The sequence below is a fragment of the Cupressus sempervirens genome, chromosome 3 (genome assembly GCF_028749045.1).
Source record: "Cupressus sempervirens isolate cs-2001-9-10 chromosome 3, ASM2874904v1, whole genome shotgun sequence".
NCBI classification, from domain to species: domain Eukaryota; kingdom Viridiplantae; phylum Streptophyta; class Pinopsida; order Cupressales; family Cupressaceae; genus Cupressus; species Cupressus sempervirens.
In genome coordinates, this window is record NC_143120.1 from 441376547 (window position 1) to 441448635 (window position 72089).

Consider the following 72089-nt stretch of genomic DNA (forward strand, 5'->3'; position numbering starts at 1 on the left):
TGACCAAAATGAGGTGCAACATTGAAATAGAAACTTTATAAATAGTTGCAATGTTTTATGAAATACATAAACAAACTTATTTATTGAGTTGTAGGATCATGAGAAGTCAAAAAGTTTGAAGCCTTTTTCTAAATGCAGTAATTAAGACACAAATGCCTATAAGAAATGGAAAGAAAATAAGTCATTGTAGTAAACCTCTTAATTGGTCACTTCCCCCAATAACCAATTATATGAATTTAATTTATCCTCTACAAAACTTTTTCTCTGATTTTAACTTCACAAGTGAAGTTATTAAAACTAAATATTCCTTATGATTAAACAATTTATAAGTTTTCTAACTTAATGAGAAAATTATATAGGTAATGATATTCCCACAACATTAGTATTTTTAATTTTTCTATTCTTTACAAACTTAAGAGTAGCTTAACATCTTGTTTGTCTACAAACCTTTTAAATGTGACATATATGCTCAATATTCCCTAAATGATTGTTTGTAAGCACACACATTCCATCATAGCCATTTATTTTCAAATTGATAGGCTTTCTCATTCCAATTATGTTCTCCCTCTTGTGGCATGTGTCAACCTATCTATCACACTCATTAAAAAACAAAACTAAAACGTTATTCCTCATTAGTATCTATAAAACCATAAAAACAAAAATCATGCTATGTTCCTTTGTCCAAAAGAATATTTATTGTAAAATATTTAGTTTAATCAAAATATGTCATGACATTTGGTAAAACTACACCATCAAGGTCTCATTTATTAGTTTTATAGACTAGAACTAGTCAAAACCTCAATGCTTGTCTTTATGCCTCAAATTATTGACATATTGGTGTATATATTTACATATATTTATGCACTCATGCTCACACATTGTTGATTATAATGTAGATTTGACTTTGCTAGATATCTTTGTATAAGAACTTTGCTTCAACCATCTTTTTCTAAATTGTAATTTTTTAATTTTGGTTGTTAATTTTTATAGTTGATCATCTTAATTATAATCAAATACTTTATTTCTTATGTGATGGTAGCTTGTGAAATGAGACAATGACATTATATACTATTTATCCAAAAGTAAACTTTTATAAAATCTCTTATATTTAAAATATAATTTTTATAAAATAATCTATACATATTATATTTATTTGAGTTGAAAGATATTCTAAAGTGGTAAAACTCCCTTTTCATTTGAAAACAGATAATTTTAAAATAATAATTACAACTAAATTTTTTAATTGATATTGAAGATTTTTGTTTCAATATTTAACATTTACTATTATCAAACACCTTTCAATTACCCTCCAAAAAGATGCTTCCACTTTCTATGAAGTGTCTTTATATAAATATCTTAATTAAAAAAATTATCTTTTGATAGCCATTCTATAGTAAAAATGTTAATATTTAATAACATATATTATTTTTTCAAATAAAATTTATCTCCACATATATATAATATTAAATAGTTCTGACTTAGAATAAGACTAACCTTAAGATTTAGGAAATAACCCCCAAAAGTATAGATTTTAAGCATCCAATATATTAAGAAACAATTACTATACTTGTGCATCCTGAAGAAAATTCTTCCATTTTGTTTGACAGCAAGAGTAAAATGATTATACTCTTTTGTTTGATGCGGCGAAGAATTTTTTATGTTCCCTCTGGAATGCGCAGAGAAAAAAATATAGGTATTTTATCCCACTCCGATTTCCCATAAATGATTCAGCAACACGCCCTGTAAAATCATAGATTTCAATTTTCGAACCTCATGGAAACATTTCCAGTCGCCTTGGACGAGGATTCATTTGTTTATCTTCTCCTAATTTTAACGCTTATTCTGCTACTGCTGCTTAAATTCAGTAAGAAATCCAATCTTCCTTCAAGTTCTCGAGGACGGCAGCCTGCTACAAATCAGGCTTTGGATGTTAAATTGAAAGAGAACAGCGAAAATATGGTCCAAGTTTCTCGATCAGATGGAGATATAAATTGCTCAGGAGGCTCTGGCACAGCGAAGCCCTGTGTTTGCCAGATGAGCATCAATTTGTAAGTTAAACCCTAGCCTAAAATAATCTGTGGCGAACCCTAGCCGAAATCTGGTGAGCGAAACCCTGGCCGGAATCTGATGATTGAAACCCTAGCTCGTCCGCGTGAAGTCTTTCCGATCCTTGTGTAGGGTTTCAAACATGCAGAAATTTCTAGGTTTTATTGTCAAGTAAAGGGCTGATCTGGATGAGCTTTCTCAACTGCAACATCTGGAGACAGCGGGTAAAGAGATAATCCCTTAATTTCCTTCCTAGTTTGTATGCCGTTAAAGCTTATGTTCTTGGCGATTAACATATCCTGGTGGAAAGCTTGTGAATTTTTGTGTTTGATTGAGTCCTGCATATCTTTTTTTCCTGAGAGAAAGGTTTTCAAGATAATGTCGTTTGGCTTTGGCAGGAGGATTGCTTAGGGATGACATGCTCCATGTTTGCTCATTGTGAAAAGATTGATCCGCAAATTTAAATGGCAGAGCAAGCGAGGTGGAATGGTGGACATTCCGGAGGCAGAGGAGTTCACCATGGTGGTGAGAAATCAACTCCCGGATGATAGGTTTTCTTTTATTATTGTTTGATTCAGATTTGTACTCAAGATCTTCTGAATGGAAGGCAGCTTACTTGTAGAGAATCGAACGAGTGTTTTCATGCGGCTTTTAAATGACATTTTATGTTTGAAGTGTTAGTGTGCAAATTTAAAATTTTGAGAAATGAAAACTGAATTCTGGGATCTGGTTCTTCGCGAAGAGGTTTCAGTCTGTAGGTTTGAACTTCTCTATTAGATAGCAAAAATCTTCTGTGATGTCCCTCGCTAGAGCTAGGTTGTCTGAAGGCTTCATAACAGCAGCCCTGCTAGCATTAATGAATCTCCATTTTGAAAAAGTAAGAATATTGTGAAAAAAGAGTAACTGGGATTTTTCCAGTACTTTAGTAGAGCATATTTTCTTTAGGAAAGATTTGTTTTTGGGTATTAGTAGAGCACTTATTATTTAAGAATTAGAAATTCAAAATATTTTTTCCTTTTTTTTTTCAATATTTTTCCTTTTTTTTTTCCTAAGTTTTCAAGTGTACAAATTATTATTAAAATATAATGTTAAAGATGCCCATAGATCAAATAAATATTCATGGGACACAAATTCTACAAAATATTTCCTAAAAATGTTCATTATCAATTAATAGTCAAAATAAGCAAAGCATCTCCATGAGAACATGTCCGTAATTTTGTCTCTCTTCAAATCTCACATCTTATGTGAATTTAAAAACACTTTCAATTTTTTTACATAATCAAATATAATGTTATATCAATGTGGCTTTTGCGAAGGTGTCCAAAAAAGAAAGTGAGACTCATACTTTTGTTCTAAGTGTACACCATATAAAAATGGATGAAGGGGTAGATCCAATTTCTTAATGAAAAATTGGAAGTAAGATGATCTAATAAGCTCTATATGGAGTTCAGTGTTGAATGGGTCAATGATCCTTTGTTGAATCTCTATATTAGAAATGATTGGTTTGATTTAGGGGGATTCAGTGTGATAATGTAGAATAGAAGGCTAAATAAGGTAATGTAACCACTTATTGAAAAAAAAAAACTGATAAGATACAACAAACCACCTAAAATGACTTGAAACGAAAACTATAGATCTGTAAAAACTCGTGACCTAAATTTGAGTCAATTTTTTGGGGTATAGGGTGTCTGAGTCTCGTAGTACCTTACAATTTTTTTGTTTGAAAATTTGCCAATCGACCTAATATGGCTAGAACTTTCAAGAATAGCTTTGACAACTACACCACCTATTCTTACACAGGGCAACAACAAAAAAGTTGTGGAAAGGTGTTTTGCCTTGGTCAAACCCTTGGTTACGAATCAACCTTTAAAATAAAATGAAGTTGCATAAAGAAAGCATGTTAAAGTAAAGGTAAATGTTAAATCTATCTTGTAAAATAATATACTTTCATAAACAGATCTAAGATGTCACTCATATCTAAGAAGATGCATGCATTTTGTCTGACTTGCAGTTACTAACCTTGGAATGTAGAAAAGAAATCAAGGATGCATTCACAAATGCATGGATTTATGAATTGTCCTAGATCTTTGATGATGTTATCCTTGATTGAAGATTTTCCATGGAGGAAGAATGCATAAGGACGAACAAATAATCTTTTATGATTGCTTGTGAAATCCTTTACTTTAATTTATCATCATGAGAAAGAAGCTTGCTACGATGGAGAAAATTATCATCAAAATCTCTTGGATGCTTGGAGAAATGCTAGATCTTGGATGTATACCTTCAAATCTTTGATTTGCTTTATTGTCAAATGTTTTAGTGTACAAGTCATTATATAATGGTTACAAAAATGGGGAGAGAGACGATGTTTATATACCTCTCAAACACTTCGAGGTTTAAAATTAATCCAAGTTTACCATGAGATTTATTTTCCCACCAAAACATTGATACAAGGCCCAAATACAAATTTAGGCCCCTTTGGGATGCCCAATACCCAACAAAGTATGACAAATTTTGAATAGGATATTAGGGAGATGGAATACATGTCATATTAGGTGGAAATAGGGGGCAGATCAAAGCATAATAGACATGAAAATCTTGAAATCACAAAAATGGGGTAAACTAAGCATCCAATTATGGATGCTAACTTTTTAAGAAGGCACATTAAGCCATGTTTTATTAGTTCATTGATGTGACATCACATGATTTGTTTCTTTTTAGATTTAAGGAATATAATATTTTCAATTATAAATAGTCACAATCAATAATAACAATCTTAAAGGTTGCAATTATTGCTACAATATTGTTAAATAATATTTAATATATTATCAACAAGTGTTATTGGGAAGACCCTGAGGAGAAGAAGAATGAGGACCCAGGAAAGAAGGCGGCCAGCTAGCCTTGCCTATGGTTTTTTATTTTCTTTTTATGTTTTCTATCACTCTGAACTTGGTGCCCTATAGGGTTTTATTATATATGTATATGTACAAGTACTAGACTGATAACAACAATATGTCGCCTTGTTACTAGTATGTTTTTCCATTTTTTTGCTGGTTAGTAACAGTATCAATGGTAAGGATTGCTGTGGTGATCTAGATCTTATCTTTGTTTGTTTTTCGAAGTATAAAATTGGTATCAGTTAGATAATTGGGAGGTAACCTCTGACAGATCCTTTAGCCTTTTTGTACTCTAAGGTCAAGCCCCCTTTCTTTTGGTTGTTATCTAATACTTCAAAAACAAGTTCTGTCACTATTAGAACATGCTCAAGTATTGTGTCATTTCTCCTCAACTCTAGTCCAAGTTTTATTTGTATGGGGAGATTTAATAATCATCTTTGCAATTCGAGCTATTGATTAGTGTCCATTTTCGTATTTTAATTTTTGCTACATTGAATTTTACTCCTGAACCAACCCACTTACTAAACCTCCCCACGCACGTCCAATATATTTTATATTTCCTTTCTTACAATAAAATCTATTCAAAGAGTTTTGAGAAATGGAAATGAATATGTAGAGTTCACATTAAAGGTTCACAAAGCAATTTTTTAAAAGTTCTATGAGTGGTTGACAATATATGTAATAGTTCATGACAAGGAACCTCTAAAGGGTCTAACCTTTCTTTTAACATTCGGTTAGTATCTCCGCTTGGGTGATAGGAGTGTTTGAAACTTTCAATTCTGATGCATGTAGTCTCACATCCTAACTCGATTTGGTCAATTATTTCTTTCTCTATGTAGACCTATAGATAGTAAGGGTACAAATTATTCATAACTATGTTACAAATGAGATGCACAAGCTCTTTTCCATTATACTAACTTTAGTTGCATTTAAGTTTTTAATCAATGAAATTTTTAAAAAATCACATTCAAAAACGTAATTTGTTTAAAGGATTTCTTAAATCAATTATGATGAATTTTAGAACTATCACATCTATAAATTGAATGTATATGAAATTACTTATCTATATTATTATTTGTAACTTGAGAGAGAATTCTTCATTATTTTGTAATGGGTTTAATTGTTTCACCCTATGATGTCAGTAGGAAGATGTACAAAATCATGTCTACGTTAAAAATTTATTATACTAGCACATTTTTGAGTCTTGGATTCATTTTAAGATATTTTTTAATGTAATTATATCTTAAAAACTTAAACTAGTTTTATGTAAAGGTGATCTTAATATTCTTCCTTTCACACTTCCATTTGCTCCTAAAAATTTGACTTTATTCCACATATATTCTCATGCACTTTATAATTACTCTATTCTCCATGTTTGACCATTCATTCCTTGCTTATATATTATTGGCTAGTATTGTAAGCCAATAGTGAAAGTGTAAGTCTACACACAACTTCAAACAAAGAAGACGTCTAGAATATATTTCTTAAGCCATGCCATCAAAATTAATGTCACTTATAATATATACAACTTGTAGTGCTTTGGAACTTGATGGCCCTCAATCGTCAACATGGAAGCACCTTTGTGCCTTATGCCAGCCACAACTACAATGAGACTTCTAGAAATGTCTAGCCTTTCAACAAACAGGAACAAAAGACCCCAATCTAACATAGACATTTTTGTAATATGTTGCACATGCCTAACTAGGACCCTGGATATTTCCTGAACAACATGAGAGTTAACCCTCCATACCTCAGAGATTCTCATTGGTAGAGGCAACCAAACTAGAGGCCTTACTAGGGTTTTGCAAATCAATGAATCCACAAATTGTTTAGCTTTAAGCTAGTGGAACAAAAATTATGGAGACCTAAGATCCTGATGGGAATGGAGCAACTATATCAACAAGCGTTGCATATTATTGAGGCCACCATCGTGAAGAACTTGATTGAAAACCAAGAATGGCATGGCTTTGTAGCTGGTGTAAGGAAGAGGGTTTTTTTAATGGAATGGAGTAACCCTTGACCAATGCTTAAGCTGATCAAAGAGTGGGTTTGATATAGGAGCATTCTGGGTTGCCTTATTATCTTGCTCTTTTTAGTTCATTCTTTTGAGTTCTAGTGTTAACTGAATTCTAGTGTTGACCAAGTTCCAATATTGATTGAGTGTTCCTTCTTGTGCCGAGTGAACCTGATATTTGTTGATGCTTGGTTCCTTCTTTGACCAAGTTTGTTTGTGATTGGATCTTAGTTTGAGCAAACCTGTGTATTTAATTTGGATCATGAATTTAATGATAGGATCTTGTCTTGGGATGTGTGAAGACCATTGTAAGGTTGGCCTTTCTATTATGTAATGATCTAGAATATTTTGTAAGTCGTTTTGGCAAGTATAAGTAGAGGTATTTGGTTTAGGTTAGGAAGGACTTGGATTTCAGAGAAGATGTTGTTGAAAAAGAAAATTTGAAGTTGGATCGTGGATCTTGAAGTTGTATTTTGTATCTGGTCGTAACCTAAAAGGCCTTATAGCTAGGCATGTATGTTGATAATTGGATGAATCAATAAAAGTGTTTACTCTCTCTCTCTCTCTCTCTCTCTCTCTCTCTCTCTCTCTCTCTCTCTCTCTCTCTCTCTCTCTGCTTGGTGTTATTCTCCATATTGTTTTCTTATGTTGTGTTTACTCTGTGAGGTGGTTGGATAGTTAGACGAGCCTCTGGCCCTAGCTATTCAGATCCCTCCTTGCATCAGGTGGTATCAAAGCTTGAGGTTCATCCTTTAGGAGATTAGATTGTGTAGAACCCTAAGTTTAATTTGGTTGTAGGGTGGCAGATCTGCGAATTTGACCTATAACTTATAGAGGGTTACAATCTCAGAGGAACTTATTTCTAAATATGGTTTGGGGGAGAGGAAATGTTGACACTACTATTATGGACATGTTGAGACAAGTCACAACCAAATTAGATGTTGTGGAGAAAATTTAGATGAGAGGAGTGCATCTTAATGATGTGAGTTATGATGAAGCAATGCCACCAAACCCTAATCCAAAACTTGAGGAAGATTAGGATGAGGAAAGATTGTTGAGAGTATTATCTAGGGCACATTCAAAGCTTGATGTGGAAGTTGTTCCTTATGATGGAAAATTGGACACCAATGTTGTGTTGGATTAGATCTTTGATATGGAGAATTTCTTTAAGTTTGAAAATACTCCTGAAAATAGGAAAGTGAAAATTGTAGTCACTAGGTTGAAAGCTCATGACTCATTATGGTAGGAGCATTTGCAAACTAATAGAAAAAGGAGAGGAAAGAAGAAGATTAGGACTTGGCTAAAAATGGTGAACAAGGTGAAGAAGAAGTTCCTTCCTGTTGATTACCAAGTTAGCTTGTTGAGAAAGATGCAAAATTTGAGACAAAAGGACATGATTGTGAAAGAGTATACTAAAGAATTTTATAGATTGGACATTGGATCTAGACATGTAGATGATGAGGTTGAGAAAGTTGCAAGGTACCTAAATGGATTGATATCTAGAATTCAAGATAGATAAGTTTTGTGAAATTGGAAAGTGTGGAAGAAGCATATCAATATGCCTTGAAGGCTGAGGAGATGTTGAAAAAGAAGCATGAACAAAGACAAAGAGGTAGAGGTGATAGAATCCAGAGAGGCAAAGGTAGATCTTATGGAGAAGGTGACAGATTTGACAATTCTATGTAAGATAAGGGAAAATCTAAGTGGAAAAATGATGACAAAAGGCAAGACCAAATGTAAAGGTGGTAAATATTACCGAGGAGGTACAAGTTCTTATCAAGGAGGTACTAATTATTACTGAGGAAGAGGTAATTCTTATTCTAGAGGTGGTTTTTGTGGTAATTATTTCAAATGTGGCAAAGAAGGGGATAGATCCTTTGAGTGTAGATACTCTGGTGAGAATGAACAAGGTAATAAAAATTTTGTGATTCAAGGAGACCTTAAGGGTTCACCAAGTGGACTTGAGGCTAGAGAAAATCTGATGGTGAGAAGAACTTTGTGTAATAAAGGAATTGATGAGGAACCTATCTTGATGAGAACTCTTTTCAAGACCAAATGTAATATGGTTGGAAAATATTGCAAAGTGATCATTGATAGTGAAAGTTAAATAAATTTGGCATCAGAGGAGCTAGTTACAAAGTTGTAGTTGTAAAGGTTGTGACACCCTAAACCTTGTCATGTTCCATGGATTAAGGATGAACATAAGCTACTGTTAAGTGAACAATGTGTTGTGAAGTTTAAGATTGGAAATTACTTTGATTAATTTCTATGTGATATTATGCCTATGGATTGTTATCATATTTTGTTGGGTAGACCTTAGAAATATGATAGATATGTTATGCATGATGGAAGATTGAATCAGTATACTCTTTGGGTGAATGGAAGAAAGAAAGTATTGTTGTTTTTTATTAAAAGTCTAGATGAGGTTAATTGTACTACTATTAGAGTTTGTGTGGTCAATAGGAACCAATTTGAAAAGGAAATGAAGAAGAATCATCTGTTTTGTCATAATTCCTAGAATATCAAGTTGTGCTAGTAGTAACTAAGTGAAAGAAAATAGTGATGACCTAGTGGCAGACAATAATGACCAAGTGCCAGAGGATAGTAGTAATTGGGTTACAATAGAAGCCAGTAGTGATAACCGAGCGCCAGTAGCAATTGAAATTTTACTTGATGAATACAAGTAGATTGTTGTTGAGGATATAGCTGATGGTTTACCACCAATAAGAAGTATAAGTCACTATATGGATCTGAATCCTAGAGCTAGTTTTCCAAATAAAGCACCATACAGGTTGACACCTATAGAGAATGAAGAACTTAACAAACAAGTGCAACAATTGCTACAAAAAGGTTTGATTAGAGAAAGTTTGAGTCCATGTCCTCTACCTATTATATTAACACCTAAGAAGAATGGAGAATGGAGAGTGTGTCTTGATTCCAAAGCTATTAACAAGATCAGAGTGAAATGTAGGTTTCCTATGTCGAGGATGGATGACATAATGGATTATTTGAGTGGAGCAAAGTATTTTACCAAGATTGATTCGAAGAGTGGTTATCATCATATAAAAATTAGAGAAGGTGATGAATGGAAGACTGCTTTCAAGACAAAAGATGGTTTGTATGAATGATTGGTTATGCCTTTTGGTTTGAATAATGCACCTAGTACTTTCATGAGGTTGATGAATGAAGTCTTAAAGCGATTTTGGGTAAGTTTGTGATTGTTTATTTGGATAATATTTTGATATCGAGTAAGAATAAGGAAGAACATGTTGAGCATGCTAGACAAGTATTGTAGAGAATGAAAGAGGAGAAGCTATTGATTAATTGGAAAAGGTGTTCCTTTATGCAAGAGGAGATCATGTATTTGGGATTTGTGATTTCAGCCAATGGTATGAGAATGGATCCTGAGAAAGTTAAAGAAAAATTGGAATGGCCTACATTTGAGAATGCGGGTGAGGTAAGATCATTTCATGGTTTGGCTAGTTTATAAAGAATTTCATTTTTGTTTGTAATGCTATGACTAAGACAATGAGAGGAGATAAAAAGGATTTTAAGTGGACATATGGGGTTGATAAGATTTTTGAGACTTTAAAACAAAAAGTTGTTGAGTTACCTATATTAGCTTTTCCTGATTTTAATAAGGTATTTCAAGTTGAATGTGATGCAAGTGGTAGGGCAATAGGAGTTGTCTTGAGTCAAGAAGGTAAACCTATTGTCTCCTTTAGTGAGAAGTTGAATGATGCTAAAAGGAAGTATTTTGTGTATGATCAAGATTTTTATGCTATTGTTCAAGCCTTGAAGAAGTGGATACATTATTTGATTCTTAAGGAGTTTGTATCATATACTCGTCATAAAGCTTTATAGTACTTGGGAAGTCAACATAAGTTGAACCAAAGACATATGAAGTGGGTTGAGTACTTGTAGAGTTTCACATTTATGATAAAACATAAGAGTGGAGTCACTAACTGATTTGCAGATGCATTGAGCAAAAGACGTTCTTTGTTGATCGAGATGAAGGTTGAAGCCCTTGGTTTTGATGAAATGAAAGAATTGTATGATACTTACCCTAATTTTTCTAAGGCATGGAGAGAGTGCAAAGCACCAAATCTATCAAGTCAAATAAGTAAGTTTGATGAATATTTCATTCAAGAATGTATGTTTTTCAGAGGAATTCAGTTGTGTATACCAAGAAGTTCTATGAGAGATAATTTAATTAAGGGAAAGTATTGTGGTGGTTTGGGTAGACATTTTGGAATCAATGAGACATTGAGTTTTCTTAAGGATGAGTATTATTGGCTACATATGGATAAGGATATTCAAAATTTTGCAAGGAGTTTTGGAATTTTTCAAGTTGCAAAAGGAGTAAGTCAGAAAACTAGATTGTATACACCTATTTATGTTCCTAAGAAACCTTGGAGTGACATCAGTATGGATTTTGTTCTTGGATTACCTAAGAAAACAAGATGGTATGATTCCATATTTGGTGTTTTGGATTTTTTTAAGATGACACATTTCATAACATGTAAGAAGACTTTAGATGATGTGAATATTGCTGAGATTTTCTTCAAATAGATTGTTAGATTGCATGGATTACCAAAATGTATTATTTCTGATAGAGACAGTAAGTTTATTGGTTATTTTTGGAGGACTTTGTGGAAGAAGATGGATATTGAGTTGAATTTTAGCTCCACATTTCATCCACAGATTGATGGACAAATAGAGATTGTGAATATAAACTTGGATAATTTGTTGATATGCGTAGTTGGAGATAAGCTAAGTAATTGAGACATAGTATTGGCACTAGTTGAGTTTGCATATAATAATTCTATAAATAGGAGTAGAGGAAAAAAAACCTCTTGAGATTGTCACTGGAATGCAGCCTAGAGGAATATCATATTTAAGGGATGTTTCTGGTGAAGAGAAGAGAAGTGTTGAAGGGGAAGAATTTGCTAATTTTATGAAGTCTTTACATGCGGACATGAAGTTGAGGTTGGAACAAAGAAATCAGAAGTATAAGGAGAATGTTGACAAGTCTAGGAGACATCATGTTTTTGAAGTTGGTAATGAGGTGATGGTTCATTTGAAGAGAGGAAGATTTCCTATTGGAACATACAGTAAGATAAAAATGAAGAAGTTTGGACGTTGTAAGATCTTGAGGAAGTTTGGCAGTGGTAATGCTTATAAAGTTGAGTTACTTGATGACATGGATATACTTCTCATATTCACTGTTGTTTATTCGTATAAGTATCATGAATGAGATGATGAAGTTGTTGTATTAGATGATTATCCTAAGAAGTAGATTGAAGAGGTTGAATAGATATTGGATTAGAGAGTTGGTAAAATCACAAGAGGAAAAGATTGCTATGAATATTTGGTGAAGTGGAAGAACAAACCAGTTGAAGATTCTACATGGATTTCTCAATCTAATTTGGATTCAACTCAGGTTGTGATATCTCAATGATTCAAAAGAATCATTTCTTTCAACCTCGATTGTTTGATGCAGGAGCATCTTGGGTTGCCTTTCTATCCTACTCTTTTTGGTTCATTCTACCAAGTTTCAGTGTTAAATGAGTTCTAGTGTTAACTGAGTTTTAGTGTTAACCAAGTTCTAGTATTGACCAAGTTCCAACATTGATCAAGTGTTCCTTCATGTACCAAGTGAACCTAACATTTGATGATGTTTGGTTCCCTCTTTGACCAATTTTTTCTGTGATTGGTTTTTAGTTTGAGTTGACTTATGTATTTAGTTTGGGTCATAAATTTAATGATATGATCTTGTCTTGGGATGTGTGCAAAATTTTTTAAGATCAACCTTTCTATTATGTATTGATCTAGAATCTTCTAGTTATTCATTTTGGCAAGTATAAGTAGATGTATTTGGTATAGGTTAGGAAGGACTTAGGAGTTCAAAGAAGATGTTGCTACAAAAGTTAATTGGAAGCTAGATCGTGGATCTTGAAGTTGTATTTTATATATGGTCATAACCTAGAAGGCCTTACACCTAGGCATGTATGCTAATAATTGGATGAATCAATATAAGCGTTTACTCTCTCTCTCTCTCTCTCTCTCTCTCTCTCTCTCTCTCTCTCTCTCTCTCTCTCCCCTTGTTGTTATTCTCTATATTGTTTGTTTTCATTGTGTTTACTCAGCGAGATGGTTGGATAGTTAGGTGAGTCGTTGGCCCTAGCTATTCAGATCCCTCCTTGCATCAAGGTTACTATTTAATAGGGGGATGTATACATAATCAAAACCCTTCCTAATGGGTTTTACTTAGTAATTTGTAAATTTCCCTCAAACAAAGCTAGGATTCTTGAGAACGAGTCATACCCGATGAAGGGTAAAGGGTTTTACATTAAATATTGGACCCCTAAGTGTAATCCCAAAATTGGAGACATGGATGTTGTACCAATTTGGATAAGGCTTTACAACCTTCCACATAATTATTGGAGTGAAGTCACACTTAGAGTGATTGGGAATAAGTTGGGAACCTTTGTAATAATGGACCAGTTAGTAGAATCTGAGGACTACAATATGTATGCAAGGCTATGCATTTAATGGTTGGTTGCTCATCCTCTACCTAAAATGATTGAGCTTATAAAAAATGCAAATATTTAGAAGCATCTAATTGAAATTGAATATGTCCTTCACTCATGCAAGTATTATAATGGTGACGTTCATTTGGCAGATGAGAGACCAATAGTTAACACTAGGAAAGGTAAAGGTATAGAATGTGAAACCCTTCAAAATACTACCATGCAAAAAGTGGTCTTACTTTGGGTAGAAGACCCCTCTTTCTTTAGACAAATGTCTCTCCCTCTCCAAGAAGAAAGATGGGATGTAAAAGCCTGAACATGCCCCCAATGATTAGCAAAGCACTGGATGTTGGGATAACAGTCATAATTTCCAAAATTTTGAAATTATGATCATTGGATGTGAGATATATTTTTCTATAGGGAAAGTTCCCTTTGCACATGGTAGCATGTAGGAATCCTTCTATGTGCAAAAGATGGAATAAATGGGGATACCATGTAATAAGCCCATTCAAAGTGGATTTCAAAGGAGAATCTCAGGTGTTTAGAAACTGTAGAATCCCAAGATAGTCAACAAGGGTATTGCTGGGCAGAGGTAGATTTGTTTGCAAACACACATTTCCAAAGCTTGGTGGACATTTCTCAAGATCAATGCCAAATCATATCCATAAAATTGTCTGATGAATTTTATAGCTTCTAGGACAATCAGGTTCACAGTTCAAGTCCAATGTTAGGGAACATGATAAGTTTTATTTCAAACACCCAAATATTTTCTCCTAGGAGGAATTTAGAGGATGCCTTTAACTCAAATATAGACAAGATGGTGAGTGATAGTGAGGTTAATGAACTCATCTCAGAAGATTATGACTAGGAACAAGAGGTTTCCTTAGCTTGTGAGCAATCGTGAATGTGGAAGAAAAAAGGCAGATTAACCAAACTTCTCCACATAAAATCAAATGTGGGGGGGGTGGGGAGAAAGGTAAGAGGGGTGGAAAAAATGTTAAATCTAAACTAAGGAAGCTAGATATGTTGTAGGGAAAACCAAACTTAGATCGAGAAAGGAGTATAACTCCTTATCCTGAGGACAACAAAGATTTTCTTGTGGAATGCTAGGGGTTGTAATGCTCCTAAAAAAATTCATTTCATCAAGCAATCCCTTCATCAAACACGACCAAAAGTCTTTCTCATACAAGAATCTAAACTCAATGGATCGAATGTTATAGGTTTTAGCAAGCACTTTAGTTGTTGGAAGTATTCATTTGTTGATGGATATGGTGCCTTAGAGAGATTGAGCATGCTTTGGAATCAGTATGTTGTAGACATCAACTTGTTGGCTTTGGGAGATTCTTTGAAGTTATCTTGGGTTCTCTCAAAACAAATAAATGGTAGTTTTCATCTTCTTAATATGTATGAACCTATTAGCAAAAATGAGTTGCAAGTGCTTTGGGAGAAAATTTTGCAAACTCTTCTTTAGTTTTAGGATAATTATTTGATCGTGGATGGAGACTTCTATTCTATCTTATGTCTGATAGACAAATTGGCGGGCTCGGGTTTGGAGAGCTCAAAACTAAGAAGCTTCCAAGACTTTGTCTCCAATAATAACATGACTAAAATCCAATTTCAATAAGGGGATTTCACATGGACCAATAGAAGATGTGTTTTTTCCAACACTACTAAAAAGAAGGATAGATTCTTCATAGTGGGTAACTATGAAAATATGCCTTGGGATCTCTCAACATACATTCTATCAATAAAAGGCTTAGATCATTTCCCAATTATCCTTGTTTTTAAGGAGGAAATCAATTTGGATAGATGTCCTTTCAATTTTGAAAAGGGCTTATCATGAGGTTAATAGAGGCTTTTTTATTACAGTTTTGCAAAAATCGGGTTTGGTTTCAACATGGATTGGGTGAATTGAATCTTGTATCAACACTCCATGATTATCAATTTTAATCAATGGAAACCCCAAGGGATTCTTTTAAGGTTCTAAAGGTATCTGAAAAAGGGACCCTTTATCTCCCTTCTTGTTCACCATAATGGCAAAAGCCCTAGGGATTTTTATATCCCTTACAAGAGAAGTGTTTGGAGCTGGAAAGGTATTAAAGTTGCACTAAATGTGGATAATATTAAAAATCTTCAATTTATAGGTAAAACACTTATATTCATTATCTCATCACTCAGGGGGCTACAATAATGAGACAAACTCTTAAATCATACAACAAATTTTAGGGGAAAAGATAAATGGGCACAAATCAGTGGCCTTCTTCTTCCATACCTTAGGGGATAAGAAAAGGGGAATTGGCACTGTTCTTGGCATTAAACTAGGTAAATTACTAAGAAATTACCTTGGAGATCCCTTTTTTGTTGGAGAAAGTAAATCCTCTATGTGGAAAAATTTAGTTAGCAACCATTTTGACACAATGGATAGCTAGAAATGTAGATGGTTGTTATCAGCTAGTAGGACTCTATTATTGAAATGGGTTACCTCGACCATTCCTATTTACTCCATGCTATGTTTTAAAATCCAAAAAAAATCTTACATCAAATTGAACAAAAAATTAGGAGGTTCTTCTAGAATGGAGCACAGGAACAAGATAAACTTCCCCTCCTAGCATGGGATAAAGTTTGCACTAGTAAAAAATTTGGTGGCTCGAGTTTTAGAAAATGGAACTTGTTGAATGAAGCTTTAGGATCTAAACTAATTTGGAACATATGCACTTAACCTTCATAGTTATCGGTGAGTATTTTTAAATCTAAGTACTTAGATTCAAATAATGTTGAGTGGATACTGACAATCAAAAATCCTCCTAAAGGTTCAGCCATCTAGAATTTTATGATCTCTTGTAGACATGTAATAATAGACCATTTATCATGGAAAGTAGGACATGGTGAATTTTCCTCCTTCTAGGAGGACTCTTAGAGTGATTATGGAAACATTTCTGAAACTATAGATTGGACTCAAGTAAAAAAATGGTGTAAAACAAATTGGGGCAATAAGTTGGTTTGCTACATTAAAATTTGAGATGATTTTTCAAGGAGGTTTAGATCATAAAAAAAATTCATAAATTAAATGTACTTGAACAACTTCAAGTTAGACTCCAAAATCTTTTTTAATCATGACCAATAATGTGGAGCAGAAAATCTGACAAAATTATATGGGTTGCAAATAAGAATGGATCTTATTCAGTAAATATTGGGTATATTCTTTTAGAAAATGTAGTTGAGTTACATGATTATCCTACTCACCTTTTTTGGGGAAAAGAACATTTGCCAAAGGAGGGATCTTTTACATGGTTCTCCTTTAGAGGATGAATACTTACAAAAGAAAGGCATTGGAGATTGGGTATTATGGGGCCTTTAAAGTGTGTCCTATGTGAAGAAGTAGAAGAAAATGTAGACCATTTAATTTTTCATACAAAATGACCCAAGCCTATTGGCCAATGCATCAATCTAAACTTGACTAGCATGACCCACTGCAACACAACCTGAAGCAACTTGTTCACTCTTGGCCTTTAGCACCGGAGAAATCCATGTTACATTATGCATGGAATTTAAGTCCTTCAATAGTGGTTTGTAGAATCTGAAAAGACTACAATCAAATAATCTTCCAAGAAAAAATATAAACTTTGGAAAGACTTCTACTGAGGATCAGCCAAGCAATCCAGGAAACCACTAGTGTTGCAACCTCAATATCAGACAAGAACTCTACCTTGTTCACTTGTGTTGATCAAAGATTACAAATGGTCTGGTCAAGTATTAAAATCCATCTTGTAAATTAGTGAGGTTGATAGCACTTATATTCCTAGGAAATTAATGACATGGGAAAGGCCACTTGAAGGGGGGTGGAATTGTAATGTTGATCAAGCTTTGAAAGGGAATCCCAGACTCTTAGGGGTAGGTTTTATCATCAAAGATAAAATTGGTGACCTTATTGCACTTGGGGGAAAAAGGTTATAGGAAGGTACCAATAATGTTGTAGAAGCAAAGGCAACCTTGCTGGCAATTTGTGGTGTCAAAACTACATGTGGAGGGAGATTCCCTTATAATTATTAAGGTTATCATCAAAGGCTCATTAGAAGTGAGTATCTCCAAAAATATATCAACAACATTAGCCAAGAGATGAATTCACTAGAGGATTTCAAAATCACACACTTCAAAAGAGAGGGTAACAATGAAGCAGATCAAACGTTCAATTGGGATTTAAACTATAGAGGTGTGTAGGATTGAAAATTGTCAAGTTCTAAACCCACATAAATTTGAGGAACAAATTTCAAAGGAAGAGATAATAAGGGGGTGATTAATTAATGTTGTGATGTGTGTCACATTCAAACATTAAACAAGGGGTGGGAAGTGTAATCATTCCAACACTCAATACACTTTTAGGCATAGTCGATTTTCATCCTTTTTAATGAATTTCTTTTCACAAAGGAAGTGTTTTGATTGGAGCATCCTGGAAGCATGGATTCATCCTTTGCCCTCACTTGAAAGAACCAACAACACCCATTTCATGGGGTAACCAAGAAATAATGCATGGTCCAGATGTTTGAGTTTTGACATAAATTGCTCAAACAATTTGTGGAGATTTTTCTAGGAGGGAATATTTTATAAGGTTAAGAATAGGTATAGAATAAACATGTACATTTTTCAATGACAATAGTGTGGGTCTTCAACTAGGTGAGAGAAAATCAAGCATAAGGTTTGTGATGGAGAAGTCGGTGCCAACCAATTCAAGACTTGGCATGGAGGAAATTTTGCAAATCTCAATCCCATAATGAGGATTGATGATGGGGGAACAAGAAACTACAATTAAGAAAATTGAAGGGACAAAAATAAGACCATTTGTATGGATTTTTGTTGAGTAATAGAGGCCTATGAGATTTAAGGAATCTTTCTTGGATTGGTATCTCCTAAAACTTTTGATTATGGAACACACTCTGGATGAAGACAAAAGAAATGAATGCGTGAGTGAATTGACATCCACAAAATGAAGTGACATTGGTGTTGATTTTGTAGGATATGGCACAAGACCCACAAACTCACCATGAGGATGAGTCATGGTCAAAATATAAGGTAAATACACTTACAGATGAAAGGATTTGTGGGTTTGTTCCTTGAACCCTAAGGTGAGTTGGGTAAGTGCACCAAGTTGTGGTGCCAAAAGGGGGGTATAAGTAGACACCTTTTTTTTGAAATCAACAATTTCTAAACTTCAACAAGAATCTGAAGATAGTTGCGCTCAAAATTTTAAGATATGACAAAAGAAAAAGTAGTAGTCCTTTGTATCTAGTTTCTAAACTACTAATTTTTTTTCAAAATGGTTTAGTTTTAGGTCCTCAAAAAAGGGGGCTACAGAAAGTGGTACTGTTTATTCCAAAAAAACATAACACAGTACAAAGTGTGGCCCCTCTAAAATTTTAACTTTTTTTTGAAATTCTTTAATCGATCTAGTCAAAAGCTACTTAACACTATGTAGTTTATCCTAAATTTTTTGGGTAATTTTATAATGTTTATTTTTTTAATAAATTTTTTAACTAGACACATCCCAAAAACATGAAATATTTGTGTGCTCCCCCTAGAAATGATTGAAAACTAATCTAAAATGAAAACTTCTTTTTTTCAAAGTGTGTAGAATGGAGTCCAGTTTCTAAAAAACTAAGTTGTTGCAAAATTCAATGAATGAGCTAAAATCTATAGCCCAATTAGTACATGTTGGTTTTTGACAAAAATTGACATACATTCAAAAGAAATTATAGATGAAAGGCTTGAAATAGTCCAAATAAAAAAAATTATATGGTTATATAGCTAACACAGAGACCTACAATGTAATGTAACCTAATCTTATTGATGCTCAACCACGAGGAATCTTGAAGGAGAGTACACAAGAAAAATCAATCATTTTTTGTATGTTTGCAGCAAAACACATCTCAGGCCAGTTTACAAACTCCAAACCTTTGGGTTTGATCCCCAAGGAAAAACTAAGTTGTAGGCTTGGTAGGATGCAAAGGTTTGAATGGCGTGTGTGCCCTATAGTGCACACATGCTATTTAGAGCTTTTTAAATTTGAGTCTTAATACCACATGTGTACTTTAGTGTGCATGCACTTTTGAGACCTAAATAGTGCATAAAGAAAGAAGAAGAGAGGTAGAGCGAGAGTGAGAGAGAGAGTGAGAGAGGGGGGGATGTGTGTGTGTGTGTGTGTGTGTGTGTGTGTGTGAGAGAGAGAGAGAGAGAGAGAGAGAGAGAGAGAGAGAGAAAGTAGGGGATGGGAGAGAGAGGAAGTGAGAGAGAGAGAGAGAGTACGAGTGGCAGAGAGAGTACGAGATGGGAGAGAGAGGAAGTGTAAGAGAGAATAGGGGTGGCAAAGAGAGAGTACGGGATGGGAGAGAGAGATTGAGAGTAGGGGATGGGAGAGAGAGGAAGTGTGTGTGAGAGAGTAGGGGTGGCAGAGAGAGTACGGGATGGGAGAGAGAGAGAGAGATTGAGAGTAGGTGATGGCAGAGAGAGAGTAGCAGTGGGAGAGAGACCGAGAGAGAGAGAAAGAGGATTATGGGAGTGTATGAGAGAGAGAGAGAGTGGGGCATGGGAGAGAGTGTGAGAGTGTGAGAGAGAGTAGGGGTGGCAGGATAGGACAGGGGAGAGAGTAGGGGATGGGAGAGAGAGGAAATGAGAGAGAGAGAGAGTACGAGTGGCAGAGAGAGTATGGGATGGGGGAGAGAAACAAAGAGTAGGTGGTGGGAGACGGAGTGGGAGAGGGAGAGAAAGAGAGAGAGGAGGATGGGAGTGCATGTGAGAGAGAGAGAGAGAGTAGGGTATGGGAGAGGGGAGAGAAAGGGGGGATGGGAGTGTGTGTGTGTGTGTGTGTGTGAAAGAGAGAGAGTAGGGGATGGGAGAGGGGAGAGAGAGAGAGTAGCTTGAGAGAGAGAGAGAGTAGGCAGTGGGAGAGGGAGAGAGGGGGGGATGGGAGTGTGTGTAAGAGAGAGAGTAGGGCATGAGAGAGAGTGTGAGAGAGAATAGGGGTGGCATAGAGAGAGAGTAGAGAGGAAGAGAGTAGGTGGTGGGAGATTGAGTGGAAGAGGGAGAGAGAGGAGGTGATGGGAGTATGTGTGAGAGATCTAGAGAGAGAGGGGGGATGGGAGTGTGTGTCTGTGAAAGAGAGAGAGTAGGGGATGGGAGAGAGATAGTGAGAAAGAGAGAGAGAGTAGGTAGTGGGAGAGGGAGTCAGAGAGGGAGAGAGAGGGAGAGGGGGATGAGAGTGTGTGTAAGAGAGAGAGTAGGGGATGAGAGAGAGAGTAGGGGGTGGCAAAGAGAGAGTGTGGGATGGGAGAGAGAGAGTGATAGTAGGGGATGGGAGAGAGTGTGAAAGAGAGAGAGAGTAGGGGGTGGCAGAGAGAGAGTAGGGGATGGGAGAGAGATTGAGTGAGAGTAGGGGATGGGAGAGAGAGAGAGTAGGCGGTGGGAGAGGGAGTGTGAGAGGGAGGAGAGAGAGAGAGAGAGAGAGAGAGAGAGAGAGAGAGAGAGAGAGAGGAGGAGGAGGATGAGAGTGTGCAAGTGAGAGAGAGAGTAGGGGATGGGAGAGGGGAGAGAGTAGGAGATGGGAGAGGAGAGAGAGAGGGATTGGGAGTGTGTGGGTGTGTGTGTGTGAAAGAGAGAGAGTAGGGGATGTGAGAGGGGGGGAGAGAGTAGCCCGAGAGAGAGAGAGAGAGTAGGGGATGGGAGAGAGAGTAGGCAGTGGGAGAGGGAGTGGGAGAGGGAGAGAGAGGGGGGGATAGAAATGTGTGTGTGTGAGAGAGAGAGAGAGAGGGGATGGGAGAGAGAGTGTGAAAATGTGAGAGAGAGTAGGGGGTGGCAGAGAGAGAGTAGAGAGGAAGAGAGTGAGAGTGAGTGAGATAGAGAGAGTGAGAGTGAGAGAGAGAGAGTAGGCGATGGGAAAGCAAGTGAGAGACAGAGTAGGGGATGGGAGAGGGGAGAGAGAGGGGAGGGATGGGTGTGTGTGTGAAAGAGAGAGAGTAGGGGATGGAAGAGGGGAGAGAGAGATAGAGAGAGTAAGGGATGAGAGAGAGAAAGTAGGTGGTGGGAGAGAGAGTGGGAGAGGGAGAGAGAGTGGGGATGGGAGTGTGTGTAAGAGAGAGAGTAGGGGATGGGAGAGAGTGTGAGAGTGTGAGATAGAGTAGGGGTGGAAAAGAGAGTAGGGTATGGGAGAGAGAGTGTGTGTGTGAGAGTAGGGGATGGGAGAGAGAGAGAGAGAGAGTAGAGAGGGAAAGAGTGAGAGAGAGAGACAAAAGGTGGTGGGAGAGGGAGCGGGAGAGGGAGAGAGAGAGGGGTGATGGGAGTGTGTGAGAGAGATCTAGAGAGTAGGGGATGGGAGAGGAGAGAGAGGGGGGGGATGGGAGTGTGTGGGTGTGCGAAAGAGAGAGAGTAGGGGATGGGAGAGGGGGGGAGAGAGGGAGAGAGAGAGAGAGGGAGTAGGGGATGGGAGAGAGAGAGAGAGAGTAGGCAATGGGAGAGGGAGTGGGAGAGGGAGAGAGAGGGGGGATGGGAGTGTGTGTAAGAGAGAGAGTAGGGGATGGGAGAGAGAAAGAGAGTGAGAGTAGGGGATGGGAGAGAGAGAGAGTAGAGAGGGAGAGAGAGTAGGGGATGGGGGGAGAGAGTAGGGGTTTGGAGAGGGGAGAGAGAGAGTAGGGGATGGGGGAGAGAGAGTAGGCAGTGGAAGCGGGAGTAGGAGAGAGAGAGGGGGGGAAATGTGTGTAAGAGAGAGAGAGTAGGGGATGGGAGAGAGTGTGAGAGTGTGAGACAGAGTGGGGGTGGCAGAGAGAGTATGGGATGGGAGAGAGAGTGAGAGTAGGGGATGGGATGGGATAGAGTGTGAGAGAGAGTAGGGGATGGGAGAGAGAGAGTGAGAGTAGGGGATGGGAGAGAGAGAGAGAGAGAGAGTAGAGAAGGAGAGAGAGAGAGTGAGAGAGATAGTAGGCAATGGGAGAGGGAGTGGGAGAGGGAGAAAGGGGGGGATGGGAGTGTGTGAGAGAGATCTAGAGAGTAGGGGATGGGAGAGGAGAGAGAGATGGGGGATGGGAGTGTGTGTCTGTGGAAGAGAGAGAGTAGGGGATGGGAGAGGGGGAGAGAGAGTAGCCCGAGAGAGAGAGAGAGAGAGAGTAGCGAATGGGAGAGAGTAGGTGGTGGGAGAGGGAGTGGAAGAGGGAGAGAGAGGGGGGATGAGAGTGTGTGTAAGAGAGAGAGTAGGGAACGGGAGAGAGTGTGAGTCTGAGAGAGAGTAGGGGTGGTAGAGATAGAGAATGGGATGGGAGAGAGAGAGAGAGAGAGAGAGAGAGAGAGAGAGAGAGAGAGAGAGAGAGAGAGAGTGGGAGTAGGGGATGGGAGGGAGTGTGAGAGAGAGTAGGGGATGGGAGAGAGAGATTGAGAGTAGGGGATAGGAGAGAGAGAGAGTAGAGAGGGGGAGAGAGAAAGTGAGAGAGAGAGAGATAGTAGGTGGTGGGAGAGGGAGTGGGAGAGGAAGAGAGAGAGGGGGGATGGGAGTGCATGTGAGATATCTAGAGAGTAGGGGATGGGAGAGGAGAGAGAGAGAGGGGGTATGGGAGTGTGTGTTTGTGAAAGAGAGAGAGTAGGGGATGGGAGAGGGGAGAGAGAGAGTAGCCTAAGAGAGAGAGAGAGAGTAGCGGATGGGAGGGAGGGAGGGAGAGAGAGAGAGAGAGAGAGAGAGTAAGTGGTGGGAGAGGGAGTGGAAGAGGGAGAGAGAGAGAGGGGGGGATGGGAGTGTGTGTAAGAGAGAGTAGGGAATGGGAGAGAGTAGGGGGTGGAAAAGAGAGAGAATGAGATGGGAGAGAGTGAGAGTGAGAGTAGGGTATGGGAGAGAGAGAGAGAGAGTAGGCAGTGGGAGAGGGAGTGGGAGAGGGAGAGCTAGAGAAAGAGAGAGGAGGAGGATGAGAGTGTGTGAGTGAGAGAGAGAGAGAGAATAGGGGATGGGAGAGGGAGTAGGAGAGGGAGAGCGAGAGAGAGAGTGAGAGAGAGTAGGGGATGAGAGAGAGAGAGAGTAGGAGGTGGGAAAGGGATTAGGAGAGGGAGAACAAGAGAGAGTAGGGGATGGGAGAGGAGAGAGGGTGAGAGAGAGTAAGGGATGGGAGAGAGAGAGAGTAGGCAGTGGGGGAGGGAGAGGGAGAGAGACAGATAGTAGGGGATGGGAGAGGGGAGAGAGAGTAGGGAGAGAGGGAGAAAGGGAGTAGGGGATGGGAGAGGAGAGAGAGAGAGAGTAGGCAATGGGAGAGAGATGGGGGATGGGAGTGTGTGAGACAGAGAGAGTAGAGGATGGGAGAGAAGAGAGGGTGAGAGAGTGTAGGTGGTGGGAGAGGGAGAGCGAGAGAGAGTAGGGGATGGGAGAGGAGAGAGAGCAAGAGAGAGAGAGAGAGTAGGGGATGGGAGAGGAGAGAGAGAGCGAGAGAGAGAGAGAGTAGGGGATGGGAGAGGATAGAGAGTGAGAGAGTAGGGTATGGGAGAGAGAGAGAGAGAGAGAGAGAGAGGGAGTAGGCAATGGGAGAGGGAGAGAGAGAGAGAGAGAGAGAGAGAGAGAGAGAGAGAGAGAATAAGGATGGGAGAGGAGAGAGAGTGAGAGAGAGAGTAGGGGGAGAGAGAGAGAGTAGGGGATGGGGGATGGTGGGATAGGTAGAGATTTATTTTCACATAGGCACTATTTAAAATCACCAAAAAATGGTCATAAAGTAAGTTTGGGTCCTTTTTGATCCATATTCTGCTTTTTGTCTGTTGTGCATTCTATTGCTCCAATAGAAAACATAGGTTTCAAGTTGTTAGAAGTTAGCAAACACTATTTGAAGACTTTTTGAAGCTAGCAAACACCAAATTCAATCATTAGATAGGCTATTTGAAGGCTTTTTGAATACTCTGTCTATAGAAAAGGTTAACTTATAGTCTTTTTTAAATATTGTTTGTTGATATATAGAGACAAATTTGATTATAATTTGACATGTTGTTTAATATATAATAAATTCATTGAAATTCATATGTTTGAATGAATTGTTATTTGGAAATGGTTAGAAATTTAGCAAGTTGTTTGATATATATTGTGTATTCATTGAAATAATTGTAATTTTTATATGTATTTGAATGATTTGTAATTTAAAAATTGTAAGTAATTCAAATGTTTGAATAATTTGACATATAGAATTCATCATCATGCTAAGGAAAAAATCAAAAACTCAAACAAAGGAAGAGAGGGAGGCAGATTTGGCAAATAAAAGAGATAAAATGAAACTACTACGTGAACAAAGAAAATTGCAAAGCAATAATGAAGAATTGACTTTTGAAGAGGAACAAGAACCACTGATACAAAGAAACAAAGAGGAAGAATTGGAAAGACAAAGAGAATGAATGAGACTGTTACGCTCATGAAGACAATTGAATTGTGAAGCTACACCATCTTCCAATGTTGGAGTCATATCATCCTCTCATGTTGAAGAGATGCTAATTTGTAGATCCGATGATGTCCACACTCCATCATGTCATGTTGAAGGCACACCATCAAGATATCAAGTAGGTGATATTCCATCTTTTGAATCTTATTGCCAAAGCACATCATCTTTGGTTCAAGATATGCAAAATACTCAATCTTATGTTGATGTTCAAAATGTTGAGAGAGTGGAAAAGATTATAACACCTTCTAGAATTCGTTTTAGAAGACCAAAATATTTGATTGATATTGATACTAACATTTTGAAATCAATGCCTAATAAGATTAGCAAGTGTACTTGTCAAAAAAAAGTTAATTGTATGTGGAGATTATTCTTTGAAGAATTAAATATTATAGGTCAATGCCAATTATTTATTGAAATGATGAAGAATTTGAAATTTAGGCCTACCATGAAGATTTTTGGGCTAAGAATGATGGATGATTCAAAAGGAAAAAGTATTGTAAAGAATCTAAAGAGTGCTTATGAAAAAATGGATTATAAATCACGCACCAAAGATAGTAATATCACAAGACAAGTATTTACATTAACAATAGTAAGTACCCAAATGAAGAAAGCTCGACTCATGAGAAAGACAAGAAAAACATTAAAAATTGGTAGAGGTACTCTAAGGATAGCCATGCTAAGGCATGAGAGATTGGAAGATCCAACAAAAAATGAGTTATGGACATTTAGCGGTAGACTACCGTGAAAGGATAAAAAAATTAGTGAAGCTTTGAAATCATTGATTGGAGATTTTTGGAAAAATAACACACTTGTTTCCCCTAATCAAAGAGATGTTGTAAGAAGGAGGACTAGTAGCCAAAATCGCAACCCACATGTGAAACATTTTTTGGACTCAACTTAGACACAATTTTTTGCAAAATTTATTGGTATGTATCCTCAAATATGAATAAGTCAAAGATTTTTTTAGATGGGTAAACCTTTTTATGTGAAGATATATCACACGCACACAACTTGTTGTTGTAGGATACATATTAAATTTTCTAACCATTTTGATGTTTTTAGGCATATATGTGTGTTTTTTCATTCTAAGTTTATTTTGCAAGTTTGTGACATGAATGAGCCACCAAGATTTTCAAGAGAATTCATATCCAACATTTTATGTGAAATAGGGGACAACCAACACTTTTACAAGACATCATGCTTGGATGGTACATACTTATTTTGTGGTTCTTTGCAACTTTTATCAACTTGTGAACATATGGATAGTACACATGCAATTGGAAATAAAATAGTAGGTTATGAAAAATTTAAGATGGTGACATATGCTCCAAAAGATGGGAAATAGGATAAAAGATATGATTTAGTCATTGAAAAGATTCTAGTATGAGTTCATGAATATTTTTCATGAAAATATTATTTGTGAGTATGCAAGGCATACACATAGAGCTTGATGGCTGAATTTGCAATTCAAGTTGTGCAAGTATACATTTCCATTGGATACCATTGTTTTGGTTGTAGACTTCACAAAGAACTACACACTATAACCACAAATTGTGGTGCAAACAAAGTATTATACTTCTCAATAGGTTTTCATATTTGTTCACATAACATTCATGCATTCACCTACAAGTACACAGGATAATAGGAAGATTTTGAGGGAGTACCATTTTTACATCAGCAATGATTGACCACATTCTAAAGAGTTTGTACATGGTTGTTTTCAACTATTTTATGGAGATTTGGCTAACAGGGGCATAACATATCATCAACACATTATTTGGTCAGACAATTGCGCATCTCAATTCAAGAATGCACGGATGTTCTATTGGTTGAGCAAGATGCACAGATTGTGTAGAATTCAATATATGTGGAATTTCACAGAGGCTGGTCATGGAAAGAGAGAGCACGATGGTGCAGGGACATGCATCAAAAGAGCCTTAGCTCATTAAGAACTAAAGTACAAAGATGGAGCAATATTGACAGATGCAAAATCCATCATCCAGTGGTGTAACGCTACAATGGGTCCAGGTAAGGAAGGTGAGTCTACGGTTTGTAGATTTTTTTGGTTGATAGATAATACTAACATTGCACCATATGAGGATTGTTGCACACTAACAGGATCCAGTGAGTTGCACTCTTTTAGAAGCTTTGATACAGGTTCATGGAGTATCCACATACGAAAAATGGCATGCTATTGTCCATCATGTGTAGAGGGAAATTGGGATGACTGTGAGTCAACTGAATGGGTGTACAAATGGGATATATGAGTTTTGGACCCAATTGACACCTATCATCCCCCGAAAGCATTGGAAATGGTAGAGATGGATTCATCCATTGACTTTGACTGCTTTTCTGATCTAGGTCAACCTAGTTATATATATATTTATCTTTGTAATTTCAATATGTAACTTTATAACTTTTACCTAAGTATTTTTTGAATTAATGACCGCATTTTGTACATTTGTCACTGTAGGCCATGTTTTTGTTGTTATTGCACCTGAAGACAATGAAGTAGGGATATATTATTATTTGTATCATTGTTTCCAAGCCAAACAAAAATTGGATCACTTGGTTATAGATGGTGAAGGTTTAGAATACCATATTAGTGCGGTGGTTGTAACCAACACATGGCTTAGACGATATTCTATGAAGAACTCTAACTTGTGGTTATTCAAGGATTGGCAAACAGAGAGGAATATTTTTCATTATTTGAACTTTTTATCACATCAAATTTCCACTTGATAAAATATGGTGGTAAACCACATAATAAGATTCTTTGGAAAGTTCTCAAGTTAGACCACGAGGCAATACTTGAGATATTAAAATGTAGAGCAGATCCAGTTGGTTCATTAGATTAAATAGGGAGAGAGGGAGAGAGAGAAAGAGTGATCAATTGGATCCAAATACAATGTTGCAACCTCTCCCCCAAGACTAGCCACATGAAAAAGTGGGTATTGTTATTATGTGTAAGTGATGAGATAAGTTTAAATCATAGATTTTATGTTTTGATTTGTTTAGAATCTAGATACATTATTTGAATTTATATTAGATTATTAAATAGGACCCATTTTCAAATTAGTCATTTGAATAAGTGAAAGTTTAGAAAAAAAATTTTAGATCAAAATGTAATGAAAGGACATGAAATTTTTTAGAATGTGAATGCTTTGTGATGTAAAGTCATGATTGTGTGCATGGAACTAGAAACTTGAAACTAGCAAAAGCGAGGATATAATGGTAGAAGTTTCCAAGACTCATCAAGTCATTCAGTAAGCCGCTTGCTAATTGCTAGAAGCTCAAACAAATAATTCTTTGCATTTCGAACATTGTTACCAATAATGATATTATGACTAACATACTTTTATCTTTTATTTGTTTTGTCATCTATAATTATTTTAGATAAACTCCAAAAAAAATTTATTTTCGAATCATAAACTTATAAAACCCATCTTATAATGCTAGATTGAATTTTGATGTGTTATCATCTAAGATATATATATAAATGTATGAGAATTTTAAATTAGCTAAATCTATTGGGATAAGTGGTATTGTAATGGATAGTTTTAAGATTCATTTGAAGAATATAAAGGGGCATGAGTGATGCAGGTCATTAGACAAAACGATATCTTTACTGGAAATGGAATTAGGAGCAGAAAGAGTTGCGAGTGGAATGAAGATAAATGGAGTGGAGAAAGAAAATAAATCTTTTTCCAAAAAAGAATTTTTTTGTGGTGGGAATCAACACTACTTTTAGCAGTAGAAAACGACGTGATTTTGTCTGACACACTTGGATGCCACAAGGTCAACAACTATACTCAATTAAAACACTTGTAACAATTGTAAGTTTTTTAATTTGAATATTACTATGTCTTGTTTGAAGCCCATGAATAAAATGGGAAATGGGAAATGAGAATGGCAGGGGCAAAGCTGAAGAAGTTAGAGGAGGAGAAGGGGATAGTGATAAGGTTTGTGATTGGGCATAGTGCTACACCAGGTGGCATTTTGGATCATGCAATTGAAGAAGAAGATGCAGAGCATAATGATTTCCTTAGATTTGAACATGTTGAAGGCTACTATCAGCTCTTAGCAAAGATCAAGATCTACATCTCTATAGCACTTGCTAAATGGGATGTTGATTTCTATGTTAAAGTTGATGATGACGTGCATGTCAATCTAGGTACATTATCATCATTCATGGTTTCATCTAAATAGTATATTTTATGTAATAATTTGTTTAGATAATTCAGGTGTTTGTTTTTTGGGTAGAACTTATTTGTTGTTTTCATTTGAGATGGGTAATTCTACATAAAAAGCTAGTGTCATTTTATATGTTGTTTAAAATTGATATCTATCTTAAAAATCTAACATTTTTTACATTTGTGTAATATTTTAATCCAAAGATAATTGATAATTCATTGAGTCTTCAAGAAATAGGTAAAAGGTATTTGAAAAGGTTTTAAGTTGGCCTTGTCCTTTGGAAAGTTTGGAAGTTTGCCAAGGAAAACTAAATTTACACCTACTAGGATTTCTAGGCCTAAGTTAGGGATATTGATCCTTTGAATGTTTTGGGGCCCTGAAAGTGCATGAATCCTAGTGGTTTAGTCCTAGAAATGTTGAATGAAGTCAAAGTTTGAAGTCTTGAAACCTTTTTACTTGTTTTGCCTTAATTGGCCTAGTTGAGGGCAAGTGTCCCTAAAGCCATATTTTGATCCAAGTTTGCCAAGAGCCATAGGAAAAAGGAAGGACCTTAGGAGAGTGGAGTCCACTTGGATAAGTAAAGTTCATCATTTGGCAAAGGCTAGTAACCAAGACATCACCCTGAAGTGGGTTTGGGTACCCTTAGAGGTTTAAGAACCAAGTGGCAAAAGTAGGCTGTGTGCTCTACATCAATAAGGGTCATTAGACCTAGGTGTGTTATCTAGGGTATAGGAAGTCACAATGTGTTTGGATGATTCACTAATTGGCCTAAAAGTCAAGGCATACCTTACCATAGAGCAATGAGCAACTTAAGAGATAAGTCTCTAGCTTAGGGAAGGATCCCTAGCATGGAATTGCTAAGGGATAGCCCATTTAACAAGTTGGAAGTCTTAGAAAGTATTTTGCATGTAGTAGAAATTTGAATTATATAGGCGGGGATAGAAAAGAGTAAAGAACATATGAAGCAAGTAAATTGAAGAATGCACATATTATTTCATCAATACACAAACCTATTGTCCCAGCATTTTGAGGCCTCAAAACTCCATATTATAGTTTGTAACTTGGTAATCAACATATTTGGATCATTCCTCAACATCTCCAATTGGTCTCATGTTTTTAGCACATGTTTAAATGGTACCTCCTTTGTAAATGTGGCCTAATTAGCCCTTGTATCTAAATGTTGTCCCCGTAGGTTTTGACAATTTTCTTGCTAATGGGATCTCTCCACTTTGGAATCTAATAATACATTAGAAATAGGAACTAATCTTGGTGTTAGTCTTTTATTTTCATGCTAAGTGTACAAATTTTAGACCTAAGTCTCATTCCTTGAGCTACTAGGAATCCAAGAGGTTAATGAAGGAACTATGTCCTTTTCTCAGTTTGGGGTCTTTAATTCTAGTCGATATGCCTATTTTGATGTAAGAACATCATTTCTTGAGTCTAAGTTCTTGGTTCCATGTTTGGTGTAGGATTTTTATATTAAGCAATATTTGTTGTCAAGGTGCAAGTGTGGGGTCTTGGGCCTTGTTTGGGTTGTCAAACCTTGTCAGGTTGTTCTTGTAGGTTGTACTCTCCCGATCTACCTTGTTAGTACCCTACCACTTGCATCTCTTAGGCCATTTTTTTATGTCTTTGAATGCCCTTGCATTATCCTCATAGTTACTAGTGTATAGGTCGATATTTGAATCTCAACATGTGAATAGTTTTTCGTAGTTCTCATATGTAGTCAAGGTCCTTGACATCAATTACAAGTCATAAGTTACATGCATTAACAAAATGAAATTGGGTCTCAAAAATTTGATTGCAAGTTTTCTCGTGCCTAAGTGGTTGGCAGGCCTTAAGACCCAACCAATAAGTCATCCTTCTATGTTGATAGGCACGTATTATACTCAAGTCTCTATGAATTGATTGCAAGCTCTTTAAGCATCTTCATATGTCATAGGGTTAAGTCTTGCATCCCTAAAATCTAGTCTTGAAGACCTAATTACATATCATCCTCTTAACACAATCATAGTTAAGTATTTAAGACTTGACTACATATCAACATGTATTGAACTTACAACTTGTAATGTAACTCTAGGAGCCAATTACATATTGTATCTCTTCTACACTTGCAATCAAGTCTTTAGGGTATGATTACATATCTTCTTTATAGACAAGTGTAGGCAAAGTGATGTAGAGCAAGATGGAGCCTTCCAAGTTCTATGAGAAAATACTCCGAACAATGTGTTTTCCCAAAGGTTTTTGAATGCAACCTTAAGTTTCCCAAATTAGGTAAATGAACTATCCTAAGACTTCTTAGTAATATAATGGTTTTGAATACCCTAATACATCTCAAATAACTAGTTTACCAAATACCAAGAGCCTATATCTAAGGTAAACCAATCATCCTAGCCTACTAGGCCTACAAGCCCCAATTAGCCCTCAAATGATGTCCTCTTGCATTTTTCTCCACATTTTTTCATAACATAAAGAAAAAAAAATTAAATATTAGGATACCTATTTGGCTTCTTTATAACATATCAAAATATGAGGAAAGGTTTTTTTGGACCAAGTATTTGATGTTACACTATGGGCCACTTTTTAGGCATAAAAAATCCTTCATTTACAAAGGAACTATATGGAATAATTATCCCCCAACCATACAACTTAGTAAAGTATGTTAATATGATCCTAAAGTGAGGATTCTTCAATTGGATTGAATCCATCAACTCTCTATATGTGCTTTTTATGAAACCCTCACCAAACAAGGCCAAAAACTAGGGCCTCTTCAAATCTAACTAAGAAATCACTTTCAAGACTTGTTAGTTGATCCTACACCATTTTTATGATGATTAATTTGACTATTTTACATAAAACCATGGCCTCCTTTAGGCAGATCTCCCGCTATTATACCTATGACATCAAATTTAATGCATTTTCATGCACCCAAGCACTCCAAACTTGTCCAATTGGATGATCATTGGTGCAAGGAACCAAGGAAAATATATGTGTGTCATCCTATTTTTTAATTAGGAACAAGGTTTCAAAATGATGTAATAAGACCCAAGATGTAAGGTCAATTGGACTCTAGGTGTCATTATAAGCCAGAGTGCCAAATTGAACCAAGGGGTCAAAAATGAGAAATATAGGTGATTTTTCAAGGAAAAAAGGAATTTTATGTTTCTTAGATGGTTATAAAGGTCCTTAGGGTCATTGGGTTAAGTTTTAGGTGTCTAGGAGTTAAGATGTCGAAATTTGCTAAAAATTGCAAAAGTTGTCAAGCAAAATTGCAAAAATGTTGACAACTCTATAATTTTGTTGAGAAACCAAGTGTGTTTTAAAACCACCATTTTAAATGTGGTTATAACTATTGGAATGGAATCATATATGTATGATATGACCGTACAGGCCTCAGTGGGTGATGGTTGTATGGATTTGATGTCTTTTGAAGCAATAAAAACCTGATTTTTTACCATTTTCCTATGTTTTACTATTGTATGGATGTGTACAGATTGGCACATGTAAAATTTGATATGGTTGGATAGATATTTTAATTATCTTTCATTTTCATTTTTTTTGAGGTTTTGATCTATTCATTTGTGTAAGATATTGCCATTTTACCGATGGTTGCCTTGGTAAGCTTGTAAATTGACTAGATTGCACTTATGGTCCTCTAACTTGCAATCCAATGGTTGGATCTTGATACCATTTGGTGGGAAGTAGGTTATGGGTGTATTCTTACATATGGAAGAATTTTAGGGGTAGAAAAGTTGGTTTACTATTTTTCCTTGTAGGCCCTAGGCTGAACATCATCATGTGTTCAGCCTGGTTTTGAAGAGAAATTGGTGTAAAACTCTAAAACTTGTTGTAATGACCTAGGTGAAGGGTGGAATGGATTCTTGGCATGGTGAGGAAGAGTCCCAAGTGGTTGTGTTGATTCTATGACTCCATCTCTTTACACTTTCCTTGGAAAGCCAACCTAATTAGGCTTATTAGGACTATGAATCTAGTTGGTGTTTGGGTATCCTGGAGTAGGATCAGCCCATGAGTCTTTGGAATCTTCAAGAGTCTAGAAAAGGGTATCCAAAAAGGTTTTTTTTTGCCACATTGTTTGGGGACTTTGGGAGTTAACCTTGGAAAATTAAAAATAGACCTACTAGGATTTCTAGGGCTAGATTTGGTAAATAGGTCTATTGGTGGTGTGGGAACCCTAAAAGTGGATGAATTCAAATGGGATAGGACTAAGTATGAAAAAAAAAGTCTTTTTTTGAACCCCTGAAAGCATTTTTCCTAATTTTTACTATTTGGCCTAGTTGAGGTCTAGTGTCCCTAAAGCCTTATTTTGGCCCAAGTTTGCTAAGAACCCTAGGGAGAGGGTAAGACCTTGGAGAATTGGAAGCCACTTGAAGAGATAGAGGTTAGCATTGAGTAAAGGCTAGAAACCTTGTTTGGCATCTTGCAATGGGTTGGGTGCTACTAGGCACTTAAGAAGGCTTTGGTGGATTAAGGTTGTGGACTCTGCACCAATCATCTACATCCTTTGACTATTCCCTGCATTAGTATGCATAATTACATATGATACATGTTAATAATTCATCCCTAAGTCACAGTTAGAATAGAAAGGGGATGGTTACATCATTTTGCTTGAAGGAATCCGGTGCAGGGCACCAAGGCAAATGGATAGTGGTCCTAGTTATGGATTTGGAACATTAATAAGAATGTTGTAGTAAGACCAAAATGTAAGGCCAATTGGGCTCTAGGTGCCATTATAAGTCAGAGTGCCAAATTGTTACAATGGGTCAAAAATAAGCAATTTTGGTGGTTTTTCAATGCAAATAGGCTTTTTGTGATCCTTAGAAGGTTTTAATAGTTGTTAGGGTCATTTGGTCAAGTCCTAGCTTTTCCAAATTTGTTTGCATTCTTGTATATCAAATAGACCTAACAAAGGAGACATAAACATTGTTTTGTTCACACCTCTTACTAAACTTGGTTCACACCTATCGTTAGAGTATAGAGTGGAACTTAATGTTCATGTGTAAACTACAAAAACTATTTATATTATTTAATTCTAGTATACCATATAATTTTGTTAGGTCTCTATATTGAAAAGAAATGATGGATGCAATTATAGTTGCATGTCTTGGGTTTAAATCTCCCTTGCATGATATGTTTTGGAAAAGAATGTTGAGGGATGCAATTCAGGATGCAATAGATGTACTAGCTAAACACTATAAAGAGTGGGATATGATAGGTTATCATATCATCTAAAATGACTTACATGATTAAAAAATAATCTTGGCACAAATTTTCATGAAATCTAAGATGCATTACATAAGCCTATATCAAAACATACATACACTTTTCACTTTATTAGATTATGTGGTTAATGGAAGATAAGTTTTAGGATCTAATATGCACAACATTCTCTTCACTTTTTGCTAGAATTCATTGATAAAATTCCATGAATTAAATATGTATTGATGAGAGATCAAACTATTAGAAAATTTATTTATAATCATAAAAGTGTGTTCAATATGATACCTTCCTTCATAGATAGTAATGAATGTTATCCAAAATGACAAAGTTTGCTACCCATTTCTTTGCATTCCAAACTCCTTGGTTGTAGAAGAGAAAATAAATATTAAAAGAATACATGAAATTTCCACAATCCATATTGATGGTTTCTTAATATTTTTGAATTTGACCATATGGAGATTTTTTATTACAAGACCAAATCCAAAAAAGCACTAAGGAACAATGATTTTTTTTTAATAGAGCAAGTTGAGATAGGTTTTCTAATCATTTAAGGTATATTTATATAGTTTGTGAGATCTTTATTCATATGAACAAGAATTGTACAAATGTACAAGTCTCTAATTAGAGTTTTGAGACTAGTTGATGGGAAAATGGTGTGGATTATTCATATGACGCAATTGATATAACCAAGGGGATCATCAAGTCTAAAATACACAATATTTGAAGATATGCATGCTAATATACACCATCATAATGATAAATAGGATTAGTAGACGCAATGTTCCCTCCATGATCTTAGATACTATCCCAATCTAGTGGTTTTTACAAAGTTCATAGAGACATACAAAGGTATCAAAGGGCCTCTTCAAATACATCACAAGATTTCCTATAATTTAATGGAATTATAGAAAACCATGGTAAAGTTGTCAGCATGCTAATAGGAAAAAACATCAACCTCCAATTTAGGTGTTATATCAAATTTGAAACCGATAAGCTGATAGGTTCTTGCAACTTGGTTTATATTTTGGTTTTCATGTTTTTTTAAACTACTTAGGCTAGAATAAACAACCCTTGGATGAGAAGTCCATGCTTGTCAAAGAAAGACACCATTTTGTATGCTTAAGGCACTTTTTGCAATTTATAAGCAAAAGTTGCTCATTAGGAAAATTTGAGATTTTTAATTTTTTTGGTCAAGAAATCCTAGGATTGAGTTGTTTTTAGTTGGTTTTAGGTATTTTGGAACCTTTTTCAAGTCCTAGAAGTGGAATCAAGTGAAAAATGTAAAAATTGCACTTTTTGTCCAAAGTTGCATTGTTGAAAGTTGTAAAAGTTGCTCAAATTTGTAACTTAGGGGGAAAAGGATTATAAATATAAAAATATTGGTTAAAACCATTAAAATATACATAGGAGATATATATACCTCATTTTTTAGGTCTGGAGGGCATTAATATATGGATTGGGAGAAGTTGCAAAGAAAGAAATTCAATTTTCGTGTCATTTTTACTATTGTTTGCACGCTGCATGAAATGTACAGACTTTTAGACCAAATGTGATGGATTTTTGAGATAGAGATTTGAATCAAATTTTTTTTTCTTCTAGTCTCATAATTCTATGTGTTTTCTAACTCAAGTAAATGCATTTTTAGTGAAACTAGGTTTTTAGGATAGCATTTTGGTGCACACAGCAAAAATAGGCCTCTAACTACAATTTACTTGGTTGAAATTTCATGCCCACTTGGGAAATGGTAGTTAGTAGGGTCCTTTTTATGATTCCATGGTTTCAAGATTGGAGGATGTGTTTTGTGATTTTTCCAATCAAGCCTTAGGTCAAGTACCATGAAGGATTTGACCTCTTGTAGCATGTTGATTTGTGAATGGTAGGAGTTTGGAAATTGGTGACAAGATGAGCATTTGGAAATAAGTTATTTTAGTGTTTTCAAACCTTTCCAAGTTGTAGAAGTGGAATCAAGTGAAAAATGTAAAAATTGCACTTTTTGTGCAAAGTTGCATTGTTGAAAGTTGTAAAAGTTGCTCAAATTTGCAACTTAGTGGGAAAAGGGTTGTGGGATCAAACTGTCTATTCCATTAGCTTTGGGTGGCTAGGTAAGCCCTAGTCCCAAGCTTGTCCAATTTTGTTGAGCACTCAAACATTCTTAGGCACGCTGAACTGAAATGTCCCTAAGGGTCACTAAATGTCATAGGGAAGTGATCTTTGATGGGGAATATCTCAGAGCTCGTGTGAGGTATGGATGCGATTCTAGGTCCTATAGGACTGTATTACAGAGACCTACAATATCCTCTCTCATTTTTTGGAGATCTCACTCCATTTTGATTTTGTGATGCCATCTTGGGTGATGTTGAAACTCATACTGTTGGCCAGTACAAAGTTGCCAATTGCCAAATCTCCCTCACCATTTGTCATGGGATCAAGCTATCTATTATGTTAGCTCTAGGTAGCTAGGTAAACCCTAGCCCCAAGCTCGTCCCATCCTGTTGAGAGCTCGAACGTTCTCGGGCATGTTGAACCAAAACATCCCTAAGGGTCATTAAATGCCATAGAGTAGTGATCTTTGATGAGGCAAATCTTGGAGCTTATGTGAGGTATGGATGTGATTCTAGGTCCTATAGGACTATGTTGCAGAGACCTACAATAACCTCTCTCACTTTTTAGAGATCTTACTTCATTTTATTTTTGTGACACCATCTCAGGTGATGTTGAAACTCGTAGTGTTGGCTAGTACAAAGTTGCCAACTGCCAAATCTCCCTCACCGTTCGTCATGGGATTGAACTATTTTTTTTGTTAGCTTTAGGTGCCGGGTAAACCCTAGCCTCAATCTTGTCCCATCCTGTTCAACACTCAAATGTTCTCGAGCATGCCAAACTGAAATGTCCCTAAGGGTCACTAAATGCCATAGGGCAGTGATCTTTGATAGGGCATATCTTAGAGCTCGTATGAGATATGGATACGATTCTAGGTCCTATAGGACCATGTTACGGAGACCTACAATAACCCCTCTCACTTTTTGGAGATCTTACTCCATTTTAATTTTTGATGCCATCTTGGGTGATGCTAAAACTCATAGTGTTGGCTAGTATAAATTTGCCAACTGCCAAATCTCCCTCACCGTTCGTCGTGGGATCAAACTTTCTATTTTGTTAGCTCCAGATGGCCAAGTAAACCCTAGCCCCAAGCTCGTACCATCCTGTTGAGTACTTGAACGTTCTCGGGAACATCTAACTGAAACGTCCCTAAGGGTCACTAAATGCCATAGGGAAACAATCTTTGATAGGGCATATCTCGGAGCTTCTGTGAGGTATAGATGTGATTCTAGTGTTAGAATTTGAAAATATTAATAACCCATAAAACTAGTGCAAAGAGTAAATATCTAAACTATAAATGAAAATGATAAAAATCAAAATAGCAACACAGAGTTAGTCTCCAAGAGAGTAATGCAAATGCTAGAAACAAAATAGCATTAAGAGGATGCAAAAATAAGAGATGCAAATACAAGCCAGGTAGCATGCTTATATAGGCTAGGAAGAGGGAGGAGGTGGCAACACCAACCAATGAGGAGCAACCATCTATCAGACTAAAGATAACAAAGTATCTTCCCAAGATAGCTAATGGATGCTCACATGTAGGAAGGTGACACCTCACAACCATTCATCTAATAAGACATGTTTTATTAACCTAAGCGAGATTATTAAAAGTGTAGGAAAAACCTAGCAAAATAGGAAAATTAAAAAACTACACTAACACCCCCCCATAAGCGAAGCTTAGGTGGATGTAGAAATGGGTCTCGGCAAGTCAAGCCTGATGAGGTACCCATGTACATAAGATTTCCCAAAAGAGAGAGAAAAGAGACCCCCCAAAAAAAGTCAGGACTTCAAGTGAGAGGAAGAGGCCCCCCCAAAAGATGAAGCATCCCGCACCCCCAACAAAGCTCGCAAATGAAGGAACTTGCCCTCAATGAAGGGTTTGGTGAAGATATCAGCAACTTGCTCGGAAGTCGAACAATAGCGAAGGTCAATGACATGACCATGGATGAGTTCCCGAACGTAGTGCATGTCGACCTCTATGTGTTTGGTCCACTGATGATGAACCAGATTCTGTGAGATCTGAATGGCACTCTGGTTGTCACAAAATATGACTGATGGCCATCTAATCTGGATACCAAACTCAATGAGAAGATGTTGAAGCAAAATGAAATCAGTGGCAGCATTTACAACCCCCCGATACTTAGCCTCAGTAGAAGATAGAGCAATAGCAGACTGCTTTTTGCTCGACCAACAAACAAGACCTGACCCAAGTGAGAAGCTATACCCTGAAGTAGACTTGCAATCCTCATAATCACCTGCCCAATCTAAATGTGTGTAGCCCACCAAATCAAGCTCAATACCTGCTGCGTAGTGAATCCCACAACTATGACAACCCTAAATGTAGTGAAGGATCCGATTGGCTACTTTTAGTGCAGCTCATGGGGCTCCTGCATGAATCGAGAGACCATGCCTATAGCATAGGAGATGTCAGGTCTCGTATGAGTCAGATAAATGAGACTCCCAACAAGTTGGCAGTACAAAGTGCCATCAACAAGTGGAGAAGAACATTGAGCCTCAAGTTTGACTCCAGAAAGGAAGGGAGTTGGAGTAGGCTTACAGTCAACCATATGAAACCTCGAGAGTAAATCTAGAGCATACTTGGACTGTGTGATGGTGATCCCAGAAGGAGAGTAAAGGATCTCAATCCTGAGAAAGTAATGCAACAAGCCTAATTCAGTCATCAAAAAATTGTCCTGAAGGGCCACTTTGACAGCCTTAATGGTGGGTGAAGAACTTCTTGTGATCAGCAAGTCATCAACATACAAAACCAAAAATAGAAGTGAATCACCTTGTTGCAAAATGTAGACATTAGGATCAGAATGGCACCGAGTGAACCCAACTGATAGAAGGAAGGAGTCCATCTTGGCATACCAAGCCTGAGGAGCTTGTTTGAGGCCATAGAGAGACTTTCAAAGATGGCACACAAGTGAAGAATCCTGAAGGAAGCCCTGTGGTTGTTCCATGTAGATCTCCTCATGAAGGTCACCATGAAGAAAAGCACTCTTCACATCCATCTGATGTACTTCCCAATGATTAGCTGTAGCAATGGCAAGAACAATTTGAATGGAATTCATTCGGGTAACTGGTACAAAAGTCTCAGAGTAGTCAATCCCAGGAACCTGGGAGAATCCTTTGGCGACCAAGCGAGCCTTGTGTTTATCAACTGACCCATCTGATGCAAATTTTGTCTGATAGATCCACTTACATCGAACAAGTTTTCTTCCTTTAGGAAGAGGGACAAGATCCCAAGTGCGGTTCCTCATCAAGGAACTATACTCTTCCTGCATAGTTGTATCCCACTCAGGAATACCAGAAGCCTCATGAAAGGACTATGGATCTAAGGCAGTAGTAATGAAGACATGTGGAGCATCTTGGAATTGTGAACAAGTTCACCTGGTGTCTGATGGATCCCCAACCCAATCACCTGCAGACTACAAGGTTTGTCTAGCCCAAAGTGGACAGGAAGATGGAGAATCTGGAGGGGAATCATTAACCTCAGAATGATGACTAGGAGAGGAAGGAGGTGAGTTCTCTTAATCACTTTCTACATCAGAAGTAGAGGTAGAAGACTGTTCAGGTGAATTTGACTCATCAGAAGATCTCTCATGTATTCCAAGTGACTCTAATGTCAAGGTAGAAGGAGTTGAAGAAGTGATAGAAGGCGAGCTTGAAGATCCCTCCTCAAACTGAACACTCCTCTCAATGAATAACTCATGTTTAGTAGGGTGGAGCAATCGATAACCCTTCACACCATCAGGATAACCTACAAATATGCAAGGTCTACTTTGCAGATCCAAGGCCTTACATTTCTCTGTAGGAATGTGGGCCCATACAAGGGAGCCAAAAACTCTAAAGTGCTTAACAGATGGTTTTCGACTACTCCAAGCTTCAAAAGGAGTAACTCCCTTCAAGGCTCGGTGAGGAACACGGTTTTGGATATAACAAGCACAGCTAATGACTTCTGCCCAATACTGTGGTGCAAGAGATCTAGAGTGAATCATACAGTTTGCCATTTCCTTCAAGGATCTATTCTTCCATTTTGCAACACCATTTTGTTGAGGAGTGTATGGAACTAAATGTTGTAAATCAATCCCCTCTGAAGTGCAAAATCTTTCAAACCAATTGTTGACATACTCACCACCATTGTCTGTGCACAAAACCTTGATGGCTTTCCCAGATTGCTTTTCTACAAAATTTTTGAAGTCTTGAAAATGATCAAATACCTCTGACTCCTACTTGATAAAGTACACCCATGTATATCGAGAAAGGTCATCAATGAATGTGAGGACATATCGGGCCCTACTGAAAGAAGGATGTTGAAATGGACCAGCCAAATCACTGTGAACTAACTCTAGTATCTGTGAAGCTCTCCATCCCTTACTTTTGTCAAACTTTTCCTTAGGATGCTTACCAAGAATGCAACCTTGGCAAACACCTCCTGAGAATTGAACCAAAGGCAAACCTGTGACCATGCTCTGCTGGTTGAGCTGATGCAAATAGCGAAAGTTAAGATGGCCAAACCTCTCATGCCATAATTTACTCACATCATTAGAGTGAGTGAGAAAAATAGATGAAGGGGGATTAGGAACAAAGTGAGAAAATAGATAGAGTCGTGACTGATGATCTGCTCTCCCAACTGCAACTACAGAATCGCTATGCAACTCACGTATCTCCACTGAATCAGGAGTGAACTCAACTCACTTGCCTGAACCTATTTGAGTGATCTGGTATATTGATAGAAGATTGGTTGATAATGAAAGTACACAAAGAACATCATGGAATGTGCCATCCCCCACATCAACAGACCCTCTCCCACACACCTCAATAGGAGTGTCATCACCCATCAAAATAGAAGGCATAGTACATGGCTCCAAGGATGCAAGTTCTTCCTTAGATGAAGCCATGTGGTGCGAAGCACCCGAATCAAGAACCCAAGTGGATGGTGAGGAAGCAACTGCAACAAGAGCCTTGCCCTTTCCTTTCCCTTTGTTGTTTTCTTTTGCCTTGTTAGACTCTTCATTAGAACTTTATTTGATAGACTCAGGAACACTAATATTATTCTTCTCAAGAATGTATGTCAAGTGATCAATTTGTTTCTTCAAACATTTATGTTCATCATGACCGGGTCTTTTACAATAGGCACATTTAACCTTTTCTTTCTTAGGCTTATCGCCCTTAGAGGATGAGGTATCAATAGTTGCTTTTGAAGCAATTGGTATCTGATCCTTCTTTTCCTCGCTATTATTTTGTTTCTCATCCTTACTATTGTTGTTACTACTTTGTCCTTTTTGTTCTTTTGTGCCTTGGTTGGCTGCTAAGGCATGTGACTTAGAGTACTTAAGAGTGCCCATCTGGATTAGCTTTTCCTATTCTTGAGTGAGATTGACAGTAAAATCATCTAGAGATGGCATGGTGAATTGAGTACCAAGTGCACCTTTAGTAGCATAGAAGGTAGAGACAAACACAGAATATTCTGAACTTACCTTAGAGAGAATACTAAGAATTAGTTGTTCATCTTTCTTTTCAATTCCACATTGTTTTAACTGCAGCGTTAGTGATTTCAATTTGGTGAAGAAATCTTGGATTGTGTTGAAATTTTTTGGACTTAAACTAATTAATTCATTTTCCAACATATAAGCCCTCATTGAATCTTGTGTGCCAAATAGTGTTTCTAGCTTTGTCCATACTTCATTTGGTGTATTCAAAGACTGAATGTGAAATAGCAAGTTAGGAGAAACAGAAAAACACAATGTTCCATATGCCTCATCACATTTGTTAAACCACTTAGGCTTATCTTCATCTTTAGCAGGTTCAGTTTCAAGTCCCATAGTTATCCTATTTAATCTAGCTCTCCTTAAGTGAATTGTCATGCGTGATTTCCACTCAAAGTAATTGTATGGATTTAGGATGGGCATATTTGTTTGATCCATGATGAAGAAATGCAGAGAAGAAATGCTAAAAAGAAGAGAACCCAGCCACGATAATGCCCCCCCCCCCCCCTTTTTACTCAATCAAAGAACCCTCCCAAAAAAATATGATTTGGCACTTTATTTTAGTGCATTTACAACTACCACTAGAAAGAAATACTTAGTGGTCTTGATTTCAATGCATTACAAACCCTCATGAAGAGCATATGTTGAAAGTGAAACTTGGGTACAATAATCAAAAAAACAAATAGCACCACTATGATCTACTCAAAAAATCATGCACTTTCAAAAAAAGAATTGCCTCGATACGAGGTCATAGAGAAAGTTATGATCCTCCGAAGTTTTCAAAATGAGAACTGTGCATAGTTACGGCCAAGAATCTACAATTTCTGAAAAACTTATGCATGAAAATTAAAAAACAACTCCACTAGTGGATAGAGCACAAAACAATAGCCAAGGTCATAACAAGAATCATCAAAATAGAAGTTCGTATGAACAAGAACGAGACATTTGAAAACTGCGTTCAAATTTGCGACTGCCAACGGAGAGGGGTACGGTTGTAGCTTTCCGTGCTAGATCCTGCAAAATATATAGATTGCATGCAAAATCTAAAAGATACCCAAATGGTTTTTCGGGGCTGCAAACAAAACCCAGAAAGAATTTTTCTTGTTGATGTACAAAAGATGTTGCTGTAGTGTAAATCAGACACCTTTAACAGTAAAAAATGGCTCTAAAAATCAAGACACGACCCCAGCAACCAAAATATGACATGCAAATGTTGGATCAGCTTCCTAAGTCCATCAATGACATGCTAGAACCTGCAATACTGATTGAAAACTCCAAATATTCAAGTTGGTTGTCAGATTTAAGATTGAAACCCCAGAGAAAAATCATTTTTGTCAAAACTTTTTTGATTCTCAAGATCATCCAAAGATGCAAGAGAAGAGCATACTTCATTTTTCAAAAACTAAAATAAAATTTATTAGCCCCCCCCCCCCGAATCTCTCAAATAAGGAAACTAAAATCTACTCTTGCACATAGAAAAGCTCTAATACCATGTTAGAATCTGAACAGATTAATAACCCAGAAAACTAGTGCAAAGAGTAAATATCTGAACTATGAATGCAAATGATACAAAATCAAAATAGCAACACAGAGTTAGTCTCCAAGAGAGTAATGCAAATGCTAGAAGCAAAATAGCATTAAGAGGATGCAAAAATAAGAGATGCAAATATAAGCCAGGTAGCATGCTTATATAGGCTACGAAGAGGGAGGAGGTGGCAACACCAACCAATGAGGAGCAACCATCTATCGGACTAAAGATAGAAAAGTATCTTCCCAAGATAGCTAATGGATGCTCACATGCAGGAAGGTGACACCTCACAACCATTTACCTAATAAGACATGCTTTATTAACCTAAGCGAGATTATTAAAAGTGTAAGAAAAACCTAGCAAAATAGGAAAATTAAAAAACTACACTAACATCTAGGTCCTATAGGACCATGTTGCAGAGACCTACAATAATGTCTCTCACTTTTTGGAGATCTTACTCTATTTTGATTTTGTGATGCCATCTCGAGTGATGCTAAAACTCGTAGTGTTGGCCAGTACAAAGTTTCCAACTACCAAATCTCCCTCACTGTTCATCATGGGATCAAATTGTCTATTTCGTTAGCTCTGGGTGGCTAGGTAAACCTTAGCCCCAAGCTTGTCCCATCTTGTTGAGTGCTCAAACATTCTAGGGCACGTCAAACCAAAACTTCCTTAAGGGTCACTAGGGCAGCGATCTTTGACGACACATATCTCGAAGCTTGTGTGAGGTATGGATGTGATTCTAGCTCCTATAGGATCGTGTTGTAGAGACAAATAATAAAATATCTCACTTTTTGGAGATCTTACTCTGTTTTGATTTTGTGACACCATCTTGAATGATGTTGAAACTCGTAGTGTTGGCTAGTACAAAGTTGCCAACTGCCAAATCTCTCTCACCATTTGTCATGGGATCAAACTATCTATTTTGTTAGCTCTGGGTGGCCGAAAAAACCCTAGCCTCAAGCTTGTTACATCCCATTGAGGGCTCAAACATTCTCAAGCATGTCAAACTAAAACGTCCATAAGGGTCACTAAATGCCATAGGATAGTGATCTTTGATGGGTCATATCTCAGAGCTCGTGCAAGATATTGATGCAAGTCTAGGTCCTATAGGACCATGTTGTAGAGACCTAAAATAAATTCTCTCACTTTTTGGATATCTTACTCTATTTTGATTTTGCAATGCCATCTCGGGTGATGCTGAAATTCGTTGTGTTGGCCAGTACAAAGTTACCAGCTATCAAATCTCCCTCACCATTCATCATGGGATCAAACTGTATGTTTCGTTAGCTTTGGGTAGTTGGGTAAACTCTAGCCCCAAGATTGTCCCATCTTGTTGAGTGCTCCAACATTCTCGAGCACACCAAACTGAAACGTCCCTAAGGGTCACTAAATTCCATAGGGCAGCGATCTTTGATGGGGGATATCTCGAAGCTCATGCAAGGTATGGATGTGATTCTAGGTCCTATAGGACCATGTTGCAAAGACCTACAATAATCTCTCTCACTTCTTGGTGATCTTACTCCATTTTGATTTTGTGATGTCATCTTGGGTGATGTTGAAACTTGTAGTGTTGGCCAGTACAAAGTTGCCAACTGCCAAATCTCTCTCACCTTTCATCGTGGGATCGAACTATCTATTTTGTTAGCTTCGGGTGGCTAGGTAAACACTAGCCCCAAGCTCATCCCATCCTATTGAGTGCCCAAATTTTTTCGAGCATGCCGAAACGAATCATCCCTAAGAGTCACTAAATGCCATAGGGCAATGATCTTTGACTATGGCAACTAGATATGTCATCTCATCCAATGATGGAGACTCGTGATAGAAGGTAAAGGTGTGGTCATACACATCATTTTCAACATGTTATATTTTTAATGTAATAAGTTAATCCTTGTTTGTAAGGTCAAGGAACTTGAGGTCGCCTATAAACCCAAATTGCCTTAGTCCTAATGATTTTCCTTTTTTTGTTGTTTTTGTTAATAACTTGACTCAATAAGTGTTTTGAGAGTCATTACACCTTATATAGTTGCATGTTATCACTAAATGGAGTTAGTGGAAGATGTTAATGATCTTCTTGGTTGTCTTAATAGTCATTTCATGGGTTTGAAACATAACCACTTCCCTTTGTGAAGAGTTTTCTGAAAATCAACAAATAACATTTTGTTGCAAAGAAAATACAGTAATAGGATGTTGGAAGATTATTTTCACTCATAGGATGTTGAAGAATCTCTTGGAAGGTGGTGCAGGAGAACCCTTTCAAGGCTCCCACCATATCATTTTTGGTGTGATGAACTTCTCTAAAGAAGTATGTGAATACAATAAGGGCATTTAGCTCATGCTTGTGTGTCCAAGCTAGGATAGGTCTTAAAGTTTCCACTTTGGTCTCTATTAAGAATGGTGCCTTGACTTTGGGTTGGTATCCTTCTTAGATCTTTGTTGGGAGAAGGTTGATTTTGGATTTTTTATTGCATTTTAGCATGGGTGTGCATTAAAAGAACCTTCCAACGTGGACTACTTGTTTAGAAGACCAAAGTGTACGAACAATGCAATGTTATGTAAATCTGCCACCTTATGGAAGGGATGTCATTATGAATTTGGGGATTCTTAGGTGAGGCAAGATAGTGAAATTTTCACTCCAATGATGTTTTGGGAAGGCATAGCATGGTCTTGAAATGTGAGTCAAAACAAGACTACCCAAGCAATTAAGATTGTCCCAAAATTGCTTGCAATTTTTAAAAGTTGTTGAGCACCTTTTTCCAATTGTTGCTAAAAGACCTACTTTGTAAAGAAGCTTTGAAAAGGCCCTAAAACCTACCTTTAACCTAAGGAGAAACCTATTTATGCTTGGAGGAACCCTAATCAAGGGTTGGCAACTCATTTCTTGTACGAATCCGTACTGTTGGAATGTATGCAGCAGACTGTGACTGTTTCAGCACAAAATTTACTGATTTTTAATCTTGTTTAGAGGCAAATCACATGGCTATTATCATTTCATTGCATGTTTTAGTTTTCTTATTGTTTTTTTTCCATTTTACATGCATTATTTATAGTTTGTGACCAAGTTTTGTAAGGTTTTGTAAATTTCTTCAAAGATACCTGTTTGCTGCCAGTTTTGGAGTTGTATATCATGAAAGGGTTGTAAGTCTTGTCTCCACCGTGGAAATTCCATGGTCTTCTAGATTTCAAGGCTATAGACCCTAATGTATTATATTATGTGAGCAAGGTCCCTAAAAGTGAGTGCAAATAATTTTTTTGACCGAGCCCTAGGTGAGCTAGGCAATGCCCGGCTAGGGACTATCAACAAAGAAAGAGCTCTTGAGAACAAATCTTGAAGAATGAAGACTTTCCCTTCTAAGGGATTGAAGAGGAATATGAGGAGGTTCTAACTTGTGGAGTAGGAGTCTTGATGAATAGTGGAAGGTGTCTTAAAAGTGAGGACAACAGGCAGCCAAGAAAACCCTACCAAACCCTCAATTTTGCTATTTTTGTAGTACGGCCTATACGCACCCTAAGACCCTAAAAATCCTTGAGCATGGGCCGTATGTATCAATTTTTCTTGAGGCCAAAGGTGTTGAAAGTCTAAGACAAAGGAGCTATTGGCCCTAGAAATCCAAGTGGAGCCCTAATTAGGGGAGCCTTGTAGCCCTTTTGTGAAGATGTAGTGTTTGCCTTAGTTCGCATTTGTGTTGTCATTGTTGAACCCTTTTAGGCCAATTTTATGCTTATGATTAGTGGCATTATTTTGAGATTATCAGATATTGTTTTTACATTCAGTTTATTATATGATGAGATTACTTGGTACTTTATATTTCATGTATGCATGATGATTATCACAGTGTTTGTAGTTAAAGATGATGATTAGTTAGATGGATTATTATCAAGTGTGTTTTTATGGATACTTACCCCATACTTGCATGTGTATGGTGTGCGTGTTTGTTTTCTTTATGTATGGCATTTTTGATGTGGTTAAGGAAGGGAGTTGTAGCCACCTGCTAGTCGAGATCTACACGATGCACCACTTCCTGCCATTGCCTATTTAGCTTAGTATATATTATGTATGTACATATGTGGATTTTATGTAGGTTGCAGGTACCAAGTATCGACTTCCCTAAATTGCCAGGATGAGCATACCCTATCACATTACCTCAATGGTAAGAGAGGGGAGATAAATTCTTGAGTCCAAATCCTAAACCTTTAAGCCATTTGACCTAATTGAAAATTAGGACAAATATCTAAGTTGAGTATCCTCTGAATGCATCGGATGACGTAATTCATGATTAAAACCCCTTAGTTCAATTTTGTATGTGTTTTGCTATGATGGGTTTTCGTATTTTACTTTATGAGTCTTTGGTGTATTTTTCATTAATTAAATATTTCCCCCCACCTACCTCATTTACGTAGCGGTGCCTCCAATGTTCAGTGATGCATTAATCGTAGTGTACCTACGATTTGGTGGGGGGAGTTTAAAAGAAAGGCTACATGGCTAATATATAGGTCGGCGGCAGCATTCTTATACCTTGTCTTATTTAAATACAAGGTTTGTTTTCAAAGTTTTTTTAGAAAAATGAATATGTTATTATAAACTATTAAAAAGTTATAATAGTTAATTTATTATTATTGAATAATACTTTTAACAATGTAAATTTTATTATTATTTTAATGGTACTTACTGATAGATTTTATTATTATAATGCATATAAATATAGTTTTTTTTAATTAATAAAATTATTGATAATTTTATTAATAACTGACGATTTCTGAGAAGTTAATATGGATATTGCATAATTATTAATTAATTGTAAATTAATTAAATTTAATTGATAATTAAGTTATGCTATGTAGTGTTGATTATCGATAATACTGATTCTAAGGAAATTGTAAATTATTTATTTGAAAGTTGATAACTTGGGATTAATGGAGTTTTATTTAATCATTAGTAACATTGATTTTAGTAAAATAATGCAATGGTTTTATTAAAATTCAATGGGAACTAGTTTAATTATTTAAATAAGTAAATAATTATCTTTTCATTATTTTAGAAAATTGTTTTAGAATAATGGAGGGATAATTCTATGTTTTATTTGAAGAGATAAGTGGGTTGACTTAGAGATTAAACGAAGAATCTTATACACTTGAAATATACTTGAAATGAAAATTGAAACCTCATATTTGGCTTAACCATGTGAAACAAAACAAATTGAAACATGTGTTTGTATCTTGTTTTCTTTATGCTATCCATGTTTTGGGGTTGACTAGATTGTTGACCAGTTATAGGATGTCTACCAAATGCTCGGGGGTTATGAGATGTGATGGCATGTTGATGTTATTTGATCTCGATCTTTTTAAAACCCAACCATGGTAATGTGATGGTATGCTCTATGAGATGTTTGTATTTACTGTTCGTTGATGCTCTTCAATGTTTTTGTGTGAAGCTAAGATTTATGTGTATGAGACACTTGACTTAACCATTTTTGAGTCATCGATTAGTTATACTTGGATTACTTTCTAGTCACCTTGATGGGACTAAAGTGTTTGTTTTGATCTTGATGATGTCATTTTATGACATGTTTGACTTGACCATTTTGGAGTCTTCGATCAGTATTACTTTGAGATACTTTTGGATTTCTCGTTGAGAACCGATGGGTATTGTGATTTATTCTGGTTGCTCATTGAGAACCGATGGATATTCTGATCTATCATTTGATGCTATTCAGTTGCTTGTAGAGAACTGATGTGATTATTTTGATTATCTTTTGATGCTTTCCAATCGCTTGTATAGGACTAAGATGATTTTGTGATTTGTGATTTCATGATCCTAGGGTAGGTTTGTGATGTCATGATCCTAGGGTAGGTTATCTATATGTAGTATTAGGAAGTGGCTTGCAATGGGGGCTGGGGCCCTAAGTGGCTACCAGGGTAACTCATTGTAACTTGTATTAATAAGTGAAAACATTACACTAAATGGGGATTAAAATGAACCTAGTAAGATAATTGTATGTTCTCGCCTATGCCTCAAGTGCTAGTACAGACTAGGATGGGAGTAGAGAGAATGCTTGGTTGCGACTTTTCATTATATAGTATGCCTTGTCAGTACGAGAGGATACTAGTGGCCACATAGGGATCACTAGGGGGTCGAGGTCTATTAAGAGACTACTAAGGTAACTCTAGCATGATTCATGCGATGACACTTTCCCGCTTACATAGTAGATTCCTACATGTCTTTGTTGTGCCTCTGGATGTAAATTTTAGCCTATGTTGGAACCCTTGAGTTAGTATATTTTTAGGATTCTTGGACTTAGAGAGTATTTGTGTTATTTGATTTGATATCCTATTTGGGATTTGAGACTATCTCCTCAGCGCGGTGGGAGTGGGCCATTTAGGTTCCACGCGGTCGGGTGGTAGTGCTTTTTCACTCTTACCATTTGAGATCCATCTGTAGTCACCGTAGTTGGAGTATTCTTGGTAGGCATTTATCTTCATTCTATTCATGGATCATTATGATGCATGTTATTTACTGACATTTTTCTTTATATTGATGATTAGCATGTGATAGATGATGTTATCTACTTTGTAGGATCATCTTATGCTTTATTCTTGCATGTTAGATTTTCTTTATGCATATGATGTAGCATGTTAGATTTCTTTATGCATATGTTGTAGCATGTTTTAGGAGTGACATCCCTATTATGATAGTATTGATGATCTCTTCGGTGGCTTGGGATGTTACGCATGGGGGATGGCTAGGGCCAACGATGGTCTAATGATGCTATTGATGGTTGGGAGGAACCGCGCACTTAGTTAGTTGTGTTTCATGATGGATGATTATCTTTTACGATAATTATTATATCTTTATTGATGGATGGATGTATCATGTATGTTATTGGTTTCATATACTTTATTGCACAGGTATCATGGGTTCAATGAGGATGATGTATCTTTATTTTTACATATGTTTAATCTTGTAAGCCTTTCATACCTTGTGACATGTACAATGGATGATTAAGCATTCTGAATTTAATCGCCAAGAGGCAATTGGAACAAATGTAAATTGTGGACTTTGGACCTTTAATTATTCTTTCATGTCGATGTGGTAGATGTTAGACTTAGTTTTAATTAAGTTAAATGTGACTCAACGTCTTGGGATCTTTAAGGAATGTAACCTGTTATGTATGCTTACAGTTGATTGTATGTTATTGCTTCTGCTATTATGTGTTTGATGTTATCTTTCTTTTTTTATAAAAAAACATGTTTAGCAAACTTAGTAAAACTTTAGGTTAATTCTTTTGGATCCCTTGGTGGGGCATTACAGAAAAAATCTTGAAATTGGGTACAAACCCATTGTTGTTATCCATTCAAGAATAGTAAAAGTGTTCCAATAACACTTTAGTACATCATGGAAACCTTGGTTGGATTGGGGAGTGCTATGGTACCCTAGTAGACCTATAAAACCTTTGGAGGGATAGTGTTTCTAGAAGAGTAAGGGAGTGATGCTACAAGTTTGGATCAGTTTACCTAGTGAGGAGGTTGGGTAAGGTCATGGGATTTTCTAAGTAGGAAGAGATCCTATAGACCACATAGGTGTAGAGAAAACACCAAGATCCACATATAATATACAAGGTTACACGAGGACAGGGGTACTTGGCATACTTAGGGTATGGGTACGAGTACAACTATTTTTTATAATAGGGGATGGGGGTACTTGGGTATGTCAAACTTTATTTTTAATTAGACTTTTGTATTTATAGAAAACCTAAATTTATAAGTCATGACAATGATTTTTCAAATCAAGAACAGTGATAAAGTTTGCAAATGTAATGTATTGTTTTCAGTTTTAGATTTGTTATATGTTTGTAATAATAATTTATGATAAATGTTTAGATGCATAACGTAGAAGGCAGGCTTTAAACATGAACAAGAAGATCATAAATTATATGACAATGACATATTGCAAATGATAAATTTTTGGCTTTAACACTAATAAATTTTATTGCTGATCAATATTGTATCAAAGTTTCAAACTAATTAGGTATTGAATTAAGCTTGATAAACAAATAACAGAGAAGGAAAACTTTAAACATGAACAAGATCATAAATCATATGATGATGACACTTGAACAGTGATAAAGTTTATTGTTAATCAATATTCTATCAAAGTTTTGAATTGATTGGTATTGAATCAAGCTTGATAAACAACGAGCTGATACATAAGCAAAAAATCAAAAAAAAAATCCGAAATCTCAATCAAGGTCCTTAGCTATGATGCTCTCCATTGAGTACCTGATACTTGGGATACATGTACCTGGTACTTAGGTGTGTTGGTACAAGTACCAAGGGTGTGGGTACAAGTACCCATGCAACCTCATAATACATTATGATAACCAATAATGTCATACATGAACGAACATATAATATATATTATCATAACCAATAATGTCATACATAAAGCAACATATAATATATTATGATAACCAATAATTTCATACATGAAAAAACATATAATATAAAATGATGACCAATAATGTCATACATTAACAAACACACAATAAATTATGATAACCAATAATGTCATACATGAACAAACATATCATATATTAACCAATAATGGCATAAGTCTAATAATGTCCTGCATCAAATAAATGTCATACATCAAATATAAAATGTCATATATATGTCAAATGTATATTGAATATGTCCACTGACATAAAATCCAACATATATGTCTATTGATGCCTATACATTTGTGTCTATCAACTATATCTTCTCCTTCCCATGAGGGGAAGGAAACAAATCTCTAGAGGTCTTTGGTCATCGTGTGGAGGGAGATGATGGGGATGATGGGGTCTTCCTCACACGCTCGCTCATCCTCTTGTTTAGGCTCTTCTCTAACTCAAGCTGATACAAAAAAAGTAGATATGAATCAATAATTATTATACATTGAAATCAAATATATGTACACACAAAATTAATTATTTGCTTACCGCCATCAAATAATCGCTCTGCAAGTCCACCTCAAAAGCTTGTAGATGATTGGGTGTAACAATACCCTACAACAATTGAATCAATATAATCACTTATAAATAACATTAGAAATTTTGATACTAACTATTATAAACAGCAACTAAAACTAAGAAAAATCTTTCATACCTCAGTCAATGGCTCTAAACTAGCCATAGCTGCAACCACTCCATGATCTATGGACTGCCAAAGATGAGGAGTCTCAAATGTTAAGATTTGTATGTTATACAATACACGTTACATGTAACATGAAACATGAAACAAATATAATCAAATGAATTAAATTAACATGAAACAAATGTACCTCTACGAAGCTCGTATCACGTTTAGGCTCAGAGTCCCTAGTGAATGTCGACGATCTTGTAGAGAACTGATGCACATGCATAAAAAAAATTGTCAATCCTTCATATGATTGCTTAATAAATATATGTATTAATTTAAATGATTAAATCAATACATACCTCTGGACTCGTCGACAGGATGAAAAATGGGGTCGAGGGATCGCTACTAGGGCCGCCAACACTCTTACCCTAAAATTTGAACAATGTCCATACATGCTAATTAATTAGTCATTCATTATATATATGAAATGTGATCAAATTAGTTTATTATAATTGTAATTTACCTTGTGTCAATGCCAAATGTCTCATTCAGGAGTTGATCAGTGACTAGCCCATCATCCACACTATCTCCAGCATGACTACCAAATGTGCATAAGGATCTGCATGATGTGCACATGTGACTGCAATGCACAGAAGGCTCCTCCTCAACTAATGGACTTGTGTAATGAATGAGGATCTATGTCAAAGCATTAATAGGCCCTAGAGTGTTGGCCTCTACATGTTCCTTCACAATTGAAGGAATAGTCACATGCTCACCCTATGGCTTGACAATAGGTGCCCTAACTACATTAGGGTCACGATGTGCCCCTGACCTCTCAAATGATGACTCCCCACCTCTACCCTGAGATTTTAATATATCAAAATAATTGGGGATCTCCCCAAGGACAAACTCACAATACAATTTCTTTAAGAAATACATTAGGACCTCGTGATTATTGCAGGGAAGGACATCAAAAACCATCCACCATCTATCTCAAAAATTATTTCTAATACCATCGTGTATGCACCAATGGATGGGGAACCATTTAGTTGTCTCTCTAATAGTATTTTGTTCACCAGGCTTTCTAAACAATGCACAAATGCTACCTTTTGATATTTCTTTTTTTTTTTTACATCTTGATATGATAATTTTTTTGCATAATATATTTTTTGTTCATCCCTCTTAACCTGCCAAATATCCAACTGACCACTAACAAAAGCTATGTGGGTCATAATGGACTCGAGGGAGGATGCCAATTGAGCTCTCATTGGATTGGTTTGTCCACAAGCTTTCAACCTACCAATGAGTGCTTCTAATTCATTTTTTCCTCTTTCTATTTCATTTATTATGTTGTTTTGTGTGCCAAGAGGAGGTCTTCCAATCGGTGCAGGTTGCAGAATTTCTTGTTCTTGTTGTGGAGGGTTTTGATTCTCATTTTGTGGAGGGTTTTCGTTTGGATCTTGTTGAGGGTTTTGGTTTTGATCTTGTTGGGGATTTGCTAGTTCATTATTCACATTTTTTGATAAGAAACCAATTGCAATCTAAATAAATAAACAAATTTAAAGAAAATTTGAAAAAAACCTACAAAATAATGCAAAAACATATAAAACAATGCAAAAAAAAGGGTAGACAACATACAACGTGATCTCGATCTCGAACTTCAGCAACAAGGAGGTATTTTGAGGAGGCGGGTGGTGAAAATCTCCAATTCTTTCAACTCGTCTATGTATTGTGGCTGTGAAATCCTTGCAAACTGAGTGAAAATGAAATGGGTTGTGGGTTTGCAACCCATTTATAAAATTTTGTTGACTTACAAAGGAACTAGAAAAAAATGGTGTCATCTTTTTGGCACCACAACTTGGTGCACTTACCCAGTTGCAAAATCTCGATTAGCCCTTAAGTAGGTTTTTTTTTAATGTGCATTGCTAATGTTATTATGTTCTATATGGCAACAAAATGAAGAAGTTAAAACAAATCTTAAATTTGGGGTTGTTTAATCATGGGATCCTCTGGTATTCATTATTTTTGTTTCTTGGCATTGTAGCTATAATGCTATGGTGTTCTAGGGGGAGATATTTACAATGTAAAAGTTGATAAATTAATTAGAGGAGTGAAATTCTGACTGATGAAAGAGTAGATCAAATCCTCAATAATGTGGTAGGGTTTGTCCATGTGGAAAAATTTTGAAAGAGTGATGCCAAAAAATTTAAAGCCACCAGAGGATTGAACACTAGAATGGATGCAAACTAAAAAGGTGGAAGGCAATGATGGTGCAATAATAGGATATTCTTTGTAAATAATATTTGTGTAGTTGTTAAATCCAACATGGAATGATAAGCTCGATGTCAAGTGGGTTAATGGGTTTGATGTGTCCTTTTTTTGGTAACAAGCATAAGGTATAGGGTCAGGTCAACATTTAGAATGTTTTGGTTAGATTTGAAAATGAATGTAATGTAATCAAACTTATAGATCTTTGCAAAATTTAATCTGAGGTGACACAATTTTATCTATCTATATATACATATATATATTCCACGCCCCCCCCCCCCCTCCCTCCCCCTCGCCCTCCACAAAAAAAATGGAATGTTTCATATTTTAAAACAAAATGTTACAAAAAAATTAACATTGAAAATAAATTTGTCATTAATATAAAGAATTAATAAGATTAATACAATTCCATTTTTTTGAATATTTTTGAATTGATAAGAAATTCAACATCATTTTTATCACATCTTTCAATCTGCCCCCTTGCTTGAGCCCTCAGATTTTAAAATTTATAGATGGATGGATGGATGGGCCTTATAAATAGACAAATAGATAGATGGATAAACAAATATATAGAAACATAAACAAGTAGACAAGCATACAAACAAATAGACATATAAATAGATAGAGATGGAAAGAAAGAAAGAAAGATATATAGATTATGTAGTAACTAGATAGGTAGGTAGATAGGTAGCTAGATAGATCAATAGATAGATAGGAAGATTACTAGAGAGATAGATCGATAGATTGATGGACAAATTGATCAATCGATAGATACATACATAAATACATAGAATAATTAATTGATAGATCAATAGATATATAGATAGAAAAATATATGTATAGATAGATCAACAAGAAGATAGATAGATGAATGAGAGAATCAACAAATGGATATATAGTTAGATGGATAGATGGATATATGGATGGATAGATAGATAAATAGATACATAGATAGATGGAAAAATAGGAAAAGATAGAGTGATCTAGATAGATAGACAAATAAAGAGATGGAGAGATAATTAGACAGATAGAAATGTAAAAAAATGGGTAGAGAGAGATGGAGAGATAGATTTCTATATATAGATAGATGATAAGATAGACAAATTGAGAAAGATAGATGAATAAAGAGCCTATTTCAAGGATGGTTGATCATCAAAAAATGATGATTATGATTTTCTTGCCACTCCCTCCCTATCACTGGCTAAGGTTCCACTAAGTTGATCATCATTTTTCATCCAAAACATTGACTTGAACTTACCACACCATTTTTTCAAGTGTAATATATATTGTATTGCTCCAAGATTCAAAAGCAAAGGTGTTTACTCTTGAAGAGATTAATTCCAAATCCATTAGGTTTTTCACACTCATATCCAAGTCTATTTTGCATATCAACTTGTCATGTCCTGTCTTTAGGAGGAATCATTTACAACTTATTGTTATCTCTTTTGGTCCCTTGAGTGCTAATTAGCCTTTCAAGGAAGTCAATTTGAAGAGGTGTGCTTGTGCGCCACTTTTACCCAGTTGGGTCATGTTTTTATTTATTTTATTTGGGTTCCCTTTTGGGTTAGTCTACCTTCTTGCTTTGAATTGTTAGAGAGCCATATTTCTTTTAGCTTTATTAGAAATCATTCATCATCAACCAACTTTGCATTTTTTTTATTGATATTCCTATTTGGGAATTCAATTGGATTTGCAATTTTGGAGGTGATATATCCTCCCTAGTTTTCTATTACTCAATATTCTAGAGATTTTGGGGATGTTTGCTTGGTGCAATGAGGGTGGAAGAATGCATTTCACAAAAAGGGGTGCTTGGGGCCTAATTTTGGAAATGTCGAGGGGACCGTAACAAGGGGGTGGAAACAAAGTGGTGTTGACATAATACATACCGTATTAGTATTTGAAAATTAGTTTTAAAAAGATAAAGATGTATAACATAATAACTAGAGTCTAGTAGTAGTGTTCAAATGACAAATGTCAACATTAAAAATATCAAATATAGACATTGCAATGAGAATTTTTAAATTATAGATTTTTTTGTTTCATAATATCATATTAATCACTATCTAATGTTTATCAAGATTACAATCAAATGATCAAGTTATCAATATTCAACAATGTTCAAACATCAAACTCTAGACTTTAAAAAAATACCAAATACTAAATGCGAGAAGTATAAACTCTAGAAGTAGAATCTACTGACTCTAATTGTCTCCAAGCACCTCTCACCTAACTTCTCAATGCCCTCATCAACCAAATTTTTGGACCTAACAAGCTCATTTATACCAACAACAACCAACTTTGTCTCTATAACATCACCTTTAATTTGCTCTATATCTTATTGTTCTTCATCCCATCTAGCTGGTTGGGTATCTTTGTATGTAGATGTGTTATAGTTAATGAGACATAAAGCACTATGTACTTCCACAAACTTGTCTTCTCTTCTAGAACCTAGCATGCACCTCTTAACAAAATAGATAAAGGTGTAAGTTGACCAATTCCTCTCAGCAATAGAAGAACTAGAAACCCAAGATAACAAACAAAAGACTAGTAATTATCATTGAAGATTAAGGATCGTGCATATTCTGCCATGACTTGGGGTCCTGTCATGACATAATCTCTAGATCTATCTTCATTGCCTCTAAATATCCCCACAATGTGTGTGTGTGTGTGGTCATGAACATACCCTTATCTCTCTAATACTGATGAGCTTGGAAATGTGATTATATTTAGCCTCACATCTTTTTTCTAGTTGTAGGTAATGTATAGTTAAAATAGTGATCTTAAATTGTACTTTGATGTATGTGACTAAGTTTGAACTACTGATATCTCTTAGTGATAAGAATAGTAAGTTGTTGCAAACATATGATAATTTTAGCATTACTATAAAGCTAAAATGTATAATGAAAATAATTGGATTACAAAGATATTGGTATCTTTATTTTTTTGAATAAGCAGATTAAGCATGAAGTTAAAAAAGGAGAAGTCGTCTTTCAACTAGTAGTCATAGGTATAGAGATTAGATACATCAAAGTAATTTAGCAGACAAATCTGATTTTTCGTACCTATGAAAAATTGAATCTTAACGAGTAAGATAATCAAATAACGTATCATCGCCTTTACTAATTGTACTCAACCAAACTACAATCATTTCATATTCTTACCCGGGAAAAACAAAATTCAAACCACCACCCAAAATATCAAGATTGTCATGTTTGGTAGGATTTTCCTTCAAGTGAATTCGAGTTCATAAGAAGTCGCCCAGAGGGGAGTGTGAATGAATAACATACTTCACTCCTACAAGAGAGTATTCATGAGACAAGACATAGCAAGTATAATGACATTCTAAAGTTGAGTTTTCAATGCTGAAATGGAAGTTGGTGCTTTTACATTGAAAAGATCCCACCTTTATATGGTTGTTATTATATGCATGAAATATTCTTCTACCTTGAAAATATTAGTAGATATTCAAATGGACTTTATCATTTAAAAGTTATATGGTACAAGATTCCATGCAGCTACGTTCCAAGGACTTGAAGAGTGCTCCACAATAAATTAAAATTCCATGCACGTCGATTTCAGGAGGGAACAGCAGGAGCAGGAGCACTCAAAAGATCTGCTTTGTAACCTGTCTACTAAAAGAGATACAATAATTCTTTAGAATCCAAACATTATTTGTTTATCCATTATAAAAGTTTATCCCCAAACTGGGAAAGCGAATGAAATCCACAAGCAAAAGACGTGGTATATCAAAAAGAAAATTATATACATATATATATATATAATCACATTTTTGGGAGGATTGAAATTTCAATAAATCATGCAGAAAGAATATGTTATTATCTTGAAAAGTTACACGGCTACAATCATGTAGGAAAAATAAATGTATATTATATTAAATTTAGAAAAGTTAAATTTGATGATTGAATTTTAAATTTATACTAGTTATATTTGAGTTAATTAATTAAATAATGAGATAAACATTATTTTTATTTATCCATTATAAAAGTTTATCTCTAAACAGAGAAAGCGAATGAAATCCAAAAGCAAAAGACATGGTATGCCTATATATATGAAATCCAAAAGCAAAAGACATGGTATGCATATATATATATATGATCACATTTTCGGAAGATTGAAATTTCTATAAATCATGAGAAAGAATATGTTATTATCTTGAAAAGTTACACACCTACAATCATGTAGGAAAAATAAATGTATATTATATTAAATTTAGAAAAGTTAAATTTGATGATTGAATTTTAAATTTATATTAGTTATATTTGGGTTAATTAATTAAACAATGGGATAAAGGATTTCAATTATAGATATGTCAAACAATTGACTTTTATTATTATTAATGCCAATAGGCATTCTACAATGGCAGATTGGGTGGACTAGGATGGTGTGAATGTGTTAATGTTAACTTTTATTCTTCTAGATTAAATTTGACAACCATTTGCATGTCAAAAGTTTACATCTTATTATAAACAGAATATACTTTTAAAAATAATTTAACAAATACCATATAAAATATTTGTTTAAATTATAATATTTGAATATATAAACCATCAATTTTTTTAGAAATTTAAATAAAAAGCTTAAGTTGGTAAAAAAACTAAATAAATAGATATAAATGAAATATAAATAAGTTTAAATGTAGTAAATTAAATTATAATTATTTTGTAGTGGATATCTATCGGCATTTCTTTAGATAGATTTATTTAAGATATCTATACTAGTTATCTAAAACATAGATATTGATATTATGTTAGATTTATGCTATAACAATGGGATAATGTAAATTTAGAATTGAATAGGAATCAAATAAGTATGGTAATTTAATCTTAAATTTTATAGATATTAGGATGAGAACATATCTATAGTTTATTTCACTTGGTATAATGTGTGCACAACTATTTGTTGCAATACTCTAGCTATAAAAACTTATTTTCTACCAAGTATATTTGCATATGATAAAACAATGAGTTAAAGAGCAATTTTAGAGACATTCTACGTACATAAATGGAAGAATGTTAACTATAAAAATAGCAATCACTCCCTAAGGTTTGTTTGATAATATGTAAAAATTATTTAAAAAGAATAGTGGTTGACATTTGAAATGTCATGTGTTTAATGTCTACTAAGGGAGATGCAAACTAAGCTATATGTATGTTTGAATCTATGAATGAATAAAATATTTAATTTAATCATTAAAGTGCTAAGATCATTGAATCACAACATCTAAATATAAGTGACATAAAAATGAAGACAAATGTAAAATATACAATTTTCTCTTCTACATAAGGTTGAATTTGTTCTAAAACTTATGAACTTGGAAATATTAAATGTACAAGAAAATAGTGAATAAAAATGACTTTAACAAATGAGTAGATCATATAATTTATTTTTTAAATTGAGCTATAGCTAATTTCATATTATTTTATTTGAGATGACCTAATACATAGTGCTCAAATCTCATAGGCATTAAATTGTTCATTAAATATATTTATGAAATCTTTAATGGCATATTTTTTAGTAAAATTAGGAGCAAAAAAAGAGGTGTCGACCCTTACACAATGACAACTCATAGGTGTCAACAAATATCAAAAATACACTAATTGAAAAGGTGTTGGCTATCACAAGGATAGACCATTAACAAAACAGTAGGAGAAAATCTAGTAGCCCATCTGAAGAGTGGTAGATAACTCACCCACAACACAAGAAAAAGAATGAGGGTCGAAAGAATGATTTTTCCTACACTTTAAAAAAATTATCCAAGTGGTATTATCTATAATAGGATACCCACCAAAAGGGGGAGCATGTGGTAAAACTCTACATGATAAACTATCAACACTAGGATAAGAGTGCTAATAAAGTTGTAAATTGGTAGCTAAACATTGGTATAGAAAAAAAGAAATTTATGAAGAAAGGTCCACATGGATAGAGAGGGTTGCACTAGTAGCATCAAGAGTGGGATCAACAAGAACTATTGAGGTGAGATCAAGAACATCATCCATATTTGTAATAGAAGCTTCATCCCAAGGGGAGTCATTATCATACTATGATACATTGGTTGGGGAAGAATGATAGAAGCTAAGACATTCAAATTTTCATCATTAGCATCACTCCACCAAGTGGAAACTTGTTTCCACTACAACAGAGAACAATCAAATGTTGGGTGACAAATAGAAATGAAAATCCCCTTGACAAAAGAAAATATCTCAATATTACCAAAAGCCAAGGGTATTTGAGAATTAGTCACCTTACAATGCAAGTTCAAAAACTAGAAAATCAACAAGAAAACCCAAATTTTTGGAAGTACTCCACTCGTTTTACCAAATTTAGGTCACAGAGCACAATAAAGGATGTCTTGGCATAAGCCAAATGTTGATATTTAACTTTAGGAGGAATAGAAGCAAAAAAACTAGAAATATGAGAAAAGATTCATCTGCCTATAGTAGAGATAGGCTTTGCAGTGGGGAACCCCTCATTCATAGCCTTAGTAAACCTAGAACTAGGTATCATAGGAGAGCATCCATTAAGCACCCCACTAGTCAAAACCCTTCTACCAAAAGTTCCAAGAGTTGAAATAAAATCCCCTGAATCACCCAGAACTAGTGGTGAGGTAGGATTGTTCTAATGAGGTGGCCTAATGGTACTTTATTTCTTGGCCTTGTCAAAGTCGAATTTATTTATAAATTACTTATAGATTTAATGCAGACATCATTGACTACATTTACTATACCTAGAGACCTAGGCTTGACCCCTTGATCTGAAATATTTTTTGATTGTTACCATAAGCCCATTGAACCCAAATTTCTTTGTTTCACATGGATCTTGATCTTATAGAGGTTACCCATTGAGGAGCCTAATAGAGAGTTCAATATTTATTCTTTGTGTGGATGTGATGAAATTATGCACACATATTCTTTGATTTCCTTTTTGTTAAGGAAGTGTGAAGTTTATTTGGCCTTTATTTGAATGAAACTTTACCTTATCTAAATTATTTTCTAGGTAATTCTTAAGCTTTAATCAAAGAAGCTATATTTTATGTTTTTTTCTTTTGTTTCATGTTTTGTGGTTCATTTGGAAAGCTCTCAATAATTATGTCTTTAATAAAATCATAAGGTTCCTTAGTGATTCTCTCAAGAGATTCATCTTTCATTCTATTTTTTTGCAAGCCACTCTTATTCTAAAAATCAATGGAGAAAAGTTCCTTAAACTCTTGAATGAGGGATCTTTAATAGTGATCAAAGATAATGCATGGTATATGGTTATATGAATAAAGTGAATTTTGAAGGAAAAAAATGAATTTAATATTAGTCTTGATGAACTAATAGAGAGGATTAGAAAAAGAATTGATAAATATGGCTAAGAGGATGATCTAGTACAAGAATAACTGAGTCCAATTACTCTCCTAGTGGTTGACCTCATACCCATAACTGAAGACATGTTGGATCTATCACTATCCTATCTTTGAATTTGATGGGAAAGTGCTAAAATGGTTCAATGGGATACTAGGTTGGACTACCTAGGTTCTTATCTAATGAACCTTTGTAATATGTTTTCTTTTGTAAATTAAGCCAATATGTATGTGAACAAGAAGTATAAAACTGATAGGTTTTCTTTCCCAGTTAATATATAATGCCAAAAGTATGTAAATACAATAGAAATTCTTAGTATCTCTATGTACTTAGTTTTTAAGTGGATAGTGCAAAGAGCACTCTATGATACAATATGTATCCATTAAGATTTTATCTATACTTAATAGAGAAAAGAATATTTTAACCTTGATGAGTAAAAAGTTAACATGCCCCTTTAATCATAAATACTATCATGAATTCAAGCAATATGAATTGTTTAAACTTATCTCAGCCTAGGACTTTATAGAGATTATTGGCTAGGTGATCTCAAGAATTTTTGAAAAGCCTATTATTGTGATCATCAATCTTCAATTTGTTTAAACTAGCTCTATTACCTTGATAGAGTTCAAACTTTAATATTGAGCTCATTTTTTATGTTAATGTTGAAGGGTGTTCCCCTCAATGCCACAAACACACAACAAAAAATAGAGAAACAACAATAAATTTGCAAGAACTAGAAACAAGATTCTTATTGTATACATGAAAATCTAATCTATTGGGAGCACATGTAAGCAAAGAAAATGTTAGTAGCACATGTATATCAAGATTCAGAAAAGTCTATGAACAATTTTGAGTTTTACTGCACTAATGCAACCAATAAAATAGAATCCCCATGCAACCTCAAAGAATCTCAGCAAGGGCACCCAAATGGACCTTTTTAATGAGCTCAAGATTGAGGGATGTGGATGAGCTCTCCTCAAACACAACTATTTAATCCCCAAGTGATTAAAATGCCATGAAACTATGTTTAACGAGTGAAGAACACCTCAGAAAATGCCTATGGAAGAAACCATTCTTGAGAGAATTCAAAGGCAATGGAGATGGTATGCAATAATAAGAAACTAAAAATGCAAAGCTAGCATGAATATGAAAGATCTAAGATTAAAATGTAAATAGCTACCAAAAGTTGGCACTAAGAATAAAAATCTCTAAAAGAAAACTAGGGGAAACGACCCAGTAGCCACTCAGGCTAACTTCATGCACCTACAATTCCTAATCTATATGTTGAATTTTTTTAATTTTTTTGATGAACCTCCATAGATGAGTGAAGAGCTTTTAAAAGCTAACCTTTCATCTTTTCTACATTTACGGAGCTCTTTGTAGAACTCATAGAGTGTGAGGTTCTCTCAAAGTGCCTTTTTAAAATGTTAGCCCAATACCCAACTCTAAGATCCCCCAATAGTCATTATAGTACTTTTTGTACAAGTGTACCAATCAGCAACCAAGAAAACTAAAAAATGAAAAAAAAATCAATTACCATTGGTGTTCATGGTTTTTTTTTTGGCATGTTTGTGTGTGGGTACCGAGTTTTATTGGGTGGTAATTGAGGAGGAAGGGTAATGGTTAATGTGGAAGCATTGCATACATGGGAGGCAACTAGCTCGTTTCCCCTAGCACAATAACAATGCAAATGGAGGAGATGAGAAATGCTTGAGACAAGAGCTTTATTTATAGGCTTAAAAGAGATCTTGAGGAAGTGGTATCTATGTGGCACCCACATAGATGTCAAAATGGAGACACATGTGATAAAGGACAAACCATGTAAAAGTCAAAAAAAATCTTTAAGGTTTGAGTGGCTCAAGGTGTGCTCACTCATGTATGAGCAGCCTTGGGGAAATGAGTGGGGAAAAAAGGTATACGAGTACCTTTTGGAGAATTTAATGAAAGGGGGGCTCCTTGGGATTTTTTTGTGTGAGAAACAACTTAGGGGCTAAAAGAGAATTAAAAGGGTGCTTAGGATAAATAAGAGGGATTAACTAGTAGGTAGGCTTAGAAGGATGAGAGTGATGGGTAGTAAGCTGAAATTTAGGTAGGATTTAGGACTAAATGAAATAGGATTTAATTTAATAGTGGGTTTAGAGAATTTAATAAAGTGGAGGGATTAAATAAATTGAATTTATTTAAAAGGGGATTTATGGAGCACTATACATTAAATAAATTCAATACATTAGAGGGATGTCTTCGAATTAATTTTGAATACTTTAGGGCAGTGAACCTATTTCATTAAATAAATTTAATTAAATAAGTAGAAGAATATGAAAAAAATAATTAATTAAAGTGTCATAGAAAATATTAAATAAATTAATATAGTGTTTGGGATGATTTTAAGTGTCTACAGTTATTATCTCCAAAAGTAGGGAATTATAGAGTTCAGAAATACAATATGAAAACCCACATGGGCACCTTCCTTACAATATGTTGCAAGATAGAGCCATGACTACCATCCAAAACTGCCCTAAACAGCCTATAGACCTTCTTTTTATAGGCATTTTCTATCGCCCAGAAAGTTTCTTGACACTTAGCCCTAACTCTTTAGATTGATCAACCTAAAATTATTTTATTTTATTTCACTTTATTACATGGAATCAAAAGTCCACAATAACTTCACCAATACATATGATATGGCAATGAAACATTCTTGGCAGGCTAATATATCCAAGATGAACCTTAACATATGAAATTAGAACATTTTAAGCTCATATGAATAACTTACTAAAAATAGTAATCGTCCACAAATAGAAACTCTACAAAGAAATAACCCTTATTGAAAAGACAAAAATTAACAAATTTAAGGTGATTAAAGATTGCCCTTACACCCAGGATGCTCATGCATCAAACACCCAGAATAATTTGAGAAGTGAACCTCTTATGGTTCATATGTTAAATGGAAAATCAAAATGGTTAACCTCCTCCCTTCTCATCCATGATGAATCTTCTATAGGTCTCCCTTTCCATTTGACCAGATATTATTCATATGTTATATTCCTTGTACTTTTTCCAACACGACTGTCAAGTATCTCTTCAATCTCCTTTATAGCTAAAGTAGTTACTGGAATACTCCACTACACTTTTGTGAACTCATCTTCATCACCTTGTTCATGAAACTCTATCAAATATGAGATGTTAAATACTAGTGAAAAATTCAACTCAATGGGTAACTCAACTTTGTAGGCATTTCCTAAATCATTTTTTTTTAGTATCTTGCATGGTCAAAAAGAAAATTCATTTTCAAGTTGTTATGTGTACCTATTGGAAATTTCCCCTTTCACAAATGAACCATGACCTCATCTCCAACCTAAAATCAGTACTCATTTTCTTTAGCCTTGTTGATGAGGGCACAACCCAAGACAAAATGAACACAATAGGAAAGGAGACTTTTATTATCAGAAATGATATGCTAGTACATTCATTAGAGAAAAAATAGACACAAGTATATGCTCTATGGGCTTACAACATAATCACATTCTAGAGAAAAATCCTTCTCATAACACCTTCTCTCAAACTCTACAAAAATTTGGCTTTAAAATGCAAGAAATGACCTTAAGTAACCTGGATTAGGTTTAGAGTTACGAATACATTTTAAAATATTTCATTTGGCATCCACCACCAAAGCAGAAGGTTCTATAAGACATGTCAGAAGTTGGTGCAAAATTAGAAGAATCCAAAAATGGTCGTCCAACTTTTGGGAGGCATAACTTTTGATCTGGGGCTTCGATTGACAAACTGCTTACATTTTTGGAAAGCTCTCTAAGTGCTCTATATTCCTATGGAAAACTTACCTTATCCCCCTCTTTGGGCCTGTATGAGGTCGTGTAGTGCCTCAAATCTATTGAAGCAATCTTAAGAGGTTTTCAGGCAACTTAAAACTGTAGTAACTTTCAAACCGTAAAGCCTTTTGACCTGGTTCTTTTTCTGGAGTGCTTGAAATTACAAGTACAATAATCCCTCCAACTTACACCCTCTAAATCATCATAATGATGGCTCATATACAAAATAACCCATTTTCTACATTGGCATGTATCCTTGGGTGTTCAAAAAACACTAACCCAAAAAATTAATAGTGGAACTATGAGAGTTGGAATCTCCATTAGGCCCAAATGGGTATCCAAAAATACAAACACATTAAACATAAACTAACACTAAGCATATTTTGGGGTGATACAAGATTGCCCTTACATCATTGGATGCTCCTACATAAAACACCTAGGGTAAATTGAAAAGTGACCCTATCACTTTATAGATGATTGAGGAAAATCCAAACAAGCAACCTCCATCTTGGATGACTAGGTCTAATCATACTCCTCATACTTCATGTCTATGGTACTCCAGCCCACACGACTATCCAAAATTTCTTTAATCTCCTCCTTCTCAAAAGTAGGAATGGGACATGGCTCTAGTATGAACTCCTCCTCTACACCATCTTCACAATATTCTATTAAGTCCACAATATTAAAAATAGAGGAAATATGGATCCCATCTAGCAACTCTACTTCATACACATTCCCTAGATCATGTTTCTTCAAAATCATGTAGGGGACAAATATTTTCATCTTCAACTTGGTGTAGGTGCCCACTAGAAATCATTCCTTCCTCAAGTACACCGTAACCACATCCCCAACTTGGAACTCTTTATGTATCCTCTTTTGATCTTCTCTAGCCTTATATTGCACATTCATCTTGGTAATATGTGCACGTACCTCCTCATGTAGGTTCTTGACATGTTCAGCGAAGTCTTCTACCTGAACACTAGTCCTCTCTCCTTGCTCTATCTTCCTCAAATCTGGTGCAATCCATAGACTACTCCCATACATCACTTGGAATGGTGATCTACCAGTACTCCTATTCACAGAATTATTATTAAAAAAATTATGCTTGGGTAGAATCAAATCACATCCCTTGGGCTTATCTCCTACTAAACACCTTAGCAAATTTCCCAGACTTCTATTCACCACCTTTGTTTATCCATTAGTAGGCAAATGATGTGCAAAGCTAAACTTCAACTACATTTTCAACTTCTTCTACAAAGTCCTCTAGAAATTACCCACAAATTTTGTGTCTCTGTTAGAAGCAATACTTTTTTGGGAGACCATGTAGCCTCACCACTTCTCTAAAAAATAAATATGTAATATGCACTGCATCATGGGTCTTATGACAAGGAACAAAATGAACCATCTTCAAAAACCTGTCAAACACCACAAATATAGAGTCATTACTCTGTTGTGTCCTTGGTAATCCAAGAAAAAATTCCATGCTCATGTCTTCCCAAGGCCTTGATGGAATAGGAAATGACTGGAAGAGTCTTTTATTCTGACTGACTCCCTTAGTTGTCTAACACACTTGAAAACTCTGCACAAACTTCTTCGTGTCTTGTGACAAATGGGGCCAAAAAAAAACTGTTCTTACAATGGCAATGGTCTTGTCTTCACCAAAGTTTCTCATCATCCCTCCACTATGTTTCTGCTTGATCAAGTTCTCCCTCATGGAACTCCTTGGAATACATAATTGACTACCTTTGAACAACATAACATCTTCGATCATATAATCCAAGCAACCCGATTAGACCTTCCACTTTTATGTTTCAATACAAATGTATAGCTCTGCAAGAACTCTACCCATTTCAAATGTCTCTAATTTAATTTACCTTGGCTATTTAGGTAGTGCAATACCTAATGATCAATGTAAAAAAAAATCTTTGGAAAACAAATAATGCCTCCATTTCTTTAAAGCTTGAAATATTGTATAGAACTCCTTATCATAAATAGAATATTACTTCTTGGCATTATTTAATATCTCACAAAAATATACAATAGGCTTACCTTCATAGCTCAATACAGCTCCAATGGAACTACCACTATCATCACAATCCACTGAGAACACTTTGTTAAAATTGGGAAGTGCCAATAGTGGTTTCTCTAGCACCTTCTTCTTTAGAAACTGAAAACTCCTTGTAGCTCCTACAGTCCACTTGAACTCCTTTCTATCCTGTCTCTTTTTTAAGGGGTGCATAAATACTACTAAAATTCCTAATGAGCTTCCCGTAAAAACTAGCCAAACCATGGAATGACCTCACCTTAGTGGCAAACCTTGGATTAGGTCATTCTAGGATGACATTCACCTTCTCTAGGTCCATTTTGATACCTTCAATGGATATAACAAACCCCAAATACACTAACTCCTTTTTGAAAAAGCTACACTTCTTCAAATCAATCAACAAGACATATCCTTTCATCTTCTGTTATCATGGGCTTCAATTTATGAAAAACTCCATCCTTTGTTAGAGAATAGGTTTTTGCATGACCATCATGTATAGCATGACTATCATACTGCCACAACCTTGCTAACAACAAATGGAATACATCCATCCATATGATATCATAGAGAACCTCGTCATGGTAACTCCCAATGTTGAACTTCACCAAATATTGTTCACAAACTAGGACCTTATGATCATCCTATATCTAGGCAATCTGATATGGATGGGGGTGTTTCTCCCTCTTCAGATTTATCTTTAGAAAATCTCCTCTAATACCAAGTTTTCAGTGCTCCCACCATCAATAATCACATCACAACATTTACCCTCACACTTGTGCCTGGTAGGAAATAGACACCTCCTTTGTCCAGGTTCAGTCTCACCACTCAGCAAGACCCTTTTATTAACCAAAATCTCTCCTCTTTTTGTATGCTCTAAATGTGATGACTTGGCATCATCATCCACATGATCAACCCTTTCTTGACCATCATCTCTCCTATATGTCCTTCCTTGGTGTTGAGGGCACTTATAGGCTCGATATCTTTCTTTTTTGCAATGAAAAAATGTACCACAAAAGCCTCCTCTTCCCAAACCTTGTCTGCATCCTCTACCTCTTCCTCTTTGGTCTCCAAAGTTTTGATCACAAGAATGTTTGAAACCCTCATTCCTATGGTTTTAGCTCGTACCCACATCTTCATTTTTCTTCTAGACCTCATCTTGGCCTTCAAAAGACCTACCATCACCCCTTCCTCCTTGATTGCACCCTCTTTGCACTGCATCCAAATTTTTATTTAGCTTCTCCTCAACTCACAAAGAAAACCAATATGCCTCTTCAATGATGGTTATTCTAACTAGACTTAGCTCCTCCTAAATGCTAGTCCTTAACCCATTAAGGTAACAGGTGACCTTCTCCTTATTTTCTTATGCATATTATGTCCTAATAAGGACTCAATAAAAATCTTCCATATATTCCTAAATATACTTTCCCACTTTCTTTAACCCTTGCATCGTCCTAAACAAATCAAGCTTTTATTTGCCAAGAATGAACTGCTTCTTTAGTTTGTCCACCGTGCGATCTCATCTTGTGATTTTATCCTTCCCTCTTTTATTTCTCTCTAATTGAATCTCTTGCCACCAAATTTTGGCATGTCCCTTCAGTCTAGTCTTTGCAAACTTAACCCTATTAGGGTCCTCAATATCCTCATACTCAAAATATTCCTCCAACTTACTGATCTATTCAATCAACTCCTCTGGGTTTAGATTTCCTAAAAACATGTCAACCTCAAGTTTAGGTCTTTTTCCTAGCATGGCAATGGCCCTAAAAATATTCTCCTCCACTTGTTTCAAGACTTCTCCTCCTTCTTCTCCTTCCTACGCAACATTTTCTTCTTCTTCATTTCTCTCCTCATTTTCATCCCTTACAGCAAGATTCATCCCTCTATGGATCTCCTCTTGCAATGCTTGAACTTGTCTCTAGAGGGATATAACCTCAATGGGAACACCTCTGGTCCTTCAACCATGCTCTCTTTGTGGAGGAATCTTCACACTATCTCAAAACCCACAACCACATAGTCTTGGTGCAAACTACCTCATAGTCAGCGCTCTATCTACACACTCAAGAACTCTCTCTCCGATACCACCTCATGAGGGAACAACCCAAGACAAAATAAACACAATAGGAAAGGAAACTTTTATTATAAAAAATGATATTCTAGTACATTCATTATTAAAAAAATAAACTCAACTATATGCCCTATGGGATTACAGCATAATCAAATTCTGGAGAAAAACCCTTCTCATAGTACCTTCTCCCAAACTCCACAAAAACTACCTTTACAATGCAAGAAATGACCTAGTAACCCAAATTAGGTTTAGGGTTAGGAATAAATTTTAGAATATTCCATTAATGGCATCCACTACCAAATCAAAATGTTCTAGAAGAGACATCTAAAGTCGGTGCAAAATTAGAAGAATCCAGAAATGGTAGTCCAACTTCTAGGTGTAACTTTTGATCTAGGGCTTCAATTGATGAACCATTTACATTTCCAAAAATCTCTCTAATAGATCTATATGCTTGTGAAAAACCTCTCTTGTCTCCCATTTTTTGGGCCTTTACAACAATGTTTAGTGCCTCAAATCTGACTTTGAAGCATTTTTAGGAGGTCTCCAAGCAACTTAAAACTACAATAACTTTTAAACTCTAAAGCCTTTTGACCTAATTATTTTTTTGCATTCCTTGAAATTATAAGTACAATAATCCTTTTAACTTACACCCTCTGAATCATCATAATTATGGATCAATAAAAAAAAAAAACCTATTTTCTACAGTGGCATGTATCTTGAGGTGCTCAAAAACACTAACCTAGAAAACTAATAATAGAATTGGTGAGAGTTGGAATCTCTATTTGGTGTAAATGGGTATCTAAAATACAAACACATTAAATAGAAACTAACACTAAACATATTTTTGGATGATACAAGATTGATCTTACACCACTGGATGCTCCTGCATTACTTGTAATGTGTATTCATCTTCATGATGTACTTCTTCACTTCTTTATGGATGTTCTTCAAATATTATATTAAATCCTTAGGCTTGGAACTGCTTATCTCTCCCTCATGCAATATTTTAATTCAAAAGCATTTATGGGACTACTCCCATATATAATCTAGAATAGTGATTTACTTGTACTTTTATTGGCAAAATTATTATATGTAAATTTTGCCTGTGGTAAAATTAAATCTATCCTTTTGGCTAATCTCCAACCAAACATCTTAGTGAATTCCCCAAACTCCTATTCACCATCATCAGTTTGTGGATGATGTGATGAGATGAACTTTAGATCTATAGTCAACTTCTTCCATAGCATGCACAATAAATATGGGACAAACTTGGTATCTTAGTCTAAAACTATGCTCTTCGATAGACTATGTAATCTCACCACTTCTGTGAGAAAAAACTCTACCACATGAACAACATCACTAGTCTTCATGCAAGGAATAAAAAGTGTCATTTTTGAAAACTTGTCAACCACTACAAAACTTGAAGCATGCCCTCGCTAATTCCTTGGTAAAACAAAAATAAAATCCATGTTGACATCCTCTAATGTCTTCTCTAAAAAAGGTAATGGCTGATACAACCAAGTAGTCTACTTCACTCTTTTTCTCATCTGACATACTCTACAACTTTGTACAAATTTCTTGACATCTTATTGCAATTATGGCCAATGATAATTATCACTAACCAAAGAAATGGTTTTATCTTAACCAAAACTTCCATCCGATCCTCCACTATGTTTCTCCTTGATGAGATTTTTCCTCTTAAAACTTCTTGGAATACACAACTGACATCTTTTGAATAACATTCCATCATGGATGATGAAATCCAATGACTCTATCCCATTGAGTGTAATAGGTTATGTACAATATTTCCAAGCTTCACCATAATTAGGACCCTTTGGATACAAACTCTTGAGTTCCTTGCTTCCAACCACCTCAATCTGCATCTCCATCAACAAAAGTTGTCTACTGCTAAAAGCAATAGAAACCCTAT

The 72089-nt window shown here is 35.7% G+C and overlaps 1 long non-coding RNA gene and 1 pseudogene across 1 annotated transcript; both read left to right on the plus strand.

Moving 5' to 3' along the window:
* Positions 1-1645: 1645 nt before the first annotated feature.
* On the plus strand, positions 1646-2726 carry LOC149566959 (uncharacterized). The gene is made up of 2 exons (XR_016361596.1): positions 1646-2270; positions 2445-2726. It is a non-coding gene; the product is annotated as an uncharacterized LOC149566959 (long non-coding RNA).
* A 7628-nt stretch (positions 2727-10354) lies between these two features.
* On the plus strand, positions 10355-29134 carry LOC149566960 (putative beta-1,3-galactosyltransferase 8; annotated as a pseudogene).
* Positions 29135-72089: the final 42955 nt, after the last annotated feature.